Source organism: Eleutherodactylus coqui, chromosome 1 (genome assembly GCF_035609145.1).
Source record: "Eleutherodactylus coqui strain aEleCoq1 chromosome 1, aEleCoq1.hap1, whole genome shotgun sequence".
Classification (NCBI taxonomy): Eukaryota; Metazoa; Chordata; class Amphibia; order Anura; family Eleutherodactylidae; genus Eleutherodactylus; species Eleutherodactylus coqui.
Genome location: NC_089837.1, coordinates 121,540,372 through 121,612,460, shown reverse-complemented (window position 1 = coordinate 121,612,460; position 72,089 = coordinate 121,540,372). Strand labels below are relative to the sequence as shown.

The 72,089-nt window shown below is 45.1% G+C and overlaps 1 protein-coding gene across 1 annotated transcript; it reads right to left on the bottom strand.

Moving 5' to 3' along the window:
- Positions 1-25,713: 25,713 nt before the first annotated feature.
- Positions 25,714-61,345, bottom strand: PFN2 (profilin 2). The gene is made up of 3 exons (XM_066599649.1): positions 61,026-61,345; positions 33,972-34,164; positions 25,714-28,590 (listed from the first exon to the last, which is right to left on the bottom strand). Exons 1-3 carry the CDS (start codon positions 61,155-61,157, stop codon positions 28,493-28,495), a joined length of 423 nt encoding a protein of 140 aa, XP_066455746.1. The 5' UTR covers positions 61,158-61,345; the 3' UTR covers positions 25,714-28,492.
- Positions 61,346-72,089: the final 10,744 nt, after the last annotated feature.

Sequence of the window (72,089 nt, the reverse complement as noted above, 5' to 3'; positions counted from 1 at the left end):
TTCAACATTTTTTCTACAGGTACTGCATGATGGGAAAGTGGACTTAAAGGGGTTGTCTCGTGAAATCAAGTGGGGTTCAGCACTTCTGTATGGCCATATTAATGCACTTTGTAATATACATCGTGCATTAATTATGAGCCATATAGAAGTTGTTCACTTATCTGCTCCGTTGCTAGCGTCCCCGTCGCCATGGATCCGTCTAAATTCGCTGTCTTCTGGCGTTTTTAGACGCGCTTGCGCAGTCCGGTCTTCTCCCTGGTGAATGGGGCCGCTCGTGCCGGAGAGCTGGTCCTCGTAGCTCCGCCCCGTCACGTGTGCCGATTCCAGCCAATCAGGAGGCTGGAATCGGCAATGGACCGCACAGAGCCCACGGTGCACCATGGGAGAAGACCCGCGGTGCATCGTGGGTGAAGATCCCGGCGGCCATCTTGGTAAAGGAAGAAAGAAGTCGCCGCAGCGCGGGGACTCGGGTAAGTGATAAGCTTTATTTTTTTTTAACCCATCCTTTGGGTTTGTCTCGCGCCGAACGGGGGGCCTATTGAATAAAAAAAAAAACCGTTTTGGCGTGAGACAACCCCTTTAATGGATACAATTATTTAAAATAGTTTAGAATGGGAAAACTTGGTGGCAGATGTCCCGTTTGGACAGTATTGCATTTCTAAATTACTTTCTGATACAGAGTACAGTAGAATTTCAATACGGATTTCTGCCTAAGATTTGCAAGTGGATTTTAGCCTCATACAATGAGACTAATTCACATGCAGTAAACTCGATGCAGAATCCACGTCATGTATTCACATGTGACTTCTTTTTTTCTACAATGCGGATTTAAAATCTGCATGCAGGGAAATTTAGGGTGGAATTTAGGGTCTCATTTCTAATTTTGCTCAAGGCCACACCTTGTCTAAAATTGGCCCTGCTCAGGGGTCAAGGAAATGTATAATATATGACTATCCATGTATATGAGAAGCCAGGCAGCTGACTCAGGACTTGTCTTGTTGGTGAGTCATGCTGGCCAGGTTTTCCAATGAACATTTCACTCAATAGTCTACATACCACAAGTATTTCAAAAGAAAACATGATCTAATTACAGAATCCACAAGAATCATCTATGCCTTGCACTTTTCACACTATAGTCAGAGATGGATGTGTCTTTTCCTTTCCATAGTAATATAGTATGTTAGGCTGAAAAAAAGACATATGTTCATCTAGCTCAGCCTAATATTCCCCTCCCAATATTGATCCAGCGGAAGAAAAAAAAAAAAACATTGAGGTAGAAGCTAGAGATGAGCGAGCACCAAAATGCTCGTGTGCTCGTTACTCGAGACGAAATTTTCGCGATGCTCGAGGGTTCGTTTCGAGTAACGAACCCCATTGAAGTCAATGGGCGACCCGAGCATTTTTGTATATCGCCGATGCTCGCTAAGGTTTCCATTTGTGAAAATCTGGGCAATTCAAGAAAGTGATGGGAACGACACAGCAACAGATAGGGCAGGCGAGGGGCTACATGTTGGGCTGCATCTCAAGTTCCCAGGTCCCACTATTAAGCCACAATAGCGGCAAGAGTGGGCTTCAGCTGAGACATTAGGTGTACACATCAATAGGCACAGGAAAAACTAGCAAGTAGGCCTGCTGGCATCGAAAAAAAAATGTTGCATGCTCTATTTTAGTGCCCATTTAAGCATTAAAGGTCCCATAGAGGTCCCCGGTGGGGGGCGCAATTTGTGCCTGGGCGATTGCATTGAGCAATTTCACATGAAAAAGAACACATCTGGAACTAATTACAATAAATAGTACTCATGCACCAAGGCAAAATCGCCCCGCCAGCACAAAAAGTTCATCTGAGGACGGTCACAGGCAGCCCAAATAGATTTTTTTTCCCATATGTTTTTGGAAAGGCCCACTGCCTATATACACTAAACATGTCTTCTGTCCCTGCCTCACCACTACTGGCCCTGGACAATGTAAAATTACTGCAGACTGTTTCACTGTGGACTGGAATACAGCGGTGATGTAACAGGCAACACAGAGCCAGGAAAGAATTTTGCGCAAGCCTGCTGTAACACTTAGCTGGCTGCGTATGAATTAGGACAACTACCCCCAGCAGAGACCCAGTACACAGGACGATCACAGGCAGCCCAAATAGATTTTTTTTCCCAAATGTTTTTGGAAAGGCCCACTGCCTATATACACAAAATATTTCTTCTGTCCCTGCCTCACCACTACTGGCCCTGGACAATGTAAAATTACTGCAGGGCGCAATGCTCTGCACGGCCGATATACAAAAAAAAATTTGCAACACTGCAAAAAACAGCCTCCACACTACTGCACACGGTTAGATGTGGCCCTAAGAAGGACCGTTGGGGTTCTTGAAGCCTAAAATAACTCCTAACACTCTCCCTATAGCAACTCCAGCAAGACAGCACTTTCCCTGAACTATGTCAGAATGCATCTGTGGCGAGCCGCGGGAGGGGCCGATTTATATACTCGGGTGACACCTGATCTCGCCAGCCACTCACTGCAGGGGGGTGGTATAGGGCTTGAACGTCGCAGGGGGAAGTTGTAATGCCTTCCCTGTCTTTCTATTGGCCAGAAAAGCGCGCTAATGTCTCAGAGATGAAAGTGAAAGTAACTCGAACATCGCGTGGTGCTCGCCTCTAGTAACGAGCATCTCGAACACGCTAATACTCGAACGAGTATCAAGCTCAGACGAGTACGTTCGCTCATCTCTAGTAGAAGCCAATTTTTCTAATTTAAGGGGAAAAAATCCTCATCGACCTCAATCAGAATAATCCATAGTCTCACTGCTCTTACAGTAAAGAACCCCCTTCTATGTCGGTGTAGAAACCTTCCTCCTATGGACACAGAGGATGCCCCCCCTTGTTAGTCACAGTCCTGGGTATAAACAGATCATGGGAGAGATCTCTGTATTGTGCTCTGATATATTTATACATAGGTCGACCCTCAGTGATCTTTTTTCTAAAGTGAATACCCCCATTTTTGATAACCTCTCCAGGTATTGTAGTTCATCCATTCCGTTTACTTTAGTTGCCTGCCTTTGTACCCGCTCAAGCTCTGATATGTCCTTCTTGAGTACCATTGTCCAAAACTGTCTACAATATTCCATGTGTGGTCTGACCAGTGACTTGTTAAGATATGACAATTTTCTAGTTATGTGCCCCTAGACCTCTTTTAATGCCTGAATGACCCTATCTGCCTTGGCAGCAGCTGTCTGACACTGGTTTCTCCAGTTAAGTTTACAGTTAACTAAAATCCCCAAGTCCTTTTCCATGTTAGTGTTACCCAGTGGTTTCCCATTTAGTGTGTAATGGTGACATGTATTTCCCTGCCCATGTGAATAACATTTATCAGTGTTAAAGATGATTTGCCACTTTTCTGCCCAAGTCTCCAGTATATGGTTGTCAATCCAAATGCATTGGCAGCCACATTGTGTCCTCTTTAGTGTTAATATCTTTACATAGTTTAGTATCATCTGCTAATATTGCTAATACAATCCTTCTACTGGGTCCTTAACCCCTTCATGACATGGCCTATTTTGGTGTTGAGGACCAAGCAATTTTTTGGTATTTTTCCATCTCCATTTTTCAAAAGCCATAACTTTTTTATTTTTCCGTGGACGCGGCCGTATGAGGGCTTGTTTTTTGCGTGGCGAACTGTAGTTTTTATCGATGCCAATTTTGGGTACATAGACTATATTGTAAATTTTTTTTTTTTTTTTTAATGATAGCAGAGAGAGAAAACGCATCAATTCTGCCATAGATTTTTTTATTTTTTTTTTACACCGTTAATCATGCAGCATAAATGAGACTTTCCATTTTTTCTGCAGACCGGTACGGTTACAACGATACCAAAATTCTAACATTTTTTTAAGGTTTTCCCACTTTTCTGCAATAAAAACCCTTTTTTTTGGAAATCTTTTTTCTATTCTAAATTGCTGCATTCAAAGTCACGTAACTTTTTTATTTTTTGATGTACAGAGCTCTATGAGGGCTTATTTTTTGCGAGACGAGCTGTAGATTTTATCGGTACCATTTTAGCGTACATACGACTTTTTTGATCACTTTTATTGCGTTTTTAGTGAGGCAAAATGCTAAAAATGAGCATTTTGCCTCAGTTTTTTAGCTTTTTTTTTAGTGTTTTTTTCGGTGCACAATCAAAAGCATGTGCAACTTATTGTACGCATCGTTACGGACGCGACAATACCAAATATGTGGGGTTTTATTTTTTTTTTTACCTTTTTTTATGCTAATCTGAGAAAAAGCATAAAAAATGGTTTTTTTACTCTTTTTTTTTTACATTTTTTTAATTCATTTTTTAAATCTTTCTTTTTTTCACACTGTTTGTGTCCCTCTGAGGGACTTTAACCATTGCCCTGATGATCGCTGGTATAAGGCATGGCAGAGCTACTGCTCTCCCATGCCTTATCGCTCATACAGCGATCTCAGGCATAGGCAATACAGGACGCCAGTGTCTGGCGTCCTGTTGCCATGGTGACAGGCCGGGCTCTCGCGATGACATCGCGAGTCCCGGCCGGAGACACAGAGGGAGCCGCGCTCCCGCTGTGAACTCTTCCCCTGCCGCGATCTACTTAGATCGCGGCAGGGAAGGGGTTAAAAGTGGCGGGCGCATCTCCGATGTCCCCCCGCTGCTGCAGCGAGACGCCGGCTGTGACTGACAGCCGGCTCCCGCTGCGGGATAGCGCGGGATCATATGTGATCCCGCGCTATCTCCAGGACGTAAGTTTACGCCCTGTTGCGGGAAGTACCCCGCTCCCAGGACGTAAACTTACGCCCTGCAGCGGGAAGGGGTTAATAAATATATTAAAAAGAATAGGGCCCAAAACCGACTCCTGTGGTACCCCACTAGTAACAGTGACCCAATCAGAGTATGTACCATTTATAAGCACCCTCTGCTTTCAATGGGCCTGTTACTTACCTACTTACACACATTCTTGCCCAGACCAAGCATTCTTATTTTATATACCAACCTTTTATGTGGCACAGTATCAAACGCTTTGGAAAAGTCAAGTTATACAAGATCCAATGACTCTTCCCAATCCAGTCTAGAACTTTCCTTCTCATAGAAGCTGATCAGATTGGTTTGACAGGAACGATCTCTCATAAACCCATGCTATGGAGTTATATAACTATTTTCCTTGAGGTCCCATAGCATCTCTTAGAAACCCTTCAAACATTTTACTCACAATGAAAGTAAGACTTACCGGCCTGTAGTTTCCAGGTTCACTTTTTGACCCTTTTTTGAATATTGGCACCACATTGGCTATGTGCCAATTTAGTGGAACAGACCCCATCACTATTGAGTCTTTAAATATAAGAAACAAGGGTCTGTCTATGACATTACCTAATTCCCTTAGAACCCATGGGTGTATGCCATCAGGACCCACCGATTTGTCTATTTTAATCTTTTTACGGTGGCTCTGCATTTCTTCCTATGTTAGACTGGTGACATTTACATCACTGTATATCTCTTTTCCTATCTCAGTTGTGTTATGTCAGCTTTATTCTGGCATTGAAGACACTATTAACTAGCAAAAAGAGCACAGTGTACTTTTCTGATCTCATATGCTTTGAACCTTATGGTCATGCTTTAAATTGCAGAAAGCTAAGAAAAGAATATTTGTTCACAAGATGAAAATGTGTGTATTATATGTAAAGACTCAGCAGGGTTACGTATACACAACTCTCAACAGTTAGAATGGTGAAACATTAAGATTATTGTAACAGTGATTATTTTTACTTAGGTTGCAGCTATACACGGTGTATGTTTTGGCAGACTTCCATGTAAATTAGTATAAAATGCGGCTTACTGTGTAAAGCCAGTAAAAACCAGAATATGAAAACTGGTATACAAGACGTGTGTATGAATAAATTAAAATTCAAGGGGTTATCCGAATAAATTTTTTTCCAAAGGGGTCCCCCAATGTGGAAGCATTATAAAGAGCTCACAAAGCTCATACTCATTTCTTCCCGCTCCCCAGGTCCGCTGACAGGCTCCGGGTCTACCGGCTGACATCATCTTTGCAGGCTGCAGTCATCCTGAGCTATCTTGTAAACCGGTTGCTGCAGCCAATGACAGAGCTCGTTGATCGTCGAGTCCAGAAGGCATGGCGACATCCCATAGACCTATGTGGGCTTCCAAAGCAGGTTTACGGGATGTCACTGATGATGTCCCCAACGGCCTCCCATTGACTACTGGGATCACGTGCGTAAACAACTGATATCACCGCTGCAGCCAATGTAAACAGAAACTGGAGCAGCAGCCAGCAGCAGCAGTAGAGCAGCGCACAGCAGGAGGTGAGTATAGAGGTTTATTTTTAATAAGTTATGTGTCCCCCCACTGCCACCAAAGTTTGGTGCTCTCAGAAAACCCCTTTAAGTAGCTTGTACTATGTGAAGGATGCCACCAGTAGGGGCTTCTCTAAAGAGTTAAGTTGCTTAGAAATGGGAAAAGTTGTAATAATAATCTTTATTTGTTTAGCGCTTTGTAATGACTTCTAGTGGCTAATTGGAAAAACTGCACCCAGAGATTGCTTCCTGTGTGTCATGCCTGGATTGGCTTTCAGAAGTCACATGTTTGTAAAGGTCCATAAAATTCTGGGGTCATAAATGAAGAACAATTTCCTGATGTATCACAGTAGTAGAGCAGGGGACGATGGGAATGAGTTATAAGTGCTGCTTCTACACTGAGTAGTGTTATCAGAGAGGGAGATCCTGCCTCCGCAGCACAACCTGAAGAGTGCAGAGACTATGAAGAGCTAAGATGCCTCTGCGGAGCGCTGCTGAACAGGAGTCTGTAAGCACTGGCTGCTGAGAGTGGACACTGACTGGAGGTTGCCTTTCCTTAGAGAGAGAAAGTGACAGTGCTACGTCCCCCAGCCCAGAGGTCACTGTAGTAGAGGAGCACCCCAGACCCCATGCAATGTCTTGTAAGTGGGCCAACCCCAACCTGCTGTAGGTGTAAACAGACCGTGTTGATTGTAGTGAACTGTTAACCCTTTATAGAGAAACTGTAGACTGTGTGGGTGGCAGTAGCCTTTCAACTAAGGACTAGTTCTTGTATAGTGTTATTCGTAATATTCTACCAACATTATTACGCATTACGTAGTTATAGGACGGTAGCAGATTAATTGTTTGTTTGCCATGATTAAGTTTATTCTCTAATGTTCTTTGTTCATAAATAAAGATTATGTAATTTTGTAACTCCATCTGCTGCATCATATCCTGAATGTGAGTCGCGATACCACTACCCACAACACTCAATTTGGGGAGCTTTAGTTATACCATAACTAGATACAGTTAAAGAGTACCTGCTCTTTCACACTGGAGCGCTGTATAGGGCCATCTTCAGCTGCTGGGAGGAACCAGGGCACAAGCTTTCCAGCGCGAAAGTGCAGGTAATCTAATGATAGGTAAGACTGTTGCCAAATGAATTATTTCATCCAGGCCTTGATTTTCCTAACATTTTGTCAAACAGCTTCCTTATGAAAATTATTGTTCAAATCTTCGTTTTCAACCAACTGACTTACGTATGTGCTTTGGGTCACTGTCTTGTTGCATCACCCAACATCTATTCAGCCTGAGGTCATGGATGGCTGTCCATGCATTCTCCTGGAAAATATTTTGATATTATAATTCAATGTTCCCTCAATGATCACAAAACATCTAGTCCCTTAGGCAGCAAAGAAGAACCATGATGCTCCCTCTGCTATACTTCACAGTTGGAATGAGGTTTTGGTGTTGATAGTTGTCTTCCTCCAAACATAGTGTTGTGCATTTGTGCCAAAAAAATACATGTTTGTCTCATCTGTCCAGGGAAAATTTTCCCAGAAACATTGAGGAACATCCAGGTGGTCTTGGGCAAACTCTTGAGATGGTCTACAACTTGTTTTGGACAGCAGCAGCTGCTTCTGTGGTGTCCTTCCACGGACACTATTTTTGTTCAGTGTTTTTCTGAGAATGGACACATTAACTGAAGTTTTTGCGGTTTGTAGTTCTCTATTAGAGATGAGCGAGCATACTCGCTAGGGCTAACTACTCGAGCGAGTAGTGCCTTAGTCGAGTATCTGCCCGCTCGTCTCTAAAGATTCGGCTGCCGGTGCGGGTGACAGGTGAGTTGCGAGAGTAAGCAGGGGGGAGGGGGGGGGGGGGAGAGGGAGAGAGAGAGATCTCCCCTCCGTTCCTCCCCGCTCTCCCCCGCTGCTCCCCGCCTGCCGCTGGCAGCCGAATCTTTAGAGACGAGCGGGCAGATACTCGACCAAGGCACTACTCGCTCAAGTAGTTAGCCTTAGCGAGTATACTCGCTCATCTCTATTTTCTATATATCTTTAGCTATTCTTGTGTTCTTTTTCACCTGTTTCAGGATTGTCCATTGAGCACTTGGAGTGACCTAAACAAGACATTATCTTCTAAGGAGAATAGTAACAGTACTGAATTTTCTGCATTTGTCGATAAGTTGTCTAATCATGGATAGATGTACACCCAGATTTTAAGCAATGCAATTGTTGCTTTTTCAAGCTTCATACATCTCTGTAACACTTCGTATAAGATCTTCTGAAAGTTATTTCTATCAAGACATGATTCACACCAACTAACCTGTTCATGAGAAGCACACATTTGTCGGTAACCAGGCTTTATGTGCCTTTATTTAACAGCCAAAGCACCTGTGAAACCCAGTCTTCCAATACCTTTTGCCAATTAGCCCTTGGAGTAGTCATTAACACAAAGGTTCACTTACTTTCTATTCCTGCACTGTGGATATTTACTAAATGTGTAGCAATAAAAGACAGGGACGGTACATCTATTTCTGTGTTATTAATTTAGATTGTGTTTGCCTATTAAGTGTGATTTAGATTACAACCAGACTAAAGTTTATTAGTAATTATTTCAGAAAATCGGGACATTTCAAAGGGTTCACTTACATCTTCTATTTCTTATAAAGGTGTTTATGAGGCCCATGGCAACGAGCCTCATACTAAGATATGGTGGTGTGTCACAGCTTAACACTACTACAATCCTTCTCTCGGAGGTCTTAGTTATCTGGGTCTGGTGATATCAACAGGAAAGAACTGAATCTCAGATGTAGTTGTGATGATGAGGATTATCTGTTCAGTTGCATCCGACCTTCGGCCACTCTATGGATCAATGTTCTCCACACATTTCTGTCTTTCATCGCTTCTTTCAGTTCGACGATTGTTGGTGGTGGCCTTGATTGTATCTAGCCATCTTGTTCTATGTTGTCCTCGTCTTCTCTTCCCACTGACCCTGCCAAGCATCAGTACTGTTTCCAGTGAGTTAGCGCACATCCCATGGCCAAAAAAAGAGAGTTGCTGTTTGATGATTTTGCCCTCCATTTTTGGTTTGATGTGATCTAACACTACCTTGTTCATTGTCATGGCAGTCCAAGGTATCCGTAGCATTCTCCTCCAGCACCATAGTTCAAACGCATCAATTTTCTTTCTGTCTATTTTCCTGAGCGTCCAACTTTGGCAACCATACGTCGTTATGGGAAAGACGATTGCATTGACCAGTCTGGTTTTTGTTGCAATGCTAATATCCTTGTTTTTCCAGATCTTTTCCATTCCTTGCATTGCATTCCTACCAAGTGTAATCCATCTCTTGATCTCGGGTGCAGATTGCCCGTTGCAATCGATTTTGGATCCAAGGACGATGAAATCTTGGACCGACTCGACTTCTTTGTTGTTAACTTTTATTTTCACTGTAGCGATTGCTTACCATGGTCATGGCTTTCGTTTTATTGCTGTTGAGGTACAGTCCCATGCGTTCGCATTCCCTTTTGCACTCATTGGATAAGGTATTCCAAGTCCCTTTCACTTCCTGCAAGCAGGGTGGTGTCATCTGCATATCGAAGGTTGTTGACATTTCTGCCACCGATTTTGACTCTGCTTTTTAATTCTTCAAATTGCAGTTGCAGATGTACTTTTCAGTGGCCCTTCGAAGAGTCTTACAAATGCTTTATCAAAAACTAAATAGAAAACATTTTTGCTATTTCTGTATGAATTATGTGTAAGGATCATTCATTTCTTCATATGAATATTCATAAGAACATCCAGCAAGATGTAACTGAAGCACCCATACATATAGTCCATTGTTAGTGGGATACTATGCATGTGCTTGTACATAATGAGAAAGTGATATTACTCAGGTTACCCAGATAGAAGTATATACTGATCCAAGAGGTAAGGTTAAAAGTCCACTCTAAAAGGGGTTTTAGAGTATGAACAATTCCCTCTTGTAGGGACAGCTAAGGAGGAGGGAGCACAAGGCCTATGATTAATAGAGGCCATGTGTCAGTCCAGTACAATGGCTAACTTCATGTCTTGGTTGCGGTATAAATGCAGTCAGTCTAGAGCCGCTTTTGGAAGGCATTTTGCAGATTATTTTGGGCAAGATGTACAAATGAGTGTACATTTCATAATATTCACCTGATAGTGAACAGGCTACTCTGGCAAAACTCCGATGGGAGTTAATATTTTTCAAATGATTCAACAAAACTATTACAGTGATGTTAAAGGGGAAGTATCACGAGAACTTGCTGTAAATATAAAAAACAGTGGGGCGAATTTACTTAGATCGGGGTTTCATACACCGGCCTAATTAAGTGCTTGGTGATGGGCCCCTTTTATGCCTTAATGACCAACCAATTTTTCATTTTATTTTCATCTTTGCATTCCTAAAGCAATAATTTTATTGGGGATGGGATTTGGAAGAAAAAAGAATTTGCAACATTGTGTTTTTTACAATTTTGTACAATTTTTGTACACTACAAACACTTTTCTTTTAATATTTGTTTTTGCGTCACCGCATTCCAAGAGCCATAACATTTTTATTTTTCCATCGATTGAGCACTATGGAGGCTTGTTTATGCGTGATGAACTCTAGTCTTCATTTATCCCATTTTGGGGAACATATAACATTTTGATCACTTTTTATTTTGCTTTTTCCAGACGAAAGATTAACAAAATCTGCAATTCTGGCTAAGTGCTGGAAAAGTGAGGAGCCAAAGATGTCTGTGTTAGGGACCTTTCACATGGAATGGAATTATTCCCGTGTCACAATGAAATGCATGTGAGGCCTGTTAAAATCCGTGCGTTATAACTTAAAAAACGCAAGATTAAATTCTGCAGTTAGAAAAGCGTTCTGCTGCAGAATGGTTGTTGCAGATTTTTAACATACAGGAGAAGTAATTCTGCAATTAAAGTCTGTTGGGAAAAAATGCAATAAAGTCCACAAGACGTTCAGTAGACCACATTCCACAGTTAAAAACGCAAAAAAGTCTGCACCAATTGTCAAAATCTACATCTGTGCTGCATCCTGTGGACAATTCCGTTGCTTGTGAAAGGTCCCGTAGAAACAAGTCATTGCTGGAAGAAGGAGTCATCGTGGTCTGGGCCAGATGAAAAGATGGGGAAAAACAAACAACTTCAGTCATACAAGATGTCACCTAGGATTACTGGCTAAAATGTTGCTGTAATCACTTATGTGTTTGCCGAGCACCTGTGTAGAGTTGGTATATACTACTAAATGGTCACTCCATGGGTAATATCGGTCTGTTAGATAGTGGTTTTTATTCAGTAACAGTGTGGTGGTAATATTCAGTCACTCTGTGGTGGTATGATTGGTCTTTGTACAGTGGTTTTATTCCAGTAACTGCATAATATTGTTAGTTAGTACTTAGTGATAACAGTAGTGGACCCCTTATAAATGGTGTTTTTGATAATATTCTACTTTGTATAGTGTTTTGTTCAGCAATAATATGAAAGTAATATGTGGACTAGTTATAGCTGCAACAATACTATATGACAATTATCAAACTACTAACGACCACTTGTCCGTTATATGTATGTATGTGTGTGGGTGCTTCTCATGCTCCACCCTTGATGACGTCATTGCAGGTACTACAATATACATATATCTAACATACAGTCTAACCGACAGTAGAACAAGAAACTTAGGGCTCTTGGAAGGGGAGGACAAAAATATCAAAATGAGAATACAACTTAGCCATTATTATCTCAGACACAACTCAGCAGTCCTGGCAGAAGACACCGACCTACCCACAGACATCTAGTGGGCTGAAGGACCTGCAGTGACATCACAGCTGTGAGAAGAGCCATGGTGAAGTTTGGTAAAAGATATCTGGTGGGCTGAAGGACCTGCAGTGATTTCACTGTTGTGGGAGAAGCCATTGTGCAGTTTGGTAAAAGAGATCTGGTGGGCTGAAGGACCTGCAGTGATGTCACTGCTGTGGGAGGAGCCATTGTGAGGTTTGGTAAAAAAGATCTGGTGGGCTGAAGGACCTGCAGTGATGTCACTGCTGTGGGGGGAGCCATTGTGCAGTTTGGTAAAAGAGATCCAGTGGGCTGAAGGACCTGCGTTGATGTCACTGCTGTGGGAGGAGCCACTGTGTAGTTTGGTAAAAGAGATCCAGTGGGCTGAAGGACCTGCGTTGATGTCACTGCTGTGGGAGGAGCCATTGTGCAATTTGTTAGAAAGTACTGTATACTGGATAAGCCAACAGTAGCCACGAGGACCTGTGATGACATCACCATCATGTGATCACCTCTGTGGGTGGAGTCAGGGATCACATGACCAGGGGCTGATCACTGTATCCAAGAGTCTGCTGAGCTGGTGATGACTGGAAATCAGCATGGATGTACCACATCTGTGTGTGAGTCGTGTGTAAATCTGGATGGATGTAGTAGAGCTGGGTGTGTGATGTGTGGGGATCATAATGGATGTACCATGTAGCACAGCTACCAGAAACACTGGTTTTATAATTGCCTAATAATTACTAGTATATTCATATAGATTAAATAATTTTCTTTCAGGTGGGGTAACGGGTGACATATAATTTTGGACTCGTGCTCCTGAGATATTTCTATCACAATTCTAAAATTTCTTTTAGTCCCCTAGCAAGACTTGAACATGCAATTGCTAGTACAATGCACTGCAGCACTTGCGTAGTGCAGTATATTGTGCCTGAGCATCATCCTATGACATCTTGCCTAATACTAATCAAACAAAAAGGCAGGCTTCACTAGGATTCCTGCTCATTGCACAGCTGTCATGATGGGGTGGGGAGTGGCAATCGGGAACCAGAGGGTATGCAAAATACCAATCTTTCAGAATGAAGATAATACTTTCTCTTTTGCACCATAGGTATCTTCCAATTTGAAAACTAGTAAGCCTCTATATGCAGCTCTATAATTTCTGATGGCTTAGTTGGGAATAAAAGAGGAATTTACATGCCTCTGTCACTATTAGAGATGAGCGAGCATACTTGATAAGGCAAACTGCTCGAGCGAGTAGTGCCTTATTCGAGTACCTGCGTGCTCGTCTCTAAAGATTCAGGTGCCGGCAGGGGGCGGGGAGCGGTGGGGGAGAGCAGGGAGAAACGGAGGGGGGATCTCTCTCTCCCTCCTTCCTCCCCGCTCCCCCCTGCTCACCGCCACAACTCACCTGTCACCCGTGCTGGCAGCCGAATCTTTAGAGACGAGCGGGCAGGTACTCGAATAAGGCACTACTCACTCGAGTAGTTTGCCTTATCGAGTATGCTCGTTCATCTCTAATCACTATCTAACATAACGATTAACCTCTTTCTAGTGGCATTCATGGAAGAAAAGCAGCACTATAGCAAAGACCAAACCGGGTCCTCCATTACAGTGTCGGGTCTGTGATGGAAGTGAAAAATACCTTTCCCATGTAAGTAGATTTAGAAAAAAAATTAAAAATGCAATGGCACTTTTGACCACTAGATGGCAGTATTTTATTCTTTCTGCGCTCACACGGATAATACCAGCTTCCAAGCAAAGGGAAAAGCAAAGTTTAATGTTGATGCAGACATAAATGGTATCTTTCCTGCTATCTATTTCCACTCTACTCCAACACTCACTACCTAATATATGTAAAAACTCTGCCTCTTGCAATCAGCCTTTTAGGTATATCTATACATTACGTAAATAGATGCTTAATATTTTGTATAGGACAGCACGAAGTGATGAAAAAGCGTAAGCACCGCGGATGCATATTACCATGGAGATAAATTCATCTGCAAGATAAGCATGCAGTCGCTACACGCTGACAGCTCAATAAGCACAACATAAATACTTTATTACCAAGTGCTGAAAAATGGCTGAATATCCAGCTATCATTCTGTACCGGCAGATTATAATATGTTACTTCTTATTGCTTGGAATATCTATCAAAATGTCACTGCATGAGGTTTTATTATTGCATCTATTAACCCCTTAAGGACTATTTTGGACCTTCGGATGTAACGATTTTTTGGGATTTTCGTCTCCACTTTTCAAAAGCCATAACTTCTCTTTATGCTTCCGTTGACATGGCCGTATCGGGGCTTGTTGTTTGCGCAGATTTTATTAGTAGCATTTTGGAGTACATTTAATGAATTGTATAACTTATATTAATTTGTTTTGGAGGGCATGGAGGGAAAACATCAATTCTGCCTTTTTCTTAATTTACCGCATTCACTAGGAGGTATAAATGACGGGTGGTACGTTTATGACAAGACCAAATTTATTCAGATTTTTTGACTTTTGCATAATATAAACCCTTTTTAGGAAAATAGATTTTATTGCATCGCTGTACTCAAAAGATCCATACATTTTTTATTATTCCATCGAGCATCGCATTGAACTCATGTGCACCTTGCACACTGTGCGATGCCTTTGCCCGCCCCATTGAAAACAATAGGCAATGTGTTTCAAGGGAACGCCCAAAGATAGGACATGCCATGTTTTTTTTCCTGCACCGCGATGTGGGGAAAAAAATCATTCATGTATAGAACCCCATTCAAAAGAATGGGGTTCATATTTGTTCGAGATTTGTACATCTTGCAACGCACAAATCGAGCAAAATTTTCCCGGCCGTGTGGAAGCGGCCTAATAGTGTTTTTTTTTTTGGGGGGGGGGGGGGGGAAGGAAGGTGGCCCAAAAAAAAGCATTTTCGCTCCATTTTTAAAAATCTTTTAATAGTTTTTGCCATGAGGGATAAAAAATGTGTTCAATTTATTATTGCCACATCTGTAATGACCTTATTAAAAAACACGTATATTTTGCTATTCTTTTTTAAACAATGAAAGGGAAAAGTGTGCAAAAAAGTTTTTCTTTTACCACTTCTTTCTTTTTTATGTCTTTATGGAAGACCTAAACCTGCGATGTTATTATAGCTCAGGTAATAGACTGCAGCACTTCTGTACTGCAGTGTATTATTGCTTATCATAACGATTACAGGCCGTGGCAGACGTGGACACCATTGTCTGGCATCCGGTTGCCATGGCAACCCATTGGCCCTTGCTGATTACATAGCAGGGGGCCGAAGACTGCACAGAGAGAGCATTCACCCTCAGTGAACCTCATACATGCTACAATCAACACTAGGGATAACAGTGGGGATCAGTCTTTTCACCAATCCCTACTGTTGCAGCGGGAGGCTACTTATCAGTGCCTAAGCCCACACCATTCACATGCCGTATGTAATATACAGCATTTTGGCTAAGCCTTCTCCTCCCTATGATGTATATGTACATCATGGGGCACGAAGCAGTTTATGGTGTGTCATATATTACATTATAGAACTTTGTCGAGAGAGAGAGAGATAGAGAGGAAGAGAGAGAGAGAGAGAGAGAGAGAGGAAGAGAGAGAGAGAGAGAGAGAGGAAGAGAGAGAGAGAGAGAGAGAGAGAGGAAGAGAGAGAGAGAGAGAGGAAGAGAGAGAGAGAGAGAGATCTCAGTCTCCCACCCGCTACCCCCCGCTCACCACCGCCCCCATTTGCCCCCTCGAGCCTGCTTGAAAAAGTAAGCAGTTACTCGAGAAGAGCGATGCTCGCTCGAGTAACTGCTGTATCCGAGCGTGCTCGCTCATCTCTACTGCCCAGAGCTCAAACACCAGCACCACAGCTCAAACGCATCAATCCTCTTCCCATCAGTTTTTTTCGCAGTCCAGGTTTCACATGCATACATGGCTATGGGGAACCCGGTGGTTCGCGCTATCCTGTGTTTAGATGCTATACCGATATCCCTACTTTTCCAGATTTTGCCCATGTTTAGCATCGCGCTTTGCCCCAATGCGATCCTACGTTTTATCTCTGGTGTAGATTCTCCAGCCTGGGTCAAATTTTGAACCAAGGAAAATGAAGTCTCGCACGCATTCTATGACCTCATTGTTGATTTTGATTTGAATTTGGCCATATTTTGCAGTTTTCATAATTTTAGTCTTCTTTAAATTCATGTAGAGGCCCATTTTTTTTTGCTTTCAGTTTTAATCTTACAGTCGTAGGACTACAGAAAGTAGTCCTATATCATCATATATGCGTATGATGCTCTGAGTTCAAGTGTGGAGCCTCGCAGTCAGACCGCGGTACGCTTCTGAAGTCTTTACGTTAGATGGTGCAAAAGGCAGTGTTGTTAGCCCCTTTGAAATAAATACAATTTTTTCTCGTTAGTTCATGTCCATTTCTCAATATAACTGCTTTTCAGAAAATTCTGTTGGTTGTCCTTGGAAACAGATAATAGTATATCTTCACTCCGCTGTCAAATGTGACATAACATCAAAGTGTCATTTAAGTTACTATGATATGTTTAAATGTAGATCTTACCGTACCTTATAGTAAATTAATTCTTGTGCAAGAGAGGAGTTTCCTTATAGAGAATCAGACAGAAACACTTCAAAAAATGTACAAAAAATTCAAAGATATGAGAAAGAAGCTGTAGCACATTATTAACCCCTTCAGTGTCAGGCAAACCTCCGGGAGTTGCTGCGCTGAGTATGGAGTAAAAACCCCGGAAGATTTCAGATGACATCTCAGTGCTCTGCACATTTCAGCACTAGAGCTGTCCACGGTAATCTTTCAGAGTTTAACTGCATGATCAGTGCAGCAAGCCCCAGAGATTTTCCAGGAGTGCCACTAAAGGTTAAGCCTTGTATACCAAAAGTCATCCCCATAAAATATGGAGTTGTCCATGTAACATGTTATTCTTAGAAAAGTAGATGAGCTTTTATTAAAGGAGTTATGCAAGTAATGGTGAGAGATCTTTCAAGAGGAGAAAGCGTGACCTTCTTTGGGAGGAAACGTGACCTTCTGTGTTAATTACTTCTCCGAGAGTTAATTAACAAAAGGTATTTCAATGAAAGGGTGTTTCAAAAGTGCATTGGCACACAAAGCCTGGTTACTGACAAATCTGTTCTTCTCAGGATAGATTGGTTCGCGTGAATCATGCCTTGATGTAAACTTAAAAAAAAAACACAGATAGATGCATGAGGCTGTAAAAGGTTACAAAAACATTGCTAAAGAGCTGGATTTACATCAATTCATGGGTAGGAAAACCATCTATAAATGGAGAAAGTTCAGGATTGTTACTAGTCTACCTATGAGTGGATGTCGTATTACGTTCACTCCAAGTGCACAATGGGCAGTCCTGAAAGGGGTGAAGAAAAAAACCCAGAGGTAACGGCAATAGACCTTCATAAGACTCTAAGATGCTCTATTCATGTGGAAGAATGGTGCTCATGGAAATACACCACAAAGCAAGCCTATGCAAATCATCTCAACTTTGCCCTACGTGGATACTCCACAAGGTTTCTGGAGAAATGCTCTATGGACAAATGAGACAAAAAATTTACTTTTTAGCACACATGCACAATGCTGTTTGGAGGAACAAGAATACTGCACACCAACACCAACAGGTCATCCCAGCTATGAAGCATTGGTGGTTGGAGTATCAGGCGCTTTGCTGCCTCGGGGTTCTTGACACCTTATGATTATTGAGAGAACAATGAATTCTAAGGCATATAAATACATTTTGTAGGAGAATGTAAGGGCAGCAGTCCATGACCTCAAGATGAAGAGATGTTGGGTGGTGCAACTCTATAAGTAAAAGCACGAATACAGAACGATTGAAAAACATGACGTGTGTTTTGAAATAGTCAAGTCAAAATCCTGACTTTAAGGCCCTCTGTCCACAGGCGTTTCGGTATCCTGTGGCGAATCTCAGCCGTGGAAGCCGCCACCCGGGAGCAGGAGCTGACAGATAGGGTGACTGCGGAGAATCGGGGCAATTAGCAGCATGCTGCAAATTGCCTTCCGCGAGCAGAGAATCACAATGATTGTCTGCTCGTGGACATGGGGCCGGCGCTTTCCATAGCAACGCTATGGGAAGCTTTAGCCGGCGTGATTCGCCAGCGATTTACCACTGGCGAAATCACTGCCGTGGACAGGGGGCCTAAGCAACCATCCAGTTCAGAAACAAAGATGGCTGCAACAACTCTTTGACTACCTGATGTACCCTGTGCATTAGTATGCTTCATTAGTCTGAGACACTACACCTGCTTTGATTGACCAGTGCTGTCCACATGAGCAGTGCTGGTCAATCAGATCAGCATGTGGTGTTTTGGAAAATTAATGCCTACAGTGTGCATCAGGTAGTCAGTGCTTTGGCCATTTTTCTCCAGGACCAGAGAGTCACTTTAACCCTATGCTGTGGCATCACCTGAAAGCAGCAGTGCCTGCAAGGCATCCCAGAAATATTGATGAACAAATTTCCAGAGAGGAATGGTTCAAAATTGCTCCTCAGCATTGTGAAAATTTTATTTCCAGCTACAGTAAACATTTAGTGGAAGCAATAGCTACTAAAAGACGATCTGCAGATTTAAGGGTTAACTTAAGGCCCTTTTACACACGATTATTGTTCAAAAGCCATCTTGTGGTGTAAATGTGTGCCCATCGTGCACTTTTTGTCAATCGCTGAGTTCAGTCATGCCTGATAAGACAGACTGCATGCTGAGTTCTCTGAGAGCAGTGCTGATAACATTCTTTCATCTGCTGTTCCACTGGAGAACAATAGTGATGTATTTAGAGAACAGACCACCCACTGTTCTCTAAATACATGCAAATTAATGCCAAATGATCACTCAAAACGGTCAAGTTTGTGATGAATTTTGGGCGGTCATCTGTGTGTATAAATGGGCCTTTACTCATTCTACGTGCACTGTGCATTTTTACTCAATAAAAAAAACGTAAGATACAAATGCTTATTAGATTGTGTTTGTCTGTAGTTCTGACTTGGATAACAATCAGACCGCTCGGTTTGTATGTTATCAGGGAGACTGTGTGTGTAGAATCAGAATTACCTGGATTGCCGCAATTACTCATCCATTGTGTTTGTTATCTATACTACCACAAAGGATCCACTTCTTCTTGCATCTGTATTTTTTTTATACTCTACCTTGTTTTTCTAGCGACTGTTTGTTTTAGCATGAGCAAATCCAAGGAAGAGCAGTTCACCCGTGGCATGCTTGTTGCAGATAATCCATTCTTTACATCTGTATGAAGTTGTGTCAGCAATCTGTCCATGGCTTTCTGCAAGTCCTATTCAGATGCACGGGACAGTCCCAGAAAATGCCACTGGTTTTTCTGCAACAAATCTATGGGGACGTAGACTTTGCTCCCATAACCTTTACATACACACAGCTTTTTTTTCCCCATCTGATTTTCAGATAATAGGTTACACGCATGTTTTTTTTTTACTTTGATGAATAGTCCAAGTTTATTAAAAAAAAAAAAGAGAAAATCACATCATGCCTTATTTTTGTCCGATTTTCGGATCGCAAATGTACTGAAGTGATGAGAGGCGGTTTTGACACAAAAACGTCCCACATCCGCGGGGACATCGCATGTTTCTGGGCGTTATATCAGGCTGAGTTTCCCGGTTCAATATCACAATCACCCGTGTGAAAATAGCTTAAAACAGATTCATAAATCTGCCCTATTGTCTGTAGTGCGTTTTATATTTTACTATAGACTTTTAATGAAGGCTGAACTGGATGGACATGTCTTTAGCCTGACATACTATGTTACGGAGTCTGGCGGCACGGTTTTCGACAAGGAAAAAAAATGCCATTCTTAAAAACCCAACTCACATGCTCGGGACTTTATGGAGGAGGAGAGATGCAAAGGACAAAGAAAAGACATTAATGGCATCAACTTGGTCCAAGTTGGTTAGGTTGTTGAAATATGTTGAAGGTTTTTGACCCGTATTGTGACCCCATGCTTTCCAATTCCCCACCACCCTCCGTACGAAATGAGAAGGCAGGAAAACCATATTCAAGTATTGATGATAGAATTTACTGACATGGATAAAGGAAATATTTTCCTAGAAGAAAAATATATAGCCATCTCTATACAATTGTAGGTCTGTCAATATATGCTTTGTGAAAAAAATCTGCAAAATGGATGGACCGCCATCAGACCATAATCAACAAGCTCTCACAAGGTTTTTTTTTCCTAGGTGCGTGTGTGTGTGTGTGTATGTGTATATATATATATATATATATATATATATATATATATATATATATATATATATATATATATTACACACACACACATATGAGCTGAAGAATCTTTATGAAAAAAGTAATTTTGCAATGAAATATGCAAAACTATGTCTTCTGCCCACTACATCCAAGAATCCAGCTCTATTGCACACCCCCATCACCCTGCATATAGGTGATGACTTATTTATGTGCATGACGCTACAGCCAGGATGCATAATTCAGGAACAGTATATTTGTGACTCCAGAAATGCTGATGTGCTGCCCTCCTAACCACATGTCATGCTCCATCCTAAGTGAACATGCCTGGTGATATCCGTGTCTCGCAGAATCTAATGGAAACCAGCTGGAGCAGCGGTGATTAGATTCCAGCACTGGCTCTATATTCCTATGAGAGATGTGCGGCTGAAGTGGATTTCTAAGCAATTCTGTTACTCCAGCTCATACTCTACAAGGGATTATTAGGCCCTTCACGCTAATATACTGTACTGCCACATATGCAAATCTAGCCACAGAGTAGAAAAAACGATTAACTCCATCACTTTCAGGGTCTTTTCACCTACATATTCAGAATATGTTATATGTTCCTCTCCCCCTCCCCCCCAAAGTGTACTTTCAATGTTTTATGTAGGCATAGGTTACAATGTTCCACAGAAACAAGCAGCAATATAATTAAAGAAAAAAAATACATATATATGTATATATATATATTCATTCATCAAGGCAACATATTACTTCTGACTCATACTTCTTCCTGCTGAACCCGTTACCAGCTTTTACAAAAACAACAGATGAAAAAAACCTGGAGTTGTATCAAACTATGTACCATAGTTTTTGATATACAAACACATAGTTTTTTCCCCCAAAATGAAGGAGTGGGGTAAGGGGGTAAATTCATTGCAGGTCGAAATTCAAGCTGGCCGGCACTATTGCAGGGGAGAGCAGTTCTTTCTCCTCTGCACTGCCGTACGCACCGCTGATTGGTTGTAAACGCCAGTGGGAACTGTTGCTTCCCCGCCTCCACCAATCAGCTTACTCTCTTTCTACCGCCGTATCACAGGTCACTGCTCCTGCTCTGGAAGAGAAAGGTAAGTCTCTGGGTGAGCTCAGAATATTTTTTCCGATTTTCCTCCTCTAATACATTGGTGCGTCTTATAGAGCAAAAATACAGTAGGTTTCCAGCATGTACAAGAGAACATACTTTCATAAAATTAAACAAAAGCCCTTACACACGTACCAACACATGTAACATGCAGATTTGCTTCAGAATCACCTTCAGGACCTTTCATACAAAACAGAGGCGGCCACACGTCAAACCATGATAAATTTTGATGCAAAATTCCATAGCTGTGGATTTAGCTACGTTCTGCAGAGTAGTATGCTAGGCTGGAAAAAAAAAAAAAAAAGAATGTCCATCAGGTTCAGCCGGTTTTCTCTTCCCTTGTTGATCCAGAGGAAGGCAAAAAACCAGAAGCCAATTTACCCCACCCTGGGGAAAAGAATTCCTTCCTGACTCCATAATGGGAGTCAGAGTAATCCCTGGATCAACATTCTACAGAGAAGACCCACTTAACAACCCTTCCAACTATTTTATGCCTATATACTATAATGCCATAGCGCTCTAGAAAGGCATCTAGTCCCCTCTTAAGCTCCTCTATCAATTTTGCCATCACCACATCCTCAGGCAGAGAGTTCCACAGTCTCACTGCTCTTACAGTAAAGAACCCCCTTCTTTTTCCTCTAACTGTAGCGGATGCCCTCTTGTTACCGTTGCAGTAGTGGGTATAAAGAGATCATGGGAGAGCTCCTTGTATTGTCGCCTAATATAGTTATACATAGTTATTTGCACCTTAACAGTTTTTTCTTCTAGGGTGAATAATCCTAATTTTGATAGCCTCTCTGGGTATTCCAGTTCTCTCATTCTGTTTATTAAAGGGGTTGTCTCGCAGCAGCAAGTGGGGTTATACACTTCTGTATAGCCATATTAATGCACTTTGTAATATACATCGTGCATTAAATATGAGCCATACAGAAGTTATTCACTTACCTGCTCCGTTGCTGGCGTCCCCGTCTCCATGGCTCCGTCTAATTTCGCTGGCTTCTTGCTTTTTTAGACGCGCTTGCGCTGTGCGGTCTTCTGCCTGGTGAATGGGGCCACTTGTGTCGGAGAGCTGGTCACCGCGTCATCGTAGCTCCGCCCCGTCAGCCGATTCCAGCCAATCAAGAGGCTAGAATCGGCAATGGAACGCACAGAGCCCACGGTGCACCATGGGAGAAGACCCGCGGTGCACCCTGGGAAAGGACAGGCGGCCATCTTAGGCAGAAGATTTTTTTAAACTTCACATTTCAGCACATTGGTGAGTAGCAAGCGGCTTAAAAACCGCTTTAAATTGTTTTTTTATGCCAGGGGGGTGACAGGGGGAATGGGGTAATGTAAAATTTTGATGTTTGCCGCGAGACAAGCCCTTTAAGTTAGTTGTCCTCTAGCATTGCAATGTCGTTCCTGAGTACTGGTGTCCAGAACTGTACACAGTATTCCATATGGGGCCTGATAGAGTGGTAAAATAATGTTCTCATCCTTGCCCCTATACCTCTTTTTAATTTCAATGATTTTTATTGTGCAGCTTGGTAATTACATAGCAACATGCATATCTTCATACATTTGTTTGTACATAAGTATATTGGTTTACATTTTAAACTTATTTACCAAACTTAACCACATGCGTTTTTGTTTAACTTCGGGGAGGGTAATGAGGTTGGGGGGGGGGGGGTATAGGGGGAAACACTGAGGATATGGAAGTGCTTGTATCAGCTTCTATCCACAACCAGTTTGTCATTCTATTCTTTCCTCATGATCCACTTCTCCATCCTGTTGAGTCTCTGTTACATCTACTCTGTCCGCCCCTATACCTCTTTTAATGCACCCCAAGACTATTAGCTTTTGCGGCAGCTGACTAACATTGGTTGATCCAGTTAAGTCTACAGTCCACTAGGTCTTTTTCCATCTCACTTCCCCCCATTTAATGTAGATTGGTGCCATCTGTTTCTCCTGCCCATGTGTATAACCTTACATCAATATGGAACTTCATTTGCCATTTTTCTACCCAAGCCCCCAGCTTATCTAGGTCCATTAGCAGTCATACATTGTCCTTCATGGTATTATCTTACATAATTTAGTATCTGCAAATATTGATATTTTATTGTGTAGTCCCTCTATCAGGTCATTGATAAATATATTGCACAGAATGAGGCCTAATACTCAACCCTGTGGCACCCCACTAGCAACGGTGGCCCAATCAGAGCATGAACCATTACCACCCTTTGCCTTCTAGGAGCCAGTTCTTTACCCGGGTACATAGGTTTTCACCCAGTCTGAGTTGCCTCATTTTATATATTAACCTATTATGCGGCACGGGGGTCAAATGCTTTAGAAAAATCCGGCTATACACGATAAATAGCCTTTCCCAGTTCCAGCCTAGAACTTACTTCATTGTAGATGCTGATCAGATTGGTCTGAGATGATCGACCCATCGTGAACCTTTGCTAATGAGTTATACCGTTGTTTTCCTTGAGGTATTCCAGGATGTCATCTCTCAGAAACCCAATTGTTGAAGTGAGACTTACCGGCCTGTAGTTACCAGATTCTTTTTTGGATGCCTTTTTGTATATTGGAAGCACATTAGCAATACGCCAATCCAGTGGTACAACCCCGGCCTCAATAGAGACTTAAATATAAGAAATAGCGGTCTGTAGCACCACTTAGTTCTCTTGGGTGTATGCCATCTGGGCCCAGTGATTTGTTGACTTTATTCTTTTGCTGACTCTGCACTTCCTCCTGCATTCGACAAATCATCTTTTAGGATTTCTCCTGCATTGTTAAAGGGCCAGTGCAAACCATTTTATCATTTATATAATTTAAGAATTAGTTTTGGGATATTTTTGCTCTTTGGCAATCAGTCTCACTCTTCGTTTGCAGTTTTTATCTTACAGAATTTGTTTTTCCCCCTGTATGTTTTTTAGCGCCTCTTCACTGCCTTTTCTTGCTTAAGCAATTTAAAACACTTTACACTTATTGCCCCCCTTAGTCTTGTTGAGCCACATTGGTTTACTTCTAGTCAGTTATTTTTGAAGGGCATGAACTGCTCACATGAAGGCATTTAGAGTGTTTTTAAAACTTTTCCCATTTGTCACCTGTACTGTTATTTGAGGACATTGGGACAATTAGTGTTGCTGAGAATTCTGAGCTGATCCAAGTTTTGCTTTACTAAAGTTTTTTGTTGCTCTGATAAGACTTCCATTGAAATAACTGTAAATTAAATTGTGGTCACTCCCTCTAGTTGGCTTTCGTACAAGTTGGGTAAGGTAGTCATCTTTAATTGTTCAAGAACTTATCACCCTTGAGATTCACTTAGAAAAACCACTCTAGCAGGATTATTAGTTCTCCTTCCCTGTATTTCTAGCCATAGAGCGTCCACGTTTTCATCTCTAACACCTATATCTTATCGTAGTCTCCGCATTAAGTAGGATTTGACATACTCCTCCCCCTTTACAGTACCCACAGTCCCTTCTGAAGAGATTGTAGCCATGTAAGTTCACTGCCCAGTTGCATTTTTTCCATCAAGCCATGTTTCCATTATTTCTACTATAATCAGTTTTCTTCAGACATTTTGCTTACTGATCAGACTTCTTGCATTTGTTGCCATACAATTGATACGGTTGTGGTTATTGTTTATATCATGCTACTTTTGGTCCTATTTGCAGCTGTCAGTTCTAACTGCACTAACCCCACCCCATTTTCATGCCTTAATCCCAAAACTTTGTCTACACTGTTTATTCCCCCAGTCCCTAGCTTAAATACACCAATCTTCTAGCCATCTTCTGTCCCAGCACAGCTGCCCCCTCCCCATTGACATGCAGCAAGTCCCTACAGTAGAGCCTGTAGCCAACAGCAAAGTCAGCCCAGTTCTCCAGGAACCCAAACCCCCTCCTGCTTACACCAACTTTTGAGACACTTCACCTCCCTAATCTCCTTGTGGTACAAGTAACATTTCCGAGACAACTACGATAGACGAACTTTCCATGAGCTTAGATCCTAGATCCCCAAAATCCTTTAAGGGTCCTCCATTGACCTCTAACTGTCCTATTGACTATCCTTTGGTCTTATATTTTGGGCAAGCATTTCCCGTTTTGTCATTTAGTTTTTAGAGAAAAGAAGTATAGTCAGTAGGACAATTACAACACCCCCCCCCCCCTCCCCAAATACCCCAATAAATGACTTCTCAAAAAAAAAAACCAGACAACAGTTTGGTTGGAATAAATTTAATTTCATCTGTCTGTAAACAAGGTGTTTTAATAGTTTATGGCATTTTTTTAAATGCATATTAAATCAGATGAGTTAGACTGTATCCCAGATGTAACAAAAGTGCAGGGAAAGATATGGACAAATTAACAAGAATGTTTACAGTTTTCTCTTTTACATGTTACACAAGACAAAAATGGAAGCAAAATACTAAAATGTCTTTACAGAAGTGCCATTCCAGAGGAAGTAGGACCTTGTGTCAGTTAAAACCCATCTCACGGTTTTGTTTTTTGTCATATGGCACAGAATACATATGAAGCTATCACAAATACAGCCAGGTTCATTCTAAAGAATGCCATCTACTATTCTTTAGTACAAAGAATTCATATTTTTTTTCGTTTTTATTAAACTAGACAGTGAGTAGCGAATTTAACTGACAACCAGGTTATACACGTCAAATACAAGGAAAGTGTACTGAATCGATTCAGCAGAGTTTCCGCAAATTGTTAATTCGCCGTTATGGTTTATCAGCAGCACTATTGCAAACTACCAACCCTTGAAAACTAGGAGGAGAATCAAGCAGCAATGTCATTGTTCTTAGGAAAGTCAGCCAATGAAAAAGAAGCTGGAGCACATCACTACAGCCGGCGGTTCCTTCCTAAAAAAATGGACTAGTCATGGAGAAGGCGGCCATACTGTGGCCTGGACCAACGTCCAGAGCAAGGTCAACTGGAACCATCCGCATCACTGAGGCATTTAGTACTGCAACCCTTGGACCAAGGTAACCGCCCTCGTGAACTAATACTGAATATTGATTCAAGCCACAATACGGCTCCATATGTAGTGACTGGTTTACTTTACAGATACATCAAGCCTTTAAGTGCATGGGAAATATGTAGCTGCAATTGGTCCTATGAACAAAAATATATACCACAACATCGTACGTTATAAGGGTTATAGTCACGATATTCCCTAACCAAAAAAAAAAAAAAAAAAAAAGCTAGCTGATCAAGAGTCCGTGTTAACGTCTCCTTCAAAAATGAAGGATTTCTTATATGTAGTGTTATATATGAAGTTAGGTCAGTAATTGCTTTTCCACTTTTATTTGAAGAATGGATCTAGTTCTTGGAGTGCTTGAAGTATACAGCAGGATCTTTTGACCAGCCAACCTCCACTAATGTGGCAGACAGGAAAGGCAACACTGTCATTTAAGCTAATGTCACAAGATCACAACAGATCTAAAGAGCATGGCCATTTCTAGGGAGGGAAAAGGAGACCAGATCATCATTAGTTAACATAGTTGTGGGCATTGCCTGCTGTGTGAAGTGCTTACAATACAGAAGAAATAAAAGTTATCTACCCCAAGTCTTACAGTTGAAAAAGACTAAACCCTCGGATATCAGCTCATCTATACCAATTTCCATGTTCACTCCATGAAAGCCTTTGTTGTGCTGCAGTGCTGGGTGTGAGATGTCAATATATGGAGTATAGAGTGTTAAAATGACAAATATTTTCTGTCTCAACCACGATGTAGGAATACATGTGAGCAAATGGCTTTTTCTTACAAAAAAAAAAAAGTTTTGGCATATATAGATAGTGTGAAATAAAGAGGGGGTAACAGTTATTGCACCAAAAACATGTCCCTCCGAGCAGAACTGTTGATGCCAAACTGGTAACAGCAGCTCTGGGATCTGCACTCCTAATATAGAAGGGATCAGAAACACCAAATGATACAAGAGTAGTGAGAATATGGACCTAGAATTTAGTGTTCTATGTATTCATTTCCACCTGTGTTTGAGCAAAGGAAGACTAAGCTGAGCTGTGTATGCTCAAACCACTCGAAAGGCAATGGATCCAGTGGTTTTAGAAACATGCTTTGTTTTTTTAGTGTTTGTCTGCACCGCCGTTCCCCCCAGTATATGTACCGTATGTTTACGGCCCATGGCTTGCTGCAGTCCTGCAGATTTAAGACACTAGGCCTCTACTTGTACTAAGCCTAGACTTCTGGCAAGACAACACAAGCATGTGCTAAAGACCTCGATGCTTGGAGCAGAGCAGCACAAGAACGGGAGAATTCCCTGGCTAAACTGGGTTCTAGATACAATGCCTCTTTAGCGAACGGTTTCTAATAGTCAAGTACTTGGTGTTAAAGAGAAAAGACTGAATCTTATTTAGCTGAGGTACAACTTGTGGCAAAGTTTACATTCGGTACTCAAGTTGTCTTGAGCTGGGGACTCATGTCCACAGTTTACTACACAAACCTCAAATACAATGTGTCAGACGCCATGTATACTAAAAAAATTGGATGACTAGTTTGTAGATACACTTAAAGCCACATATTTCACATTATGGGACTACAATTAGATCATTGGGTGGGGGTCATGAGTCTTCATGTCGACAAGAGAATGGGTAAACGTAAGACGGAATTGTAACCACCACCCAGAGCCTGAATGATGGAGACACAGACTGCTGGCAGGAGATGCCACTCAGTGGTACAGCCTTTGGGAAAGGGTGAAAGCAGTTAACAGAACATCCGGCTGGGTTGTCCCATTGTGGATATAATTTGTCATGATAAAACTAAATTGCTTGAAAAGACAAACAAAAGTTAAGAAAAAAAAAAGAAAGCTTTCCCCACTTAAATAGGGATACAAAGGAGACACAGGTTCATCCCCCATCACCCCACTTATTGCTAATAAAGTTTCCAGATGAAAGGATGCTTTGTTCAGACAGGAAAGTTTAGTAGCAATTTTATTTTCCCCCTAGAATATAAGTTGGCCTAACAGCTAGAATCCCATATCTCTCAAGTATTTTGCCATTGCAAATGCCTTTTTATTCAAGCCACCTCCATGGACTCCTTCCTTCCCCATTGCGAAGACCAAGACTGAAAGAAAAGAAAACAAAAAAGTTTGTTAGAAGAGCTTTAACTGTTCATTTCAAAACCATCATACACCAATAACAGGTTGATGCCCCAATAGGCCAATTAATTAAATCACACAAGGTTATGAAGTCAAGCTATTAAGTATTTGCCTGTTAATGGTAGGCTTAAAGTGAATTTACTCTACTGCCTTTAACCAGTCGCATGCCTTTAAAGAAGCACTCTGGAAATTTCTGAGCCAATAATGCCAGCACTACTGTAGAAGTTGCATTGGCTGCACCCCAGCCTAGTTGCAGCCATACATTGTAGACCCTTTCATTATTGGCAGCTATGTCCTGTGATCCCAGTCCAGAGCGTGCTCTCCTGTATAAACTAGGTCAGCCTATCCTATCTACAGGATTAAAGGTTCTGTCACAAAAAAAGAAAAGAAAAAAAAAATTCTATACTTCTCTATTCCTCCCACGTCTATCTGCTTACCAGATCTTCACCTCCCCCATCTTCTCCTGTCTACTGCAGTCCGGAAGAGGGATGGGTCACTTCACCTCCAGCTGCTTGATTTTTTCCCCCCTCCCTGTGAGGTTACGTACATTTGGTTGGCAGTCTTCTGGCTGCCAACCAATATATGCTAGGTCTCAGCTCACAGGCCAGCAGGAGGGCTGCCCATCTTCAGAGATTGCTCATGCGAGCTGTCTCTGAAATAGATTACAATTCCTTCCCAGGCAGTGAAGCTACAGTACAGGGATGTGACCTTCACTGACCCAGCAGGAAGGAATTTGAGGAATGCAGCCTTCAGAACAAACTGGGCCCAGCGTGCGGTGAGGTGACCCCAGGGAACTGCAGAAGCTCAGCTAGGAGAAGATGTGCTATAGAAACTGACAGGGAAGGAATAGCCAAGTATAGTTTTCCTTAAATGACAAAGTCCCCTTTAAAGGGGTTGTCCCGCGACAGCAAGTGGGGTTAAGCACTTCCGTATGGCCATATTAATGCACTTTGTAATATACATTGTGCATTAAATATGAGCCATACAGAAGTTATTCAATTACTTACCTCCGTTCTCGCGCTGTCTCTGTGTCCCCGTCGCCATGGTGCCGACTAATTTCTGCCACAGCATGCCATTTTAGCCGCGCTTGCGCAGTCTTCTCTCTTCCCTCTGTGTACGAGCTTCTCCAGCGTGCCCGTGCGATACAGCTCGTCTGCGCATGTGCAGACGAGCTATCGCTGTACGGGAGCGCGCAGGGGCGGCTATTCAGCTCCCGGCGTCCCTTTAAACAGGGGTGATTCACCCCGAATCAGCAACAGCCAGCCGGGACCATCCAGGAGCAGCTAGCCGGGACAACCGACCAGCAGCCAGCCGGGACGATCAGCAGCCGGGAGCCGGGACGAACGCAATACAGCCGCCTGGGTAAGTGAGTTGTCTGTGGGAGCTGTGGGTGCTGTGGGTGCTGTGGGCGCTGTGGGCGCTGTGGGCGGGGGGGAGGTGTACTTACCGGAGCTTCTGTGTAGTCAGGAGATGGGAGAAACAGCTGTTTGCTGTTTTCTCCGGTAGACAGCACCTCCCCGCTGTGACGCTTTCTGCCGACCAGCCAATCAGGCGGCTGGATCGGCGTTCCATTCATTTAGAAGAACACGCCTCCACCGATGACGTCAGTCACCTGCTCACGTGACCGGCGTCTCGGGAGCGCGCATGAGGCATCCAGGAAGAGCGAGCGGTGCACCGTGGAACGCACCCAGGGACCCAGCAGGCGCCATCTTAGAGGGAGAAGTTTTAAAAGTCATTTTTTCTGCGGACGTGTGAGTACAATGCGGTTTATAACCGCTCACAAGGGCTGCTTAATGTCGGGGGGTGACAGGGGGAATGGGCTAATATGAAATTTTGGCTTTCTGCCTCGGGACAACCCCTTTAAGTCATCTATCAAGTTCTATACAGCAGCTCTAGGGCCTCTCCACCTTTTGTCCTTCTGTAAATCGAACCTATAGAGTACTATTGAAAATGGGTAATGCAGAGACTATCCCTGTGCTCCCGGTCCATTAGACAAGTCCATACAAGCGAGCTGCAGCTATATAAACCTCCCTGGACTCACTTACTGCACATCTTGGCATTGGCTCAGTATATATCCATCACAAGCAGGAGCAGTGTGGAGCAGCATGGCATAAGATGCATTTAGACTCTGCAGTGAGAGTTAGGGGATAGATTCTAGGCAATTCATGTTCCACCAAGGCCACGGTTATTGTGCCTTTGGCTGTCTGATAATGGTGACGATTGTGATGTACAGCAAATGTCCCAAAAAAATAAATCCAACCGGTTTGTAAGCATTTTATGTCGCTCTCAAATTTGCAAGTCACGTGTAACTCAGTTGTAACATCTGCAACTTTTTTCATTCAAGTATATAGCGCCGACATATTCCGCAGAACTTTACAGATAGAGCCATGTATCCGTTTTATACTGTTGTGACTTCTCCTCCCCCCCTCCCTTTTCTCAAATAGTCACAGCAGCAAGTCAAACCGGACGTGTGAGACTTGATGTACTAAGGGGACTTGGGTAGATCAACGAGGGCGTGCTGATAAGTATTGAGCCTTACTTAGAAAGAATGGAGCTAGGAGGCTGCAGATTGCAGGGTGTACTTGAATGTAGACAAATAGACAAGTTAAAAATCACGGGTAGTTTTTGCATTTTTTTTTCCCCCCTGGTCCAAAGTGACCATGGCAGCATCTCCAAAGACGTTCAGGGTGGAAGAGCATAGGACCATAATCAGGTTCCTGTTTCTCCACGGGAAAGGTGCAAGGCAGATCCATGATGAAATGTCACAAACTGTGGGTGACAGCAGCCCTTCATATGTAACAGTTAAATGTTGGGTTGTTGAAAGTCAGAAACCCAGTGGAAGGCCGGTCTCCATCTCCTTGCCTGCAAAGGTGAAAGCCATCCATGACATGATCGTGGAAGACCGCTATATATCTGCCAAAAGTATTGCTTCATATCTGGGGATATAACAAGTGAGAGAGTTGATGCAATTACCCACAACGACTTGGGAATGAGAAAGCTTACAGCCAAGTGGACCCCGAAACTTTTGACGACCGAACAGAAGACGAGACATGTGGCTGTTTGAGCGTTTTGCAAGAAATGGGTCAGATTTCCTGGACAAGCTGGTAACTGGTGATGAGACATGGATCTACTGGTATGATCCAGAAAGGAACAGTAAGAAGTAGAAGCACAGTGGTTCCCCCAGGCCACAGATATTGTGTGCAAAACTCATCCAAAAAAAAAAAAAAAATTGGTTGCTATTTTGCTTCTGTGCTAAGGAGGGAGTTCTGCTCATGCACCTCCTTGTCATTGTAACATGACAATGCCCCGTCACACACTGCAGGAGCTAATATTGCAAAAATGACTTCCTTAGGCTTTCAACTGATGCCCCATTGACCCTATTCGCCCAACCTGGCTCCGTCAGACTACCATCTGTTCCCCAATCCCAAAAACACCTAAAGGGACAACGGTTTGAGTATTTCGGAGGCAACTAATGCTGCAAATGAGTGGTTTGACCAGCAGTCGGAAGATTCTATTTGCAGGGACTTAAAAAGCTGCAGGAGAGACATCACAAGTACATCCTAGGGGAATGAACAAGCTCAATTTTTCTGGGTAAAGCTAAATACTTAATCAGCACCAACGTGAAAATAACTAGAGGCAAGTCTGATCATACTGTAGAGCATTATCTGTCAATGCAGTAAACCATTATAAATCATCAAAGTGGCCGGTAACAGTAGATCTACATGTCATATCTTCTCCATTTCCAGACAGCCCAATTACATCATATTTAGCCCCAGTTTTCTTGTTTTGGTCAAATATTCAAGAAAAAGCATCTTCATAAAAAGTCACAGTACAGTTCAGAAACCCTTTATTGATCCAAGTCCCATTCCCCTGACAGATGTGGCAATAGCAGAGGGGGTTGCCCACATTAGTTATGGCCAAGAGCCAGCTGCCCAGCGAAGCATAAGGATGCACACCATTTTACTGTGGATTTAGCTGCGGTGTTGAGGATTTCATTCATTCATTCCAACACAATGCATTTAATCCACAAGTGAGTTTTTTCGCAACATGCTACAATTTGTTAAAGCATACACTTTCTACAACTGTCATGTTAAGGTACAGACCAGCCTTACAATCAGCAGCTCTCCACTTTACCCAAGTCAACTAAATCTAGCACTACAAATATGATATTTTGCCATGTCCCGTTATAAAAGCATATGTGAGGAGTCCGTAAAAAAAAAACAAAAACAAAAAAAAACCCACACACAACTTTTGGATTTCATTATAGGATGATGTGATAACATTCTCTGGGTCAACACTATAGTGACAATACTTAACATTTTTTAGTTTTTCACACACAAAAAAAAAAATTACATTACCTACATACAATAGGAGCTAAACCATCTGAAATTCTGCCACACACACACACAGGTGTTTGACAATTCATTTACACTGCTATACTTCAGTATAGCAGTGTATTGAACCTCTTCTGAAAGAGCGTATGCATCAGAATAAGGACCCTTATAGACAACTGTCAAAAAGCATATGAGCAGTAGTTAAGCGGTTAAAGAGATTCCTCCGGTGTGCTTTCATAGAGAAATGACATCATTTGAGGTCCTATCCTTTTTGCCCCCAATCTTGCAGGACCCCCTATGTAACTACACTTGTACTTGGGACAATTTTGGCATTCATAGTTTAATTGTTAACGTTGACTGCATTTTCTCTTCAACAAGCCTTCAGAAAAGAGCAGCTGCGGCCCACAAGTATGGCACAGCCATCAGCCACAGAAGGGCCGCACCAAACCTATGTAGTCAAAGACCAGGGATGAAGGATGGGAGGGTCCGTTCTGCCCGGACTGTGAGCCAGGTGCTTCCACCCAGTGCTGAATGCCATCCCTGCCTGCTTTAAAAGCCTGTTGAAGGATCTTTGCTATGATTCAGTGATACGGCTGCTCCCCATCACATGGGCACTGCTGCCAGCTCACAGGACTAATGGAAGAGGAATGCACACACCTCTTGGAAACGTACCATTACAACGCCGGGTGCCAAGCTGCTTAGTAACTTCATTAAAGGGACATTGTATGATTCATCTTGCTTATTTTAGAAGATCTGCAAGAAGATTTCTATTTTGTTGGGAATTAATAGTATTCAGGGACTTTCACAGGCGATTCCCAGGGCCACAGCAGTCAGCAGAAATCACACAGCACAGTGGTTGGTGTTGGTATTGCAGGCACAGCTCCTGTTGAAGTCAATGGGAGCTGCACAAGCAGTAGTAGCCCGGGCGGCTTCCTTTACATTTTGTTGGCTTTGCAACAAAGTAACATGCATCCGTTTGATATCACAACAACCAGATGAAGACAAGGGCTCACCTCTGACAGCTCTGCCTACAGCAATGTTGTATGTTGGTTCTCCACCTTGACTTTTTGTCCTGATGTCCATTGTGTAATCATTTTCAACATAGAGGCTGTCTCTGATCACCGAGCATTTCTTTCCTCCGACAGTTAGACCATTAGTGAAGAATCCTTCTCTGTCCTTTCCTATCAGAACATCTATTTCTGAAGGCTGGAGTAGGGAAGAGAACAAAAGTATAGAAAGTTATAAGTGTTGTGACAGAGCAATAGGTTTACAGTTTAGCCACAATGTACAATGTTTTGCCACGGAGGATCCCCCAAAAATCCTGTGTTTACATATTTTTGCATGCAAAGACACTGTAGGCTCCGAGTAGAATTATCTCTCTTCAGTCTCACCAAACTGAATCTGACCAGGACTGCAATAAAGTCCCCTCTTTATCTAGCAAAGTAATTACAGCCCATAAAGTTCAATCCAGGGTAAGAAATCCGATTGCCTGATCTACGACTGTGTGGTCTCATGACTGCAGTTCTGATCCATATAACATATTACATAACTTTTTGGCTCCTTAGCATCCCGGAGATTCAAATAAAAATCTGATCAGCCACATCGGTCACAATACATTGGCCAAGTACTTTAAGACAGGATCAGATTAGGTTGTCCAGTTATTTAGCTTTGGGCTCCAAATGTTACTTTTTATAGCTAGTTTGCAGTTTTTTCCCTCCCTGTCTCCATTTATTGCTTTGTGCCAATTCTAGGGTGATTTATTGGAATAAACGACCAACTGTCAAAAAGCACTATGAGTAGGTGTGCCCATGACAGCGTTAAAGATATACATTTAGGAGAAAGGGATCAAGTATGTTCAGGATACAAAGTAACAAGAGGTTAACCAAGAGATGGGGCTGTACGATCTGAAGTTACTAAGAGCAAGACACCCCTTTATCTGAATTTAATAAAGGCAGAACCACTTTATATATTGCCATGTCCATAAGAGTTTCATTTAATGCATTTGGTCACCCCCATCTCCAAGAACAAAAATAAAGATCAGTTAGGCTGGATTCACACAGGGCGGATTTGCCGCAGCAGATCCGCCCGCGGCCGCTAATCTCGGGATTAGCCAGCCATGTGGATGAGATTTCTCAAAAATCTCGTCCACACTGGACGGCTAATCCGCTGCGGTAAATCCGGTTGAAACCGCGGCTGCGGTTTCAAAAGATGCAGCATGTCTATTTACTTTTTTTTTATTTACATCACAGCCACGCTCTTCTCTATGGGAGCGCCGGCCGCAACGGGAAAGCATGCGGCCGAGCTGCTTCAAAGCCGCCGCGGCTTACAACTGCGGCGGTTCTCCCGGCAGAAATCTCGCGGTTTTTGCTGCGGCCAAACCACGAGATTTCCGACGGGAATCCGCCCTGTGTGAACCCAGCCTTAGGCCTCCTTCCCATGAACGGATTTCCGCCGCGTAATTCGTGGCGAAAATCCGCTGCGTTGCCCCCTGCTATTAGGTTCTATTAAACCTAATAGCTCAGGGCACACAGTGCGGAATTCCGCACCGTGAAATCTCCCGTCCTCACCTGCAGCATGCTCTATTTGCAGTCAATGCAGCCATGCAGTCAATGGAAGCCGTCCGTTCACGCTATCTCCCGCTGTAACACAGCGGAAGATAGCGTGAAAACGCTTTCCCGCCTACCGCCGTCGCACCATGTGACGCGGCGGTGGGCGGGGAAGCGTCATGCGGGAGTGAAGACGCCAGATACGCTGGTAAGTATGGGGTCTCTGGGGGGGGGGGGGGGGGGGGGGCGCCGTGACGGGCTTCGCCGCGGAATATTCCGCGGCGGAGCCTGTCACGCTCGTGTGCAGCCAGCCTTATGGTACCAGGTCATCCAGCAAGAGAACAAGCCCTCACAAAGTCCCATCAGCAGGAAGAAAAGCTATGACACTTACAAAATAGCAACAGTTTTGTATATTTTTACATTCTGAGTAGTGCAACAGAAAAAAAAAAAAAAAAAAAGTGTCAGTACTTGATATGGTACATCAAAACTGTACTAAAAACAAGTTACACACACCCATCAACAGCTATGTAAAATGTAAAAATTAGTGATGTTTTGACAGTAGGGATGAGAAACCCAAACTTTTTAAAAAAGGCCACATCCTTAAGGGGTAAGGTGTCCCCAAGTTCAGATGACTTCAAAATAAACTGCCATTTGTGTACACGAGGAAACATGTTGGTGTGCAGTAGGACATAAGTCATAACAAGCTAAGCACAAGTTTAAAAAGTTAACATCCAACATTGGGGGGGGGGGGGGGGAATGCATTGCTATAGATCAAGAAAAAAGCCCACAAGAGGCAAAGCCAATTCTAATCCCATTGCACAAAAGGGGTGTGCAACACTAAACTATGAGGAGGGGTGGATCGAGCAACATGAAAGTGAATGTTAACAAGTGCCAATTGATTTGCCATCTTGTTGCTTATTACACATGGTTTATCTGCCCATGTATTTTTTTTGGGGGGGGGGCCTCCCCAGAGACTCACTGATCCTGTGCAGTATGCATGTCCCCTATCCTTGCTGCTCCCCCTGCAATGAGGAGACTGAATGGAGCACTGGTTGCACCGCTTTCCACGGAACCGCAGGGATGAAACAGCAAGTGCTGGGGTATTTTAGTCAGCCCCACTGAAATAAAAGGAACTCTGGCTGCACATACATAGCCGAAACAGCAAGACCCCCACCGGACAGTAACTTATCCCCCATCCTTTGTATAGCTGACAACTTGTAATTGTGGCACACCACCTTTAACACAGGCTTTTCCTGGAGACCCACCTACCACTGAAGGGATGTAATGCCACATGCTATGCAGTAAGCAGTCTGGTCTGACCTTTTAAGAACTGCACATATCATTGGGTCATACCAAGTTGATTGGGAAGGGGAGGGGTATATGATGCAGAGATCAACCCTCCACCCCATCACTAGATAAAACAGAAGGGCCCATCCAGGCTGCATCTCTGCTTACCAGCTCAAGGCACAGTGAGTGGAAAGTCTAAGGCCTCATGTCCACAGCATAAATTAACTCACAAAATCTGTGTGCCCGAGGGAATCATTGGGCGCCCGCAGGTAATTAAATGCCTGCGGATGTCATTTTCCTCCGGTGTGCGGATTGCACGCTTGGGAAGACAGCTGCAGCATGCTCCTCACGGCCGGATCTTCTTTTTCAGCCGGCGGATGAACTCGTCACGCCGGCGGCACGTCGCCGACGTGCCGCGCGCATGCGCCGGGCACATCCACCGAGCCGAAGCAAGAAAGATCCGGCCGTGAGGAAGAGAAGACCTTCCCCGCCCGCTCCGGATGAGTAAATTCTTTTAAATTCCTATTTTAGGTCTCCCGCGGATCCGGACGGCTTCCATAGGCTTCAATAGAAGCCCGCGGGAGCCGTCCCCGTGGGAGACCCGCACGAAAATGGAGCATGGTCCAGATTTTTTCATGCTCCATTTTTTTTTAAAATCACTTTTATTGACCATCCGCCAGTATTTATCTACCCTGCGGGTGGTCAATGCATCCCTATGGGGTGCGGATCCGCGGGCAGGAGAAGAGTTAAAGGGGTTGTCCCGCGCCGAAACGGTTTTTTTTTTTTTTTTCAACCCCCCCCCCCCCCCCCCCGTTCGGCGCGAGACAACCCCTTCAAATTTAGCTAGAAATTTAGCTAAATCTGGTTACCAAGGTGTCAGAAGACAAACCCCTGCCCGCTCCAGGGACACACCTGCCCACCATTTTCCTGTGGCTAAGTGAATGCCATCCTGTAATGTATGTAAAGTAAGGACACATTTGTACATAGAAAGGCCGGCTGCACATGGGAGCCCGCAGCAGAATCCAGCCCCGAGTCCGCAGCGCTGCATGCCCGCTTACTTTTGATTTCCTGTCCTGCGGATGGTCGCAGCGAGCCGTCAGACATGCGTAGTAGATTTTGCTCTTCAAATTCTCCCCACACCCCATTGCTAGGCGATAATGTGGAATCCGTAAGTCAGATGGCTTCAACAGAGTTCAATGGAAGCCGTCTACACGGAATCTGCCTAGAAATAGAACATGTGACTTTTCCTCTGTTCACGGAAACCAACTGCGGTGCAGGAAGAAGAAGTTCTCCATAGCATGCTATGGAAGGTATGGGCTGTGGCACCCGGAGGCGGATGCCAGCCCCCCCAGATTCCACAATGCAAATCCCGTGTGCAGCCGGCCAAACCGTTCTGCTGCTCTGGAAATAAAACCTGCACATCTTGATGGGAAGAACATCTACACGTCATTTGTGTCTACATGCTTGTAACAAGTTTCTCACGTTATAACCTTCAGTTAAAACACAAAGCTTCTGCCCAGATGGCTCCATGTACCAATGCCATATGTCCTCCTGGAGTGTGGTGGGCCACCATGGAGAGGGTCCTCGCAGTATGGTCATTTCCTACAGTCTGAACACTGAACTGTTGGACACCAATTTAACTTGATTAAATCCCAAGTGTGTCAGTGCAATAACTGGAAAGGTGACCCACTGCAGAATATCTTAGGCCACAAAGCTTAGTACTGGGCTCTTCCTTCTAGGTCCCCCTCACACAGGTACTATTACTACTGCACTTCATGCTGTCTTAAATGAGGGCAGCATGGAGTAATGACTGACATGCTGATTTGAGCATTCCAATTGTCTTCTAGCTCAGAGCCACATCATGTGATGCTGCCAGTCCTGCCCATCCACCCCGATTTCACATCTGCGATGGGGGTTTTGATTTCCTACTCTATTCAGGGAATCCCCTGACTGAACAACTCAATCTTATAACTGAATTAAACAGCACCAAACGGACCCCCATTGACTATTATGGGGGTCTGTTCAGATTCCGCTCAGCTGCCTGGCATTTTACTGCATGCAGCACTATTCCTTCCGTTATTTTGTGCTGGATCTGCGACAGAATCTGATTGGAGGGTCCTACTCAGATGTGAAGACCCCCTGATCTGGACTCTTCTTGCTGGAAGCCCTTTATACACCACTGCACATAGACCACTGAAACCAGCAGGACACCACTTTATGCCATCCTCACTGCGGGCAGCAGAAAGTACCAGGGTCAGCATATACAGTAGTGCTTTACATTGGAGGCATCAGTGTAGCAAGCCTGGATTCTACACCAAGGATAGATCTGGGTTGCAGTTGACATCCGTGTGTAAATGACCAACATAGGGAGTAAAGGCCAAGCTTTTTGAACTCCAGATAGCTAGATAGATGGCAGGCACACACACACTTCAAGATAGCTACACGTCAATCAGGAAATTAATCAAACTGGTAGTAAAATGCCCAGTGAAAGACAATACTGCATGTATCAGGGTCAAAGGTCAGTCATTAGCCGGGTGGTGCAGACAACTAGAGTGCCCCTACGCTGTCTTCTAAGCTCACTAGATAAACATGTACAAGTTATTCTGGAGAAGGCATGGAAAATTCATAAACTGTAAAGCATCACAGTGACAAAGAACAGGACAGGAATCCTAAACATGAGTCAACGCGAAGCCTTTATTTGGCAGGGGAGCGATGCTCTGCAGAGTTCATTCGATCTCTGACTCTTTAATCATAAGCAGGCAGCCGACTGATCTGGAGATTGCAGTCTGGCTTTTGTCTCAGGCTTATTTCAGATGTTTTCCCCCCATATAGTCTTTGCAGGACGATTTCCATAGTATTGCAGAACTTCGGAAACCAATTTTGATCACCCCCCCCCCCCCCCCCCCAAAAAAAAACCCACAACCCATCAGTTCTTGATGCAGATTCTGCAGCACCACACACAGGGTACAGGTACAGAGCAGACCTTGGATTTCTACAGAGGCAGAATCCGGTGAGGATTCCAACTTTATTCTGCCCTGTGCACATACCCCAAAGCCTAGTATTCCGACACTTGTTCTATAGAATAAACTGTTCATCACAGGCAGTAGATCGCAGGAAAAATAATATTTACTGTATGTTTCGCAGACACTTTTTTCCCCCCTCCAAATCAGGGGGGAAAAGTAGCTACGTCCAATAGAACAAATGTGCCAAAATTTGTCATGATTGCGAGTTTAACCCTTTCCAGTCCAATGTTGGGCCTGCCCCGACGTCATAATTTCCCTCCACAGCTCCGATGTCGGGGCAGGCCCGACACTGCAGGAGTGGATCTGCACCCGATTGTCAGACACATCGGGTGCAGATACACTCCTGCACTGGTCCTCATCGAGGACCCCCGAGGAGAAGGCAGAAAGGGTTTTTAACCCTTTCTGCCTGCTCCTTTACACATTACATAGCGCTCAATTACCGCTATGCAATGCATAGAGATTCCGGCCGGCGATCATGTGACCGCCGGTGTTACCTGACCCCTGGCGGTCACATGAACGCCGAGACGGGAGCCTGCACCGTGGGGGGGGCCTGCTTACCTGACCGGTGTCTTCCGCATTCTCCCTTCTGTCTCCAGGCTCGGCGATCATGTGACTGCTGGATGCCACCTGACCCCAGCGGTCACATGATCGCCGAGCCAGGAGGCAGAAGGAGAATGCGGAAGACGCCGGACAGGTAAGCAGGTCCCTCCCTGCACCCTCCTGAACTGTCAGTTCAGGAGGGTGCAGGAAAATGTATTTTTTCTCACCCATTCTCCCCAGCTCCAATTTGGAGCTGGGGAGAATGGGTGAGAAAAAAAATAAATGGATTGGAAAGGGTTAACGCACAACCGCGGTTTAGTTAGCACACACAAAAAATGTGTGATCAGTTAGACCGCCTGTTCACAGGCATAGTGATATCCCACAGCAGATCTCTGCCGCGGGAGCTGCCACCGGGGAGCAGGAGACAGGTGACAGTTCTCCACACTGAGCCCATCTGACAGATAGGCTCTCCGCAGAGAATCACGGCAAATCGCAGCATGCTGCAATTTTAATACCGCTAGCGGAGAATTGCTATGATTCTCCACTCATGGATGTCGCGGCTGTGCTTTCCATAGCAACACTATGGAAAGTGTCAGACAGCATGATTGGCCAGCGATTTATTGCCGGCGGAATCATGCCCATGGACATGCAGACTTAGCAGTTTTGTCTCCTTCCCATTGCCACCCATACGTACTGCTGATCGGTGGTCAACACCGGTGGGAACTGCTGCTGCTTCCCTGCCTCCACCAAATGGCTTCTTCCCTTGCTCTTGCCGTACACAAGCACCACTGACACAAAGACGCTTTTTTCAGACCTCTGCTGCGTCATCGCCCTGCACTGCCCTGGGCAAGTTTAACACATATTTAAGCATTTTATCCCCCTCTAAACCGGGGGTGCGTCGTATTGTCCAGTGAGTCTTCTAGAACAAATAAATATGGTATGGGTGGGTATGTATATCTATCACCGTATCCATCATTCACAATAGGTAATCACAGCTCACCTCCTCCCCTCCCCCTGCAAAGGTTATAGAAGATTCCTAGAATAGTCTCCCATAGAAGTCAATGGACCACTTCCAGTCCACTGTGTGAATGACCCACAAGGCTACTGTAGAATATCTGAAGGCTGTAACTGCAGCTCAGGCAAGATGGCTGCCTCCATAGGCATGCACAATGTAAAAATATCTACAAATAAGACTGAACGTTACCATTCTTTATATAATCTATAAATCACACCCCTTTAAATAAGTTACAATTCCTAGACTTTGGCTATCGCTATAAGTTAGTGCAATTTGGTTCCTCAAATTACAGCATCTTCGCTTGGCCAATCATAATCTAAAAAAAATAAAAAATGACTCAACTTGCAATGAAGCAGCCAGTCAGCATACATCTGTGATTGGCTACAGCCAACTAGTCACCACATTGGGCCAAGTAGAGAGCTGCATTAAAGAAGACGTCCAGTTATAAACTGATTGGTGAGGGTCTGTCACCCAGGACCTCCACTGATCAGCTAAACTCTGGGCTGGTGCCCATGCATTGAGCTCATTTCTGTAATTAGCAGACAGCACTGTGCTCACTGCAGTGGCCAGGTTTGGTATTACAGGTACACTTACATTAGAGTGAACGGGAACTTTGTCCAGAACACCAAGCTCGACCACTGCAGAAAGGAGTGGTGCCGTCTGCCTCCTATAGAAATCAGGTCATTGCACGAGAGTACTGGCCCATAGAATGGCTGATCATTGAGGGTCCTGGGCAAGCTTACTGATGGCCCATCCTCAGTGAAGAATATGGATAACTTACAAGTGGATAAGCACTTTAAGTGTAGTTACTTCTTGACTATAGAAGCTTTGTAACATTCAGTACAATGCTGCATTGTATTTTGTACCTGTGCCAGGATGAGCTGCCCCTTTGGACACCAGATGGGGGCAGCAGCATGTAGTATTTCTGGTACACTACTTTCAGGGTCCTGTACAGAACAATTTACACCTCCTGCTGCATTTTCTGACCATGTAAGGACTTGCTTCTTTGTATTAGTCACCCTATTCTACTTTAGGTCTTATTTTAGGACTTTGAACCAATTACCGGTTTTATATGGCCTTAATGTGTGACCCTACAACAATTATGCTGGAACTAATTTATATTGTAACTCCATTGACTAATGTATAATTTTTTTGGTGGAAGTTCTTTAAAGGTATTCCAGAGAGACATCTAATCTCCAGTTTTCACCCATTAATTAGATAATTGAAAACCGATTGATTAGTAGAGGTTCAACCACGGGGACCCCCAATTCTGGCAACAGAGGGTCCCAATTGCTTTAGTTCACAATGCTGCACTGACTGGTACAAATTGAGTGCTGGCTGTGCCTGTGCCCCTCCACATCAATGGGGCTGGCAGAAATTGCTATAGCGCTCCATTTCCATCAGCCCTATTGAACTGAATGGAGCAGCACACGTGCAGACAATGCAGCAATCTCTCAAGCGAGGCGGATGGGACCCCTGTACTTGAGATTGGTGGGGGTCCCAGCAGTTGGACCACCGCTGATCAGTTTTCACCTGGCCAGGGAATGCGTGAAGAAAGAAAGTCTCCAGGACACCCTTAAAGCAGTTTCAGAGCAGGGTGACAGTTCACTAATGACTTGCTTCTAGAGTTCTGAAGAGGTCCTGAAGTGTTTACCGTGGCTCCGAGGCCAGAAGGCACAACTGGATGCTGCACGGAATCGGTCTATCATCCAGATCAAGCCTAGAAGTTCATAATGCTGGAACAACTTGATGGAGGCCATCTTTCTCAGAGGCTGCATGCTTAAATCAAAAGCTAGCCCTCCTGCACACGGGCGTATTTGCATTGCGGAGTCCGTGGTGGCCGTCCGTCTCCGGACTCCGCAGCAAATACAGCCCATAGCATTTAATGGCAGATTAAATGCAGAATAAAAGCGGGACATGCTGCAATTTTGTGCGGGTTACACACAGCTGGCTTACAATGAAGTCAATGGAAGCCTTCTAACCCACGGCACCCCCGCAGTGAGCACTCTGGAAGTATACGCAGCATGTGCAGAAGCCGCCGGACAGGTACGTAGGGATCACCGGGAATCCCACATGTGGGGTCTGTCCTGCCCGTGTGCAGGAGGCCATAAAGTGTTAACAAGTGTAGCAGTTTCAGTTGGCTTTCAGTATAATCCTTTGTGCATGATGAGCAACACTGGAACCTGACCCTGGCGGACCTTGTAATAGCGCAGCTTCGGCCAAGTCACATTGAAAGTGGTGCAGATTTTGCCAAGTATATTTTCGCATATCTGTAACAGGTTTTAACCCCTTAGTGACGGCCCTATCGTAAAACTACGTCCTGCTGTTGCAGGACGTGTATGGAGGGAGGTAGCGGCGCCATCTCCCTCCATACAGTGCGGGCATCAGCTGTTTATTACAGCTGACACCCGCGGGCAATAGCTGCGCTCGGCTGTTCGCGGCTATTAACCCTTTAAATGCCCCGAACGCTGTTCGGGGGTCCCACACGGCCCTCCCGCGGTGAGATCGGGGGAGCCGTGCAGGTGTCATGGCAGCCGGGGGCCTAATGAATGGCCCCATGGCTGCCTATCAAGTCATCCACACAGGGTGGCTTGAAAGACTGCCTGTAAAAAAGCAGTATGACGTAATGCTATAGCATTACGTCATACTGCAGGAGCGATCAAAGCATTGCATGTTAAAGTCCCCCAGGGGGACTTCAAAGTAATGTAAAAACCAATCAATAAAGTTTTCTTAAATGTTAAAAAAAAGTTATAAAAGTTTAAATCACCCCCCTTTTGCCATATCCATTATTAAAAAAAATCAAAATCATAATAAAAATATGTATTTCATATCGCCACGTCCGTAAAAGTGCGATCAAAGTAGTGCATAATTTTTCCCGCACGGTGAACGTCGTCTGAAAAAAAAAAAAAAAAAAAAAAAAAAAAAAAAAAAAAAAGAACGCCAGAAATACACTTTTAGTTACCCTGTCTCCCAGAAAAAACGCAATAAAAAGCGATCAAAAAGTCATATGTATTCCAAATTGATACTAACGGAAACTTCAGGACATCCCACAAAAAATGAGCCCTTGCTCAACTACGTCGCAAAAAAAAAAAAAAAAAAGGTATTGCGAACAAAATGACCGCAGAAAATTGAAAAAATTTAAATATCTTAAAAAAAAAATAAGTACTACAGCAAAAAAATACAATACAAGTACTACAGCAAAAAAATAAAATACAAGTACTACAGCAAAAACAAAAAAAAAAAACTATACAAGTTTGGTATCGTAGCAATCATAATGACCCATAGAATAAAAATATCAGGTCGTTTTTGTTGCAATTTGTGTGCTGTAGAAACAGGACGCACCGAAAGATGGTGGAATGTCGTTTTTTTTCCATTTCTCTCCGCTAAGAATTTTTAAAAAGTTTTTCAGTAAGTTATATGGTACAATAAATAGTTGCATTGAAAAATACAACTCGTCCCGCAAAGAACAAGCCCTCACAGTGACGTCGATGGATAAATAAAGGAGCTGCAATTTTTTAAAAGGGAGTAGGAAAAAACAAAAATGGAAAAAAGCAAAAAAGCTCCGTTACTAAGGGGTTAATCTTTGTATTTCAAGGCCTGAAGTCTGTAGTATCACTAGACGTGCTACAGACTTGGGCGGTTCACACAAGCGTCTGTTAAAACGCCGTGCTTAACGCACCCCAAAAGGTCTAAAAAAAATAGCCGTATGACAAAAAAAAAATAAATATCAATTTTGGCAGGAAATAAAACCATCACATGGGTTGAGAAAAAAAAATAAAAAAGTGGTGTTTGGCTTTTTGAGACTGAAACATGCTGGTCTTTAAGGGGCTAAACCTCTGGCCCACTTGGCTCAGAATGTGCAATGGGCTATCCCATCAGTGATTGGCAGCTGTGTATGACCCTACATACTGTTAGGACCGCCCATTGGACTCTTCAGCTCAGATGTGCCGATGCTTAGTTGAAGATAATTCTATAGTTCTATGGTGGAGCTTCAGTATACTAACCTGTTGATTTCAGTTAGTTTTCGTTAAAGGAATTTCTTCTTTTGTTTTTTTAAAACTTTCCATTTACCATATTTTTCACTCTATAAGGCTGGGTTCACACAGGGCGGATTCCCGACGGAAATCTCGCAGTAAAAAAAAAAACGCGAGATTTTCGCCGGGAGAACAGCTGCTTAAAAACCCGCGGTGGTTTTGAAGCGGCCCGGACGCTTGCTCTTCCGCTGCGGTCGGCGCTCCCACAGAGGAGAGCACGGCCGCAGCAGGGGGGGGGGGGGGGGATTTTGAACATGCTGCGGTCGCAAATCCGCGCCACAGCTTCTGCTGGCTTAGCCGCAGCGGATTTGCCATCCCGTGTGGACGAGATTTCTGAGAATCCCGGGATTAGCGGCCGCATGCAGATTTTCCACGGTGAAGTTCCGCACGGAACACAAAGGGCAGCAATGCAGGTGAGAGAACAAGTAAACGGTCATGCATTTTTTTCGCATGATCGCGAATTTTTGTGCGACCACGATAGAGGAACGGGAACATTTCAGTTTAATGCAAACCCACTTAAGGCTGCCTGTCCATGGGCAAGCTGTCATTGCGTTATCTGCGTCGATAATCTAGCCGCGGGTAACGCAGTGAACACTTTTCATATAAGAACTATGGAAAGCACAGCCCGACATCCACTAGCGGAGAATCATAGCAATTCCCTGCTCGCAGGATTCAAATTGCAGCATGCTGCGATTTTCTGCAGTGAGCCCATCTATTAGATAGGACTCCATGGTGAGCCTGTCAGTTCTTCCCCCTGCGGAGGAATATTGCTAGCGATATGCCACCTCACCCGTGGACAGGGGGCCCAAGTCAATGAGGAAAGAGTGAAAACTTTTTCATTTAAAACAGAAATAAAAACTGAATGAGAAAAATGCTTAACGGAAGCCACCAGTGTGGACAAGCCCCAACGGGGTCACCACACCACTCCTTCCTGTATAAGTCCCTGATCTGACATAGGCTGCTGCAGCCTGTAAACATGGAGCCAGGAGAGCCGTTTTTAGAGAAGACTTCAGACAACCACTTAATGCCAGATTAATCCAGTGCTGCTTAGGAAACATACAAGAGTATCATTGCATGCAGAACCCTGAAGCAGCCTACAGGCCACAAGACCCCCAGTGTAGACAGAGGGGCAGCGCTACCTTCTGTATTGTAAGCAGCTTTAGGACAGTTCATATGGGGCATAGGCTTCTGCAATGGTCCTAGTCATCTCAAGATACCCCAGTGCTTCCAGCTAAAATAAGCCCAAAAATGCCTGCAACAAGTCTGCCACATCGTAATATTCTATAGCAGGCAAACAGGCTAAATTGCGCCAAAATCCGCACCACATTCGCTGTTTTAGACACTTACCGTTTCTTCCCACCATAATGCCCTCTCCACCAAATCATGACTCTTCAGCTAGTTTCCTACCCAACAATGTAGTTCCTCTGAAAAGCAGAGCTGTACTCCTGTTTGTGCAAGCAGGAGGAGACAACCCAGGCAGGGCTCCCAAGGGCCCCATACTCTGCTTCTATGATATGGACACATCTACATCATATCTAGCAGAAACCTTTAGTTAAAAGTTTATTCCAAGTAGTGAGAAGGATATTAGGAGCCTCACATGCAGATCTACAGACTGTACATAGACCACATTCAGACCAAGCCACTACAGGGAAAGGCAGGGGTGACTGCTTAGCAGTAGCCTTGAAGGGATGGTCAGACCAGAAGCAGTTTTCACCTAGACAGGCATTTTATCAGTGAGGGTCTGACTGCTGGGACCCCCACTGACAACAGTGGTCTCCAAATGCCTATGAATGAAGGAGGGGTGGTTGAGCATGTGCACTGCTACATTACTGGTTTCACAGGGACTGTAGTGCACATGTATGACCACCACCAATCCATTTGGGCAGCCTTTGGAATCAGTTACCATGAGGGTGCCAGTAGCCAGACCCCCAGTGATCAGATCGCTCTCCCCTACCCTGTAATGAGCAGTATACAATAGTTTGCTGCTATGCAGCAGTCCAGACTCCGCTGCATTTTGGCGGTACCGTTGTACCTTGACACCACTGGAAGCTAGGGGTTTGAGAGGAGGAAGAATGCCCCTAGTTCCTGATTGGTGGAATTCAAGGCTCCTAGCAGCAGCATCTGTAGGCATAACAGGAAAATAAACCCCAACCCTCAAGGCCATGCAAAATTCAATGCAGATGCTACCACCTGTGCCTCTCCTGCCGCCGCTGTCAGCGCCTCTCCTCCAGCCGCTGCTCCCTGTCGTCCTGCCACACGCGCCTCCAGCCAATCAGAAGCTGGGGGCGTTACTTTATGTCAAAGTGCTGTATTATATCACCCCCTCCCCCTTAACTTCTGGTTAAAACATAATACAACAGTACTGTGGAGGCCAACGGATGTAAGGCATTCTAGATTAGTGGTCATACACCTCGACATGACATGCAAGATGTACATCACAATACTGCTTATTGAAGTATTCTGCAGGTATTCAGTACACAGTTTCCTGCTACTTCAATGCATCCGGCATAACACAAAGGCGACCAGACAGACACAACGAATCCAAAACTACATATTTCAGTAAGATCAAGTGAGCCTCTAATCTGTATGGGGTCCGGCTGACAGCAGTGGTCGGGGGAAGAGAAGGATCATGAATACAGGTTATCGTTGACTCGTTCACTTTAGATACGTCCTTCTCAGTCACTTCCAGTAAATGAACGAACAACCAACTTGTTTATACAGGTGAACCCTTGGCTGTCCGAGCACACAAGTGAACAATGCCAAACGAGAAATAGTTTGGGATAAGTGGACACTTCATGTAGGACAGGAGCTACAGCCAGACCCATTATCGCAATCCGAGACAAGCAGACTGTATTAGCGAGTTGGTAGAAACAGTGGATGAATGATGATTAATGTTTTCTAGAAGACGATGCCCCATCATACAACAACTGGGTTGTGCCGCTGCATGCCATGCCCCTGTAACCAGATCTATAGGCACACGCAGAACTTTCCTTTCTTACAAGTATGTGAGGTGTGCCACGTGGTTTTAGTCCTGACTCATCAGGCTCCTGCACTCCAATGCATCTCTGGAGGGAAATGATCTCCTTACAGTAAAGCAGCCGCTCTTCCACATAACCTAATAAAGTCACACAATCAGCTGCTGTAATGTGTCTACCATAAAGCTCCGCCAGGTGAAGCAGCTGGAGACTCCAGCACAGGGCATGGAGGAAGCCACAGACACCAAGTTCTATCTCACATCTGCTGCAAACATAACCCTGGTGGACAGAGCTTCCAGACAATATAACGGGGAGATCTCCAACTTCACCCATCTTCATAAGACCTGCGTACACAATGGACCGGCAGCTTCCATCTAGAATTCATCACTGTGCCACCTCCAATGATGTTAGAGGTGCCCCTGCTTTGATGGCAAGGCAATGGCTGCATGATCCTTAGCATCAAAGGTAACCGAAACCAAGTGTTATGATGCAGATGTAAACAGCTGAAATTGTCACGTTTGGCATAGCTTGCTCAGAGAGTTCTCAGCTTTCTCAACTGTTAAGGTAGGTGCGAAAGTTGAGTCACACACAGAACTCTTTTTGGAGAATTTAATAATTCTCCCCAGTAACTTCAGAGTGAGATACAGCAGGAAGGTTTTATCCACGAGTCTAAAGGGGCTTTTAGGGTACTTTATACATGCCAACAGTTGCCCAAGTAATCATGGGCTACTGTCCCATGTAAACAGAACCTGAGGGCAAGAATCGCTCACCTGTTGGGAGTCCCTGGGTTTTCAGTTCACCTTATAACTAAAGGCCCATTTAAACAACGATCACTCAAAAGCAGTCTTTTGATTGATAATCATTGCATCTAAACACGTGGCCTCGGTGCACTGTTTGTTCATCGCCCATTTCTAGCCAGCTAGAAATGAGCGATGAGCCTCATCAGCACCACCCGCTGACATCTCAGTGGGTGGTGCCGATAGCATTCTTTCAGCTGCTATCCTGCTGGCAGTTCAGTGGAACACCAGCTGAAAGCTCCATGAACAATGCAGCTGTTTGCACATACAAAACAGCTGCATTGTTCTGAGCCATCATGGTGGTATCCTGCTCTGCCTGCATAACGTTTAAGTAGCCAATTAGCTACTTCGAGTTATGCAAAAGATGATCGCTCAAAACTGTCACTTAAAACTGTCATTTAAGTGATTGAGCCCCTGTAAACGGGCCTTAAGCAACTGTTAGCCTGTGTAAACAGGAAATCCAAAATTCATCTACAAACGGCCCGTTTACTCTGACAGCGTGTGGCCAGAAGAGATCTCCTGCGTGCTGCTCCATTCAAAAGGACAGCAGCAATAATAGTTGATATGGCTGTCGGGCACATGAGCATTTAAAGGGGTTGTCCCGCGCCGAAACGGTTTTTTTTTTTCCCCAACAGCCCCCCCGTTCGGCGCGAGACAAACCCGATGCACTGGTTAAACAAGAAAACCACACAGTGCTTACCTGAATCCCCGCGCTCCGGTTACTTACCTGCTGAAGATGGCCGCCGGGATCTTCTCCCTCGGTGGACCGCAGGGCTTCTGTGCGGTCCATTGCCGATTCCAGCCTCCTGATTGCTACAAGGAGCCGCTCTCCGGCACGAGGGGCCCCATTGAGAAAAGAAGACCGGACTGCGCAAGCGCGTCTAATCTGGCGATTAGACGCTGAAAATTAGACGGCACCATGGAGACGAGGACGCTAACAACGGAACAGGTAAGTGAATAACTTTTTATTAACTTCTGTATGGCTCATAATTAATGCACGATGTACATTACAAAGTGCATTAATATGGCCATACAGAAGTGTATAGACCCACTTGCTTTCGCGGGACAACCCCTTTAACAGTCTTCCCATGTAAAAAAAAAAAAATACCCTAAAGGGCAGGCATGAACATTCATTCACCAAACCTTTGCCCTAGTGACCACATCTTTTATGGAGTACCATATATTTAGCAGGAGCACATCACTGCAGAGATGTGCCGACAAGAGTTAGATGCCTGAACGATCACACCAGCGATCATTTGAGCAACATGCAAGAGTGTTCATCAGGGTTCATTCCTGGTAGAAAATCTGCTGGTGCAGAGGTACCTTAAGGGCCCTTTTATACTGGACAGTGGACAGGCACTACTGCACCCTACAGTTGGCCCAGCAATACATCCTGAGCTCTTACACAGCAACGATCATCGCTCAGTGAATAGAGGAGCTTCTCACTAGCGTTGTACAGAAACACCAGATCGAATCCTGTACTGGTGTATCTTGACGCCACCGAAAGTGGTGGGTGTAGCCAAGTGTTAGGCTGCTTGAAAGCCAGGTAATGCCCCCTTAACCTGACTGGCTGCACTCACCGCTCTGCCGCTGTGTTTTGTGCTGGCCTCCTGAGACTGCTGCCGGTTGCCTGCGGTGAACAAACCTGCTGCAGCACCGGCGATTCTCACCGCCTCCTCCTCGTATCGGTTCTGTCAGTAATGCTGCAGCGTGTGGGCTCCTGTGTCGGCATCTGCAGCAGGGGTTCACAGCCCAGGGGAGGCTACACTCTGCTGCAGTGCCAACACCTCTTGTTGCCTCCTCCTATCGCTTCAGTCAGTAACGCTGCAGCGCGTGGCCTCCCGTGTCTGCATCTGCAGCGGGAGTTCACACTCCAGGGAAGACTATATACAGGAGGCAACGTCCTACTGGCGGCATGCGGCCTCCCGGATCGGCATCTGCAGTGCTGGGGGTTCACACTCTGGCGGAGACATATGCAGCTCCGGAGTTTGTGGTGGGATGGAGGGTTAGGGGTAGTTTTACAGTTAGGCTTTACTACCCCTAACTGTAACTGTCCATCCCAGTACGAACTCCTTCTACGCTCAAGCAATCAGGAGCTTTGCAGCCAATTAGGCATGGGGGGTGTCAGCTACTGTCAAACAGCCTAAGGGCTCCTTCCCACGGACGGATTTCCGCCGCGTAATTCGCGGCGGTTGCCCGCAGCTATTAGGTTCTATTGAACCTAATAGCACAATGCTTACGTTGCGGAATTCCGCAACGTAAAATCTCCTGTCCTCGCCTGCGGACGGCTTCCATTGCAGTCAATGGAAGCTGTCCGTTCACGCTGGAGCACAGTGGAAGATAGCGTGAAATCGCCGCCGCGTCATAGCCGGGCACATCACGCCGAAGCGTTATGTGGGAGCGAGGACGCCGGTTCCGCAGGTAAGTTTGGGGTCTCTGGGGGGGCGCCGCCATCACGGCCGTGTGCAGCCGGCCTAACAGTTGAGTACACCCACCACTTCCGGTGGTGTCAAGATACACCAGTACCATTGGATCCTATGCTCTCCCCTGTGATCAGATAGGCCAGATGCCTGCGGCATTTGTCCAACTATGGACGCCAAAGCAGCGCACAATAAGGCCAACGCCTGTGTCTGGTTTGGGTTCACACCAAGTTTTAATAGCTGATAACTACTCCGATAACGCTGCAAACTCTGGTTTCAATTCAACTTGCACTCTGTATTATGCTTTTTTTTGCTTTTTTAAAAACACAAGCAAGATGGACGGCATGAACCCCAATGGTTTGCATTACGGTATTCAGGTGTGCTTGTATTTACATATGGAGGCAGGAGAAAGTGTTTGTTTTTTTTAAATGCATGAAAAAAAAACAAAACAAGAACTAAATATGTGCACAAAACAGAATGAAACTGTATACTTGCTGTGTATTTTAGTGTATAAAGACGCTACAGATTGGGTATTTCATGTAGTGTCACTGAGTCCATGGCTCCGTCCCAGAGATAGAACTGGACACGACAGGCATGCGAGTACAGCACTCTAATGCTTCATGCAAGGGGGAAGACGTGGGGCTCATTCACACAAGTGTGATATAACAACGCAGCGGCTTTGGACGATCTCCGCAGTCTTTCTGGTTTCGTTTCCTGCTGTCACTTAGGAACATTGCTTCTCCTACATGGCAGATATGGAATTACATTGTACAAGGTTTAGTCCACAGAATAAAGCGCCACCGTGCGCAATACGTGATAAACTACAACATGCTGCGTTCATTGTTACTCCCGTATGATACGCAGTGAAAACCGCTAGTCAAAGTAACAGCGCAAATCAGTGTATTGGAGTTGCAGCGCTGAATCGTGTACTAGATGCGTGTGTAACGCAATTTGAATACGCCCATGTAAGCCTGGCCTTAAGATGCCTTTACACAGCCAAGTACACCATCAGGCTGAGAAGCAGACAGAGGTCACTTCAAATCCTGTGATCTTTATGTGAGTGTAATACTACTGTAATACTAAGAATCACTCGCTGCACTTGTGATCTCCATGTGAAATGTGCATGAAGACTGACGTTCTGTATGGAAACAGAAGACGTGTGGCCCTTGCGTGTACAGGTGAGCGCCATCTGCTGCTCCCACAGGAAACAGGCGATTCTGCAATAGACTAGATAGACATCCGTGTAAACGCACCTCAACGCCTCCCTCACACAGGGGTTCAGCAAAGTGCAGTGTTTTCGGTCACAGCGCTGTGCTGAGATTTACCTTCATTGATGAGGTGCGCTAAATGCCAAAAACTAGAACAGTCTCCGCTCGAAAATTGAGTGTCTGAGAGGCTCCATTGAAGACAATGGGAGCGTTACATCATGGCGCTAAAAACACAGAAGAAAAAAAAAGCGCCTGTGTGAGGGAGGGCCAAGTTCCCCCGTGTTTTGTGAAAAGTAGCTCAGCACCACTTTTATGAAGGCTGTCTAAAAGAAGGTTGTTGCCCACAGCGCAGCTTTCATTTCTTATACTGCTGATAAAATAAAACCTGTGCTGTGATTGGTTGCTAGGGGCAACAGACTGATTCTTTTAGACAGCCTTCATAAGTATGGCGCAGGGCTAGTTTTCCGTGGCGCCACACACCACCTGCTGAGCCTCCTCAACCGCCATCTCAGTGACAAAATTTCCACAAAACCCGTTTAAAACTCTTGGGTAACGCTGGTGGATTCTCGAGAAAGAATTATACAGTACCTAGAAGAGGGGAGAAAGATGGCTGGCTATGGGCACACCGGGACATCTGCCGATTGTTGGATCCACCATGACCTTCTGCCACCCGGCACAGGATCAGCAGAGAATGTCACAACCGAGCCGGCATACAGAACCAAGGAACACAGGGTACAACCACGGGATGTGAAGGCTGCAGCTAGCCACATGTGATCAGATGCCCACTAATGGTACTTTTAAGCCTAATGCCCACAGGCAGATTTGATTTGCGGATCTGCGATTCTGAGCGCCCATAGGGAAGCATTGGCATCCGCAACTAAATTTAAGCATGTGGATTTGATTTGCAGATGGTTTGGTGCGGAAAACAAATCACAGCATGCTCCATTTCAGTGCGGATTCCGTGCGGACGGGATCAATAGAAGTCAATGGGTGCGGACGATCCGCAATGCATCCGCAAGTACAATTGCATATGCACTGCGGATTTGAAGGTTAAAAAGCAAGGGAGGTGGGGTTGTGGATTTTTTTTTTTTTTTTAAACCACAGGGAAAAACCATTACACCCGCGATCTCCCACAAATTGCTTCCACAGGTCTCCCGCTGCAGAAATCCTGCATGCAGAGTCCAATCTGCCTGTGGACATGAGGCCTTACACGGGACGAGCTGTCGGGCAAACAATGCTGGCACTCATCCCAGTGATGCCCCCTTATGTGCCATCACACAGGAGCAAGTATCGTTGGCAAGACTGTAGAACTATGACTGAGAACATAATACCATACAGACAGCTGTTTCGGGGGTGGGGGAGAAGAGATTGCCCCTCAGTGTGCAGTAGATTTCTGGCTTGGCTGGTGAGAGGCCTGTGACATGGGTCAAGAGGGGAGTAGTCTCCCCCTAAGGAGAGTACCCAAAAAGTGTGGAGACACCTTGGGAAGAGGGGAAGGGGTGCATCACCATGAATGCTATGGAGAGCTTTCACTGCGTTCCCCATGGGGATCGCAATGAAAACCCGCCTGTGGACAGGAGCCCTTACTCTCCTTGGGGAGAGACAATGTCCACCCCCTAGCTGTCTCCACACACTTTATGCGTGCCCTCCTTAAGGCGAGACGACCCCTCTTGACCAACAGGCTGAACTGGACAGACATGTGTCTTCAGCCTTGCATACTATGTTACACTGGACAATTATCTGAAGTTATCAAGATCCATATAACAAAACCACACAAGACAAACGGACAGTTAGACAGATAACGGGAAGAGCGCCTGTTTCAACAGATCCGTTAAGGCTGGGTTCACACAAAGCGGAATCCCACCGGAAATCTCGCAGTTTTGCCGCAGCGAAAAACTGCAAGATTTCTGCTGGGAAAGTGCAGCTTCAAAACCTGTAGCACTTAGCCACGGGCTTTGGAGCGGCTTGGCTGCATGCTCTTCTGTTGCGGACGGCGCTCCCATAGAGAGGAGCGCAACTGCAACACAAAGCAAAACAGACATGCCGTGGCCAGGGATTCAGTGCCGGCTTTGCCATGACAGATTGGCCATTCCGTGTGGACGAGATTTTTAACAAATCTCGTCCACATGCCTGGCTAATCCTGGGATTAGTTGCCACAGCGAAATTCGGCACGGAATTTCTGCAGCAAGACCCCCCTGTGTAAACCCAGCCTTAATGTATAGGGGGTATATATGTTAAGTAGTTTTGCATTTGCTTCCATTTTTACCACCCATTCTCTAGAAGCTAAACAACTCTGCCCTCATGTGTATGTATTATGGAACTACAGGTAGTGCCTCAAGACAGGCTCACACACGCAGATTCCAATTGCAGAATCCGCAAACGGCGTGCGCAGCAAGACCCAGGCATTGCGGAGCATGAATTATCACTTTTTCGGTCACACTCATTGATACAAATTGACTTTTCTGCACGCGAAAAAAAAAAAAAAAAAAAGTTTGTGGCATGCTCTATTCTGCCGCGGATAACCTCCATTGAAGTCAATGGTGTCTGTCCGACCCACCACCCCCCTGCAGTTAACATTGCGTATGAGTTGCGGGTACCCACATCATCGCCAAGCAACAACCTGCGCTATAACTATTGAAAGAAAAGAAAAAACCCTGTGATGAGCATGACCTACAGCAAGCCACCGCATTACAGGAAGTTCAGGTACACAACCAGAATCTGCTGCGGGCCTGACCTGAGCATCTACAGGGTGGGCCACAAACTCAAGTCCTGGAAATCCCGGTTCATCCTGGAGTAGATAGAGCAGCGAGGAGCTGCACAAGCAAGTGGCTGATGCCTCTGCATTATAACCATATTTCCAATTCCACTGAACCACCACAGATATTTTTATATTATATTTATATTGCTCTCGCCGCCCTAGAATAGACCTTCAACTAGTAAAAGAATAGACATCTCGGATACTAATGTGCAGAATTAACCCCATGTGTGCCTCCTACAATCCCCAACCCCTTCTTCATGATACTATGAAGTTGGTCCTTAAATTCCTTTCATTCCATTTTTCCCCAGTCACATAATTTTATAGGGTCGACGGCTCGTGATGGTAATGCTCATACACAAGTAGGCATAAACACCAGCTTCATGTACACCGAGGACGTTCGTACAGGAGAGGCGGATGACTCCACATGGCCCTGGTGGGCCTGGAGCATTGTTTGATGCTGCAGATAGTCACGACTAGCGTTCGCATCCTGCACGGTGATACATAGCAAGTGCCTGAGCCTGGCAGAGAATGCGTAGGCCTCCGAATAACTGCAGAGTCATTGCAGGCCTGCTGATTGTCAGCACAACGTGTGGGTCTCATCTGGGAGGGAGGAGCGCCGCGCTCCTTATGACGCACGTGGAAAGCCAGAACGAATTCTCCCATTTAAAACTGAAAGGGGTTACCATTCAAAGAAAATACGCAGCGACTGATTCATCCGTTCATTACAAACTGTAGTATGATTGATGGATGGGATATGAAGAAGCCACCCAAACGCAGATCTACCCAACTGTGAAGGACAGACATCTGCAGATGTGATCCAAGCATCTAGATGCATTCTAGGACTAGTGTAAGACTCCATTCACATGTGCCATAATACTCTGCCAGACACGAGCGGTGTATGACGGCATCACTGACGTATAATGGGTACTGCGGTTAAGCCCAAGGCATCCTCATCCTGGCATGCAGCGCTACTTTTTCTGCCAGGTATGATGGAGCCTAAATACTCACCCAATAAGTCTCATGGTTGTGAAAAGGACAACTGAAGATCACAATGGCGATATCCCAGAAGCGACAGTTTGCATGCAAGCATGGTAGCCATGGATATAGTGTCCACTACATTGGTAACAGCATGCATTTATGAGGGTCCTCCCTGCACAGGGAGATGACTGGGACTTAGGTAGAGGGGTCTAATTAAAGCCAAGGAAGTGGCCTGACCTTTTATTACCAACCCCTAACAGGATCGCAAGACAGTGGCACTAGAGGGAGCCCAAGAGCTGAAACTCCCACCAATTTCTAGAACGATGGGGACCCCTGCAATCTTCAACTTGAAGCACCGACATTTACTTCCATGTTACTGTTGTCAGCACCGTCATCTTCAGGACGGCAATTCCTACCGACTCCCATCATGGCAGTACCAACATTAGTTTAAAGGGCCTCCAGTTTCAGGACAACGTTCTGCCCTGGGACAGGGTAGTATATTACTTGTAGTTCTCTGCTGCCCTATTTCACTCATCCAGAATGGCTGTGGAAACCTAATTCCTTAAGGCACACTGCTCTGATTGGCTGCTGATGAGCAGCTCTAGCCAATCGGAGCAGGAATAGCGCAGTCCTAGTTTAAAGACCCTTTTATGTAGAACGACATCTTGGGTGCAGATACCCAACAGGTTGCCCCAACACTAGATCCTGTGCTTTTGCACAGGTACCATCACCACTCAGTGAAGGGAGGTGTAGAGGGCTGGGGGTCATTCCAGCCGCCCACCTCCATGGATGAACGCCTGCCTCATTACACACTGATCATTCGGTTTCTGCATGCATAAAAACTAATAATTCATTCTCTGATCAGCGTTCAGTTGCTGCATGTATATAGATCGGACAACAATCATTCATATTCTCACTTGATGGCAGGAATCTGCCTGTATCCAAGGGCCCTACACCGCCGATGTGCTGTGGAGATTAGGGAGTCCGAAAACTGATGCACCATCTCGGAAGCCTGGCCTTGCGGATCGGAGGGATGGCAGATAGTGTCTGCAGGTGATCTACCCCTCCGGTCCTGCAACAGGATTGTCATAAAAATGGGGGGGTTGTTTTAAAGATCAGGCCAAGAAAGAATGAGGATTGTTATTTTATTTCAGCAGTTAGTCATGCCAGCTCCATGGTGCCCATGGATACCATCTTATCTCAACTGTCCTTCAGGCCATTTGTCCCTAATGTTAAGTGCCACAATGCCAGCCTGCATCTTGAGGAATAATCTATGGGGCAGTTTGGTGGGTTAAAGTGACCGTTGCCGTCAAGAGAACGTTCAGCAGTATTACTACATACATGACCGCGAGTCACACGCATCACTGGTCTAGTACATGCTGGACAGCTGATAGCAGGGACCACAGGCTGCAATTCTCCATGGGAGCGCTGATAACATTGCTTTCAGCTGCTGTCCTGCAGGAGAACAATGGAGCTGTATGCAGATAACAGACCTACCAATGTTATCTGCATACAGCAAAGGGAGCCTCATTTACATGCAAACGAAGCTAATAAGCAACTAATAGGCATTAGTGCCCATTCGTAGCTATGCAAAATGATCGCTCAAACTGTCATTCAAACAAACAAATTTTGAGCGATCATTTTTGCGTGTAAACGGGGCTTAAGTTCTACTGACCCGTAACAGAGGACGACAGGTGGAGGCAAAAGCATTGAGACAATTTAGGTGCCAGACAGTGTATTGCCAGAGGAAGAGTCCTGTGAGTGACAGGCACCAGTGCCATTACTACAATTAATGATTATGAGGGCATCAGCTGTCAAGTCCTGAAGAGGTCTCTTGTATTTAGAGGACATCCCCCTGATAACAGCACTCACTTGGTGCCACAGAAAGTGCCTCAAGTACTCCCTTCATCAGGACAAAGTGATCTGTTCAGTGGGTGCCAGATCCCTGATGGCAGTACTAGGAGGGCATCTCATGGATTAGCTCTTCAGAAGCCAGATTCTCTTAATGAAGACAATACTGTAGAAGTTCAGATTATACTACAGTTTCTCCCGGGAAAGCCTTTAAAAAAGAAAAAAAAAAAAAAATTATCTGAACTAATGAACTTTTAGTTACTGCTCCCCTTTCCCTACTCAGGTGTAACAGCCCATCACCACTAATGTAGTGTCCTCACTAGGATCACTACCCCAAATGGCAATCATCATGTTGGCTTGTGAACAGATGGGGGGGGGGGGGCACAGTCAGAGAAAATGGGGTATTTTATCCCAGCACTAGAAGGCAAAAAAATGTCTTAGCATGTCCATCAAATCGGTTTTTTTTATCCCCTCTATTTCCTTTGTTTAGGCCTCCTTCCCACGAGCGTGACGGGCTCCGCAGCGTAATATTACGCAGTGAAGCCCGTCACGGCGCCCCCCAGAGCCCCTATACTTACCTGCGGGAGATAGCGTGAAATCGCTTCCCCGCCCACCGCCGCCGCGTCACCGCTCGTCACCGCCCACCGCCCTCGCGTCACCGCTCGTCACCGCCCACCGCCCTCGCGTCACCAGCCGTGTCACGTGACGCGGCCGGACCGCGTCATTTGGCGTCATATGACGCTCGGCGGTGGGCGGGAAAGCGTTTTTTCACGCTATCTCCCGCTGGTTACAGCGGGAGATAGCGTGAATGGACGGCTTCCATTGACTGCAATGGAAGCCGTCAGTGCGTACAGCCCGTCCTCACCCGCAGAAAATAGAGCATGCTGCGGGTGAGGACGGGAGAAATCGCGGTGCGTAATTCCGCGGTGGAATTACGCATCGTGAGCATTGAGCTATTAGGTTCAATAGAACCTAATAGCTGCGTGCAACGCAGCGGATTTTCGCCGCGAATTACGCGGCGGAAATCCGTTCGTGGGAAGGAGGCCTTAGGGTTTCCCCCCAGAAGCCCCATTACTGCACTATAGACTCCATCAGACACTCAACTGGTTACAAAGTTACAATAACCAAAACATAACTAAGCTGCCACAGAGATCTCCCTAGACTTCTGCTCCACCATGTCTGGGAGAGGTGCTCACCCCAATATGGCCATTATACCTCCAGCACTTCTATACCCCCCAATGGAAAACGGTCATACTGGACATTTACTACGGCAATGTAGCCAGTTTCCAGGCATAACTGCATTTAAATGATTTATAGACCCCCCCACACACACACCAACCAACATGTATGATGAAAATGCAGTATGCTGTACTGCTACTGGCATTAGTATATATGCCCCAGCACTTCCATTTATGCATCCCCATGAGGGCTGATGGGCTATAGTCACCCATTAAAGCTTATTCAGGTCAGCAAGCGGATTTCCTAAATGGAATGCAGAGTGTATACGGACAGAAAACAGGGATATTTACTACAGTCTGCACACCGCAATTCAAAGCCCAAGTGTGCAAGAGTCTTGCAACTTCTCTGCTTTGCACTGACCTCGCCACTTTTGCGCAAAGGGGTGGGGCTTGTCAGGAGAGGGTGTGGCCAACAGGTTTATGGGTCCTTACACCAGAAGTCTACCCCACTGTGTTGCATGGAAGAGTCGCCTAACACATGAAGGAGTGGGCACTGGGGGAAGTATACCAAGACCGGTGTTTGATATACCCCTCTTGGCAAGTTTCACCTAGTTGGTTTTAGTGGATCTGTTACACCCGGTCTTCATTCTTTTGCCCTTCTGCACATACATTTAAACATAAAGCCCGTGTTCAGCCCTGACTAATGGATAAAGGATTGGGTCGCTTGGCTTTTTTTTAATGGAAGTAGTGCAGCCCGCTGCGCTATTGTTTCCGTGAAGATAAACAGAACTGAAGCGCCCCCACCAAGATCATTGGGAATTAGAACTTTTCTCCCCATTTTCAGCCCCTCTGACAAGTGCCAAACAGGAACCAAAAAAATGGCGCTGAGCGCGGGGGCAGGAGAGCGCAGCAGATGCCCTCTGCCCTTGTGGGATTTAAACGCCACCAACTTAAGTAGGCAGATCTCACATGCAGGGCTTGGGGAAAGCTGGGTGACATCAGAGAACAGCTGATACCCTATAGCCAGGCAGTGCTCTAAGGTCTGTTAGAGCTGATCCTCCATAGGCTTTAGTGCCCAGCTGGCTATAGAGGTGGCACAATAGGCTGCCATGTCTCCAGGGATGGAGGTGATGGGACCACATCCTGCAGAGCCCCCAGAAGGGCAGTAGCATGACCCCCTCTACTCGGTGCCGGCAGCTATCAGCCCCCGGGAGGACACAATCAATGGTTGCACGCCATCTTGCAGAAGAACATGGTGTCAGCAGCGGCGGGGGCGGGATTCTCCAAAGCCGATTACGTCAAATACGTAAATCTCATGATGACAGTGACTTAGGTCTACGCAAAAAGACGCAAAATCTGCGGCAGGCCCAGGTGCAGCGGGTACAGTGTGTGCCGCAGGACGCGGTCCGTTATGTCCCTCTCCCCGGCAGGTGCAGCACGCAGCACAGCGCTCTTACCGCTAGTGTCTGGAAGAAGCCTCCGGGGGTCGTTGCCCAGACGTATTTGGCGTCCACGTACCCGACAATGGCGGCCTCCTGGCAGCTGCCATCGGCCATCAACATATCCACGTAATCCTGCCAGCCGGACATCTTCAGTAGGGGGGGGGACCGAGAGGTACCGGTGCTAGTGAGAGCAGGGAGCCCGGGGTAGGGATGAGGGTAGCCGGTATCGGGGAGGAAGCGGCTCCGTCACGGCCGGAGATAATCTGAGCTCCGACAGCCGGGAGAAGCCAAGGAAATAGGGCAGCGCCCGGGTGTAGCCCCCCTCCCCTGCACTGCCGCTACAGATCCCTCCGCCAGCCGCGGCGGAAGGACACAGTGCACACCTCCACTCTGTACTGCGAGGAATCAGTGCACTCACAGCGCTGCCCGCTAGAAAATAGTGCGGCAGTCATGGCCAGGCATCACACACTGGATGGGGCGCCAGCTGGCACTGCACAGGGACCTAGTGCCCGTTAGAAAATAGATCCAGTGCACTGAAGGGAAAGTCAGGAATCACTGCACATCTACCTGGTGCCCGTTAGAAAATAGCTCCAGCGCTTGTATTTATTCGGGAGACCCCATACATGTACATTATAAAATAGGTCCTGTGCTTAATAGTCAGTGCCCTCTATGAAATGTTAGGGGAAGTGGAAAGGGTTAAAACAACCTCCTAATGAGGTCAATGAGCCCAATTACAGGTATACCTATCTGCAGAGTGGGGTCGTTTTTTTTAACTCTATCATTTCCAGGGCTTAAAGTTTAGAGCGTTTTCACACGGGCAAGAATACCACAGCGGGCACAGAAAAAATACCCGTTTATATGCGTTCATTCACTTGAGCGCTTTTTCATTAGGACCGATGGTCACTGTATGTTGTATTTTGTGTGAGCCTGGTGTGAGTATAGGGCATGTTCTGGGCAGCGACCCACACATCACACTGCACGGACGGCGTGCCCATGGCATGTGCAGCGCGAATTGCCCAAGAGTCTCGAACACAACTTGCTCTCTGCTGCGTGAATATGGCCTTAGGCCCCCTTCACAAGAGCACTTGAATGATGCTTTTTTGCGCGCACATTGGAGTATTTTACTGTATTTTTTGCACCCACAAGGCATGTTCATTTACACATGGCAAAAAAATGCGCACTAATTGAAATGGCTAATTAGTCTAATGAGTTCCAGATGTGTTCTTTTTCCTGCACAATTATGCAGTGTTTCCCATATTTTGCAGGCATTTGTCCATCCACATTGACTTCTATGGGGGCTTTTGGTGCGCAGATGCACAGGAAAAATATGCGCATGTGAACAAACCAATTGAAATCAATGGATTCTATTCTCTGCGTATTGCCTATGCAAATACACCCACAAAGTGGTCAGGGCAAAGTGGTTAGGAGTCACTGCCCATATACCCACTGCCCTCTTAGGCTGCATTCACACGAACGTATATCGGCTCGGTTTTCACGCCGAGCCGATATACGTCGTCCTCATCTGCAGGGGGGGGAGGATGGAAAAGCCAGGAGCAGCAACTGAGCTCCTGCCCCCTCTCTGCCTCCTCTCCGCCCCTCTGCACTATTTGCAATGGCGAGAGGTGGGATGGGGCGGGGCTAAATCTCAGAACTTAGCCCCGCCCCACCTCTTTTCATTGCAAATAGTGCAGAGGGGCGGAGAGGAGGCAGAGAGGGGGCGGGAGCTCAGTTCCTGCTCCAGGCTCTTCGATCCTCCCCCCCCCCCCTGCAGATGAGGACGACGTATATCGGCTCGGCGTGAAAACCGAGCCGATATACGTTCGTGTGAATGCAGCCTTAAAAGGATATTCTGAACATTTAACCCCTTTTAGTACAGATGATGTATCCTCAGGAGTCCTCAGTAGTTGATTGGCAAGGGCCGCTCAAGATCCTCTGCGATCAGCTGATCTCAGCCCAGACACTCACTGCAGCTTGCCAGATGTTAAGGATCCCATCCAGAGGCGTAACTTAAAGCTCCCGGGCCCCGATGCAAAGCTTGTAACAGGGCCCCCAACTATAATGCTTTACTCATAGTACTAGGTTACCTATATGGAGAAGAGAGCCCGGGTGCAACCGCATCCCCTGCATCCTCTATAGTTACGCCCCTGATCCCATCCACATTTGGGTAAAAGCTGGAATTGCCATAGAAGACTTCACTCCCATTGAAATCAATAGGAACTATATCTTCCATAGAACTTTCAGCCCCGATGCGCACATCCAGCCCTGCTGCAGTGAGTGCAGTGGGTAGGGGACTGAGATTAGGTAATCACTGAAGTCCCGATATGTCATCAGTATTAAAACTGGTTAAATGCCCAGCATACACCTTTTAAAATACTTGTACTATCTCCAGGAGTCATTGCATATAGATTGAGTGCCCATTATAAAACTGCTCCAGTGCAATATATTCATCACACAGCACTGCATGAGAGCTGGTCGTCACTGCATGTGTACCTAGTGCCCATTATAAAATAGCTCAAGTGCATTATAGTCATCACACAGTGCACCTATTAGAGAGTCAGTAGTCACTGCGCAGATACCTAGTGGCTGATGTACAATAGGGCCATTACATCATCCTTATCATGCAGTGCACTCCTGGGAGAATCAGTTGCAGTGCCTTCTATTCATCACACAGTGCACTGTATAGTGATTCAGGAATTACTGCAGACACTCACCTATTATAAAATAGTTCCAGTGTATTATATTCCTCCACAGTGCACTGCATTAACTGACAGTAATCACTGTGCACATACGCAGTGCCTAATCTGACATTGCTCCATTTCATTCTATCCATCGTGTGCACTGCATTATTTTCAGCACAATGATGGACGCACCAGCTACTACTTGTCCAGCACTAGTGGATTCTATTGATTATATAATCTATCAGCATGTGTCTTTCTGAGTAGGTATGCACACGAGTGTATGCGTATATGCGCTGCGTTTTTGCGGAATGGGCATTGGATATTTGCGCACGCAACTACATTTTTTTTACTGTACTTTTTGAGAAAAAAATGCAACGATGCTCTCAGCTATTGAAATGGCCAATTAGTTTCATGACTTTAGAAGTTCTCTAAATAAAACATGTTGCATATTTTTCAGCATGACCGAAATGTGCAAAATAAGCGCATGTGAACAAACCTATTGAAATCAATGGGTTCCATTTTCTGTGTATTGCACGTGCAAATTTTGTGTGTGCAAATACGCACATGTGAAGCCAACTTGAAGGGTGCATTCCCACGAACGTATATCGGCTCGGTTTTCACGCCAAGCCGATATATGTCGTCCTCATCTGCAGGGGGGGGGAGGATGGAAGAGCCAGGAGCAGGAACTGAGCTCCCGCCCCCTCTCTGTCTCCTCTCCACCCCTCTGCACTATTTGCAATGAAAGCAGGTGGGGTTAGCCCCGCCCCCGTCCCGCTTCTCCCCATTGCAAATAGTGCAGAGGGGCGGAGAGGAGGCAGAGAGGGGGTGGGAGCTCAGTTCCTGCTCCTGGCTCTTCCATCCTCCCCCCCCCCCTGCACACGAGGACATTCGTATATCGGCTCGGCATGAAAACCGAGCCGATATACGTTTGTGTGAATCCAGCCTAAGGTCTACTTCACATATGCAAGGTTTAGATCTGAGTTTTGTCCGAGTTTGTAACCGTGTAATCTTGGACAGAATTTGGACTCATTAAAAACGATGAGGCTCTTCATGCAAACAATTTTTTTCACGGACATCTTGTCGTGGTCTGGTTCTTTTCATGAATGAGAATAGTACGTGCAATGTTCACTGTCCTGCACTTCAGAGAGTATACAGACAGGGTGTACTCTTCTGTGTACAGGAATGCAGCCCAAGGCTGCCTGTCCACGGGCGTTGCGGTATCCCATAGCAACGCTATGGAGAGCTTTCATTGTGTTCCCCATGGCCGGATTATCGCCGCGGGCAACGCAATGAAAACCTGCCTGTGGACAGGCAGCCTAAGGCTCCCTGATATCGGGCCTGATATCACACTCGCCAATGTGTGTTTTCACGGGCAAAAATGCCTCTCATCACTTCAGTAAAATAGCAATCCTCCATCGCTGCTTTCAGCCGTGTCAGAGGATCGGCAAGTGTTTGCCGTTGTTTTCAGTGAGAAGCCTCACATTGCACTCCGTGAGACCATCCAGGGGTGCTGCTAGACTTCTCATTTAAAATCCTGAAAATGTCACCCTTGGGTGAAAGCTAAAATTCCTATACTGCGCTAAAAGCACGTTTGTGTGAACGAGGCCTAATGCCGTATTCTCACAGCCAATAGTGAGATGCGCCCCAAATCCTCGGGCTCAACTTGCATCGCGCAGCACCCGGCCCCCCTGTGCGATGTGCAAAGCACTGAACATTGCAAGTCCTAATCTCACATGAGGATCGAACGACAATAGGAGCTGCTTCATTTTCTTCATCTCATACTATCGGTGCGAGAGAAAAAACGCTTGTTTAAATTAAGTATGTTGGAAATAATGGGTTATTGTCACATGCGAGTTCTGTACGTCGCGCACTCACATAGAACTTGTGCGTTCTTGTCTGTGTAATAATAATCTTGTAGATATGATACCTAACAAAAAGAAATGGTGTTAAATAGCAGAAGCTTTCGAAACTTCTAAGGGAGGTTTCACATCTGTGATGGATCCAACAGTTAAAGGTTTTGTTGTAGATTCGGCACAAAATACCGGAAGAATAGGCGCTGCGTGGGGTGCTTTTTCTTTTGGCTACAAGTCGGGTAGCTGAGCGGAAAGCTAATGGATTCCATTATAGTCAATGTGGTTCTGTTTGGTGCTGTTCGGTTCCGTCTGAGATGGAGCCATTCAGCTGTGGGGATTCCCCTTTCTTGCTCCCTGAATAGAGCAGGAACGCAGAACCCCGGACGTAGATGTGAAACCCCCCTTAGGTCTCTTCAGCTTTTGCCTGATGAAGAGACCCAAGTAGTCTCGAAAGCTTGTGGCATTTAGAAAGTATCATCTACAACAGGGGTCCCCAACCCCAGTCCTCAGGGACCACCAACAGGTCATGTTTTCAGGATATCCTATAGTACGTACACCTGTGGCAATGTCTGACAATAATTACATCACCTGTGTAATACTGAGGAAATCCTGAAAACATGACCTGTTGGCGGTCCCTGAGGACTGGAGTTGGGGAACACTGATCTACAAGATGACGTTGTTTCTTTTACTAAAAGCAGTGATTCCTCCGACTACAGTTTGCAGTGCAGCACTGTATGGTGTAGTAATCCCCATGCTTCGCTTGTACACGTGGCTGCGTGACACCTGTGGAATTGCTCTTTCACAGTGCATGGCATTCTATGGGTTAAACTTGCAATTATCCTCAGCAGCGACTGGGACAAACAGGCACAAATGTATTGCCAATGGAAACCAACTCAATAAGAGAACAGCGATTCAGTGCACCATATAGTGTGCAGCAGTGGAATGGAGTCCCAAACTGTAACCTGAGCACCGCACCAACGCTGGAAGTACGATTGGGGTCAGGACTTTTTCCATGCCGTGATGTAGGGGTTAACGGCCTGCAGCTACTTGTGCTATGGACTGGGATTCCCATTTTTCCACCGCTGCTGATGTGAAGCATAGGAGGAGCTGGCAGTATTTTCGGTCCTGGGACGCTGCAGGGCTCCTTTGTTTCAATATTCTTATTTAGGGAGTGGGTGGTGGTTATGATTTATATCCATTCTGCCAGCGGTAGGAGGAGGCAGTATGGAGAAGGCAGGGCACACACTGAGAGAGGGGGATGCAAGAGAAAAGAGGGAGCAATGCAGAAGAAAGGAGAGGAGGAGTGTGATACTGAGAGGAAGGTGACTGCTGCATAGAAGCAGAGGGGCGGACTTTGAGCAGTGCCAGGAGGACACAGGATGAGGAGCTGGGAGCAGCTTCCTCCTGTTGGCATGGTAACAGAAGTTCTGCTGGTGAAGCAGACTGGTCCATGCCCTGTCCGTCACGTCTGCAGCACCTGGACATCCTTCATTTAGTCTTCTGTTGTTTTCTTGCTATCACTCTAAGATCCTCTTGCAGATAGTTTTTTTTTTTTTACTAAGATATGTCCCTGCCATCTGCGATGACTTTCCTCTGCATATCACATTCATACTCTTGCTTATGAACACAATGTAATGTCACTATTTGCAGCCATCATGTATACTCATTGTCAAAAAATGAAGCCCTTAAAAGTTGTCATTATGTTGCAAAACCCGGCATGCAGTTACATCTCAGGCAGGTATGCAAATGATTAGAGTTGTGGTGCGATTAGATGAACTCTCATTACCTGAGAACTGAAAAGTGCTTCCACCCTTGGCCTATAAAAAGGCTCTCAGAGGCCACTTGTGTCTAGTGGACCTCTTTTTCCACTTGTTGGCCACTAGATGCCTCTATGATGCAAGCAAACATATTTCCCCCAGTTACCAGAGTTTGAGAGAGGCGCATTATTGGAATGCGAGAAGCTGGATGGTCATATTGATGAATTGCCCAACACCTGCGTCATTCTGACCAGACTGTTAGGAGGTGTTGGGACCAGTGATGCATGAGGTCAAGGCTTAGGACGCTATAGAGAGACCACCAGTAGAGAGGATCACCTGATCGTCCGACAAGCATGAGCAGCTCCAACTGTTTCACTGTAATGCCACATCCAGAAACAGGTGTCATGATCGTTACAGACCCCTGTGCATGTCAAAACCATTTCCTGGCACTTGGCTGAGAGACATTTGGTCTCATATCACCTGTTATGTTTACCGCCTTTGACACCTACCGTCGACGAATCTGGACTGCTATGGAGTGGAACAGGTTCGTCTTCAATGAAAAATCCAAGTTTAGTTTGGACACTGACGATGGCCATGTTCGTGTCTGCAGACCTAGGGGTGAGCACCTCAATCCTGCCTTTGCTGTGAAGCAGCAGACTGCCCCCACTGCTGGTGTGATGGTCTAGGGGGGGGGGGGGGGCATCACATATAACAGTCGGTCACCCCTAGTAGTGGTCAATGACAGCTCAGTGATGTGTTCAGGACATCCTGCAGCCACATGTGTTCCTCTCATGGCAGGGCTTTTTCTTTTCAAATTAAGTCTTTTCCTAATTTAATCTCTATGTCTCTCCCCTCCACAAATGGGGTTGCCACTTTTGCCACACACAAATGCTGGCCAGGTTTTGGAGTATATTTAGACATGATTTTGTGGCTTTTTTTCTACAAAAATACCTGGTATGTAGATATATGACCCTAAACCTGGGTGGTATTTTTGGGTGATTTACCACTTTGGTCTACAAGACGTAGGATTACTATAGCTTCTCTGTCACCAGAGGGAGCCACATGAAGCTCTGAATTTCCTTTGCAGCACAATAGTATATTACAAGGCAATGTACAAGGAATTTATTATTTGTATAGTGCCAACTTATTCTGCAGCACTTCAGGTAATTTCATTTATTACCCCCCAGCAAGCTGGGTACTTGTTTGACCAACCTCAGAAGGATGGCAGGCTGAGTCAACTTTGAGCCAGCTACCTAAACCATGTGGGGATTGAACCCACAACCTTCAGATCATGCGTGAGAGTTTAGGGCTGTATTCTGCTGCTTTAACACACTGTAACACACAAGACAATAACTTTCTGTGTAATATGTGGATGTCTGCATACTCTTATACAGCAACTCTCGATTATGGCTCATAGAGCGGAGTTCCTCCTCTTTGATCAGTGAGTGACAGCTATGTGTATGATTGTACATATGGGGATAGCTGTGAATACTCACATTATAAATACATTGGTCCTCGTCACCTTTTTCACATACACAGAGGTCAATTTCATAGTAATCAGTGAAGCTGCTGTACTAAACCTACTTATTAGTTAAAGGGCCACTCCAACAAAAACATATTTTTTAATCCCTTTCCCCTCACCTGATTGCCTATCACACTTTGGAGATCTCCAACGTGTATTGCAGCAACTTCCATGCAGTGCAGCCACCATTTTTACTTGCTGGGGGGACAGTTTAATTATCATTACTTTCTATAGTCACCTAAATAAGCTACAGACCATAAATATATAGTCAGGAAGATGAGCTGTTATCGCCTCTATTATAACTGTGTGACAGAGGCTGTGTGATAATCATCAGTAACTGTGATAGAAGCGCCTATGTTCCCCTTTAAGCAGTTTCAATCGTAGATCCATGTAACAGCATCACACAAACTGACTAGAAAATGAATCAATAACCCTTACGTAGATCTGAGTTGGTCAGAATTGAAATCACATGACCACCTGAGGAAAAAAAAAGGCTGGGAGATTCAGACAGAAAGCAATAACTAACCAAAGTAACACTAGCCCACTTATATAAACTGGTGGGATAGCTACATAATAAATGAAGAAAGTTGCAGGAGTGGCCCTTTAAACAGTGCAAACTTAGACTACACTTTAATGCCAGTTTCATACGAGCACATTGGACACTTTAACGGACGAGTTAAAGATGACATTTCAACCAAATGTCATCAGTGTTTTCATAGTGTATGAAATACCCCAAATTTATTACAGCGGATCATGCTGGATGATAAGTCAGGAGCACATTTAGACACCTTTGTCTAACTTTATACCAAGCATTAGTTGGCTTAGTTTCGCGAGATTTTGTAGCCGTGAAGAGTCATTGATGCCATCAAGCCCATTGCTCCATGATTGACATCCCTTTTGCTGTTGATGACAGTTAGCTGCTTTGAGATCCCATGCATGGGCTGCTGTGCACAGTGATCCGGTTGTTACTGTCTCAGCTTCATCAGCTCACTGCACATGCCTATCACTGACGTCACGTGGTAGGGTAGATGTCATTAAGAGAGGAATGGGCATGATTGCATCAAGGACTCAGTGATTCTGCACAGCTGCAACACCACCCTGATGACTTCAGCCAGGCTATTTGCATACAGCATGGACTGCCATTAAAGGGGTTGTCCGACTTATTTTTTTTTAGTATACTTTTATATAACCCCTACCCAAAACTATATTTGAGTAACATACTGCCACTAGTGCATGAGATTTTAGTGTCACTAAATTACAAATTCTTAACAGTACATCATCCTATACCTAATTGGCCAGAAATACTCATGTCTTACCACATAGCCTATAAAATGTCCTCACGCTGGATGCACTCCAGGTCTGTATTACTGAAGCTGATTGATTTTTCACTTTATATTGTACCAATATGGTTGCTACAAGGCAAAATGTGCTTTATCCTTGGCAGGCGGACATTGGGTGTTACATTTTATATTGCTCTAGAAGTAAAGATAACTATAGACTGATCCTTATTGCAACCTGTGTATGGTAGAGTGGAGGCTTTCTGAGAAGAGTTAATTGGCTCTCCAGAGTTTGTCATAATCTATAAATCGTCAGTAGGAGTTTACCTTTATAATTTCAGGCAGAGGAATTAGTGATATAGCTAAATATAGCAAAGTTTGTGTTTGTAATGGTAAAAGATAGATACATAGTTGCAGATGAACAGTAACATTTACACATTACAATCGTACTGATAATGATGGTTGGCAGACCCAATTTTTAAACTATGATTTTATCTATCTATCTATCTATCTATCTATCTATCTATCTATCTATCTATCTATCTATCTATCTATCTATCTATCTATCTATCTATCTATCTATCTATCTAGTGTTTGCACTGATTTGCAGGAGTGCTGCCATCCAATAGGGGGTGCTACCGAGGTATTGTTCCATCCTCCTTATTTGTATATATTTCCCCGAGGAGCATGAATGGCCTTATAAGTCTCCTCACTCACTTTCTAAGTGCTCTCCTTAAGGAGTGACGATACCCTTCCCGACTCATGTCATAGGCCTCTCACTAGCTAAGCCAGGATCCTACTGCACACTGATGAGGGACAAAAATCCCAAAACATCTGTCTGTGTATGGATTCAGGCTTGGTTTTCAATTCCCAATCATTGTTACAAAAACCTAAAGGGTCGGACATTGATTTGCAGGAATAGGTGGCATTGCAGAGGTATTGTTCCATCTTCCTTCTTGTAATTTACTTTCATTACTTTTTTTGTTTTACCACTATAAATCAAAGCTGAAGTGCAGCCAATCTACAATCCACTGTTTGTCATTAGGCATTCAGTTTCTCTAGCAATTAGGATGTCTTAGCTGTGGGAAAGAGGCTGTCTAAACAGTCTCGAAAGAGTGGGAAGAGGGCATACTACATGTAGTTGTTCTTCTCTTCCTGTCCTTCGATCTGCTGGCTGTGGGTCCAACTTTAGGCCCTCCAATCTGGCTGACACAATCTTCAGACTACCTCATCCCCACAGTGCGTTGGTAGTGTAAGGCCTCATGTCCACGGGGAAAATAAGAATTAAAATCCGCAGCATTTTTCCAGCACGCAGATCCGCACCCCATAGGAATGCATTGACCACCCGCAGGTAGATAAATACCCGCGGATGGTAATTAAAAAATTTCTGGAGCATGAAAAAAAATGGACATGCTCCATTTTAATGCGAATCACGCGTGCGGGAGCTCATAGAGCACATAGCTGAATTGATCTCCCGCATGAAAAATAAAAGACAATTACAGTGCATCCACACTGCATCCGTAGCCCAAATCCGCAGCAGATCTGATTTTCCCCGTGGACATCAGGCCTTGCCTCATGTCCACTTGCTAAATGGAATTGCGGATTCCGCAGCGGATTTTGCCCATAGGGAATCATTGGCCATCCACGGTCCATTAAATTGATTTTTGCACCCGCGGATGGCAATTTAAAAGAATTGCATTTTTCACGCGCGGGAGAAAAAATGCAGCATGCTCCATTCTGCCGCGGATTCCGCGAGCATCGGCATCGTTGCTATCACATTGATAGCAATGTGTGCGGATATCTGCATGCAAAAAAAATACCATTTAAAGCAAATCCTCCGCGGAAATCCGCGGCAGATTCTGTGCGGATTGTATTTTTCAAGTAAACATGAGGCCTAAGGCCTCATGTCCACGGGGAAAATTAGGCCCGCTATGGATTCTCCATGGAGAATCCGTAGCGGGTCCCTCCTGCCCCGCGGACATGAGGCATAAA

What these genes read in the sequence shown, in the direction of transcription:
- PFN2 (XM_066599649.1), bottom strand. Translation starts at nt 61,157, where the DNA reads ATGTCCGGCTGGCAGGATTACGTGGATATGTTGATGGCCGATGGCAGC. An exon ending in GCTTCTTCCAGACACTAGCG is followed by an intron (nt 34,165 to 61,025) that starts GTAAGAGCGCTG and finishes TCCCTACTCCAG; the next exon opens with CCTTCAGAAATAGATGTTCT. An exon ending in TGTAGGCAGAGCTGTCAGAG is followed by an intron (nt 28,591 to 33,971) that starts GTGAGCCCTTGT and finishes CTTTTCTTTCAG; the next exon opens with TCTTGGTCTTCGCAATGGGG.